The following is a 72089-nucleotide window of genomic DNA, read 5'->3' on the forward strand; positions in this document are numbered from 1 at the left end:
GGCTCTCACAGGATACTGTTTTCTTAATTTCATTCTGACTCTCTGTTAAATAGAGTTGCATATTTTACCAGTGTCTCCTGGAAACATTTCCCTACTTCCTGCTGCTTTAATGGGGGACATTTAGTAAAGGCTAACAAAAACCTGATTTTGTTCTGATCTTAGGTAGTGTGCGTTGCAAAGGAAGTCCCAAGAGGTCAGTGTCAATGGCCGTTAGTGAAGCGGGTTCTCTGCTGTACTTTTTCCTGGTTTGGGAATAAAGAAGATGTTGGTGCTTGGGAGGAGCTTGGGAGGAGTCTCTTCCTTTCAATTGTTTTGAATAGTTTAAGAATTGGAACTAGTTTTTTTTCTGTGTGAAAAATTTGGTAGAATTTGGCCATCTTGTCCTGAGGTTTTCTTTCTTGGGATTGTCTTTAGTGCTGATTCAATCTCACCTTAGTTATCTGTTCCTTTAGGTGTTCTATATCTTCATCATATAATCTTGTGGGAATTGTTTGTGCTCAGAAACCCATTGACTTCTCCTAGGTTTTCCCATTTGTGTTCATATAGCTGTTTCTCGTCATTTCTGGCAGTTTTAAAAAAAATTATTTGGTGTCTGTTAATTTCCTTTTCACATTCAATAATATGAATGGGGCAATCAAAAGAAAAGGAGAAAATATTAACAAATTATGTAATAACCAAGGGGCATACAGTATCTGCTCAGAGCTCAAGAAACTCAATAACAACAAAACAAGCAACCAATTGAAGAAATAGGCAAAAGATATTTACAGGCAATTTTCAAAGGATGAAACACAAAGGGCCAGCAGAGATGTGAAAAAACAGTCAAGTTCACCAGTCACCAGGGATGGCAATTAAAAACCAGAGTGATTTCACTTCACCCACTTAACATGGGTATCATCCAGAAATTAAAAAGCAATACAAACTAGAGAAGATATGTGGAAGAAGGTACTCAAATTCACTGTTGGTATATAACAACCACTATCAAAGACAGGCTAGATATTGCTGAGATCTGAAAATAGATCTACAATATTGTCTAGTCATCCCACTCATGTGTAATTACTCAAATGAAATAAAATCTGGTTAAGAAAGAACTATTTTTTAAAAAAAATATTTATTTTTATTAGAAAGGAAGATTTACAGAAAGAGACCAAGACCTTCCCTCCATTAGTTCATTCCCCCAGTGGTCACAACATCTAGGGCCTGAGCAGGTCTAAAGCCAGGAGCCAGAAGCTTCTTCTGGGTCTCCCATGTAGGTGCAGGCTCTCAAGACTTTGGGTCACCCTCCACTGCTTTCCCAGGTTAAAAGCAGAGAGATGGAATGGAAGTGGAGCAGCTGGGACATGAACCAGGGCTCTTATGGGAAACTGCCCTTGGAGGTGGAGGGTTAGCCAATTGAGCCATTGCACCAGCCCCATGTTTATTGCATACCCATGTTTATTGCAGCTCAATTCATAATAGCTAAGATATGCAATCAATCCATATGTTCATCAAGCGATAACAGGATGACAATGTGGTATACATTAGCATCCAATACTACTTAATCATAAAAACAATTAAATTCTGTCATTTGCAGCAAAATGAATCCAAGTGAATACGATTATGCTTGGTGATTTAAACTTGTGTCATAAACACAAATATATGTTTTCTCTGCTATGTGACAATTAAGATAGAATACAAAAGACGTATAAGAATCTAAAGGCTGTTTTGGGATCTGATTGCCATGTTAGCCCTTGTTTATATGCCTATGAAACTGGGACCTTCTTACTTGTTACTTGTATAAAGCTACAGTTTGTGTGAATTAAGCCAGTAAATATCTTATCGTATTATTAATTAATGTGTGAGGTAAATAAAGATGCAGTAGGGGAGTGAGGGGATTGAGGTTGCAGGAAAGTGAGGGAAGTAGCATTGTCTTATACCTGTACCCATGGAACGCATATAATCTGCTTTTTATATATTGGTTAAAAAACATTATAAAAGAAAATAAAACCTTGAAGGTAAAGTGACCTCTTACCTCCTTGCAGGTTTTGAAATTGCTCGACTATGTGGATTGCTGCATCGATCTTTCAGTGAGTAGTGCACTAGTTTGAGACAAAGGACGAACTTGCTGATGATGAAAGAGCAAGGAGATGGAACAATATTGCTCTTATCTGACACTGCTCAACTACTATATTAACTAACTATGAAGTCTCCCCATCTCTGAATGTGTCATGTGAGACAAAACATTCTTTCTTATCCTTTAATTTGACTCATTTAAAATTTCCATTAATTTTAAAGGCATAACTGCTACCCCTTGTCAGAGACAAGACCCAGCAAGTCATTTCATCTTCTGTGTTCCTTTAAACCAGTTACTATTCCTCCCAAGAGTATTTTCCTCTTAAGTCTTGCATTTATAAATGAAATACGTGTACATAAAGACATTTCAGGCAAGAATTCTCTAGATAGTCTCTGTTAAACATTGAAAATGAATTTTACATTGAGGACTCAAGCAGAAGCTTGTATTACTAACACATACTACTACTCACAATGTTTGGCTTTTAAAAATACTCAACCATGCCACTTGTTTCCAAAAATTATTTTCTTGTTGTTTTTAGTATAGAGATAGCAACAACAAAAAAGTAATACTCTCACCTTTCTGGGAGAAAACATTTTCAGAATGTATTCACGTATCATTGGAGTCAATCTGGGTGTCCCAATGTACTGATCCAAGACACACTAAGAGGGACCACCCACCGCAGAAAAGATAAACATGGCCTCCCACGGGAGCAAGGATGGATAAGACAAGACTTGCGGCAATTGGTGTTTCCCTCAGCCTCAGGCAGAGGAGGAGCAAAAATGCTTGGAAATACTTGACTCCCAGATGATGTGTGTGACAGCACAACATAATTTATAAAATAATTAGGCATTCGCTTTGACTAGCACTTTTGTATAAAGTCTGTCAACCGCCAAGAAGCAGATCATTCTTTGTTTCTCTCATGGAGTTTAGCTATAGGCTAACCTAACTTTCAAAAACATTAGGGGAATTTATTAATAGAGCCAGTAGGTGTGCCACTGTTATCCACCCCCCATGTCAGATACAGTTATTTTTACCTCTAATAGTCCCACGAGATACAGAAATGCTCAAAGAGCCATGTTGATCTTGTGATTGTCATCCACAACTGCCAACAGCTGATGTATATTGGTGGAACACATTTTGTGCCATATCATCACTTTCCATAAGTTGAGTCCAATTCCTGAATAATCTTGAGTTGACTCAAGTTACCTGGGATTCTATAATTTCGCTTAAAGAAGAATAAATTGAGGTGACTTGAAATGATCTCAAAAGAAGCCTTGTTGGGTACGGCGCAGTGGCCTAGTGGCTAAAATCCTTGCCTTGCATGCTCTGGGATTTCATATGGGCACTGGTTCTAATCCCAGCTGCTCCAGTTCTTATTCAGCTTTCCACTTGTGGCCTGAAAAAGCAATCGGGGATGGCTCAAAGCCTTGGGACCCTGCATCTGGGTGGGAGACTGGGAAGAAGCTCCTGTCTTGGGATCGGCTCAGCAACAGTCGTTGCGGTCACTTGGGGAGTGAATCATCGGACAGAAGATCTTCCTCTCTGTCTCTCCTTCTCTTTGTATATCTGACTTTGCAATTAAAAATAATTAAATCTTTAAAAAAAGTCTTGTTTTTCCTATAATTTTGCTATATGCTTTGTAATCACAGGATGGGCTTCCTGGAGGTTTAGAGATTTCAATACTGTAGTTTCGGCTAAAATTTCCTTTAAGGTGAATACAGATATTTTATAGATCAGTATAGGAAATATGCAGGAATTTTTAAAATTAAATGTGACACGTGAAAGATACATATTGGTGTTAGATAACTGAAGAGTGTTTTTAACAAATATTTCACACATACATACACATGCACATCTTTCTTTCTCAAGGTTATTCCCCAGGCGCATGCCAGATCCAGGGTAGGACCAAGTCCAAAACCAAGAATCAGGAACTCAACCTTGATCTTCCATAGAGGTGGTAGCAGCCTGAGCCATCATGACTACTTCCCAGGTTCTGTATTGGCAGGATGCTGGAATCCAGATCTGGACAGCTCAACCCTGGCATTGTCATGTGAGAGGCAGGTGTCCCACTGGGTGCAGCACACATCCATGCATTTTCTTGACTATGTGATTTGTGCTTCAACGTCTTTTTATAATACATTCTCCACACCAGTTTCTTTGCCTTCTTGGAGACCCATAACCACTTCTGGATCACTGCCAGTGTACTAGATGAGCATCTTTCGACCAATCAAAAATATAATTTCTTTTTTTTTTTCATGTTTGTGACTTTGTTCTCTGGAGCACATGATTCTGAAACATGCCAAGTACAACATTTTGTCTAACATTGGTAGCACGTTAGTGAGCAAGATATTGAAAAATGCATTGCAGGGAGCAGTTAGTGAGAGGTAAATGATAAGAACCTAAATCTTTCTAAGGCTGATGCCTAAAACTGGCTATGTCAGTGAAGAGCAGGGAAGCAGAGGGGAGGGTAGCAAAGAAAGCTGAGTGATTTATTTATTGTGGTGAAGAAAAACGAGCACATCAAGTTGATTGACATCCTGTAATTTCAACCCACTAATTGAATTTATCAGTTTAAAAATAATATCTGAAGTGCCAAGAAATTTGATCATATGAGACTCACTGATTTTTGTTGTGATAATAAATCTAGTAGATCTTGTCCACAAAGTGTAAATGTTAACGCGAAGTTACAATGGGGTCCTTCTCTTCCCTATACCATTCCATTCTGTATGATTTCATGGCAATTTTTAGAATATGTACATTGAGAAAGGTCACTGAATGCCAGAGCGAAGCTGATGTCAGAGATGCCCAAATAATATGAGCATCAGAAAACTGGACAAGGTGTAGATATGCGCTTCCATGACTCAGGAATAATAAACCTGGAGGCATTTGGCCATTTTCTAGGAAGTTTCAGAAGATAATCTGTTGCCTGTGATGTTTGCTCTTTAATATCCTAAGCATTTTGTATAAATCCACGCCTTAGGTCTAAATGCCTAGATCGTGTAGTGGCATGACAACTGGAGTTGGTATCAATGTTGTCAAATTAAATATTAATAAACCATTCCTTAAGCTTCTAGTGGGCCCTATGCATCTGAAATAATGAAAATACAAGGTCTTGTCCTTGTCGTATTCGTGTAGGCAAAGTTAGTAGTACATACATATGTGCGTGTAGCTGTGTCCGTATCTAGAAAAGTATAGCTCTAGCTTGGGAATGTTTCTAGGCACATTTCCAGGGTTGCAACTGATAAGTAGAAGAGGCTGCGCATACAATAACTTATGCTAATGAATTTAATTTTCACAACAGTTCTCCTTGACACACAGGAGAGTTTCAGTCATTTCTGCATAGTCGCATGGAAAGCCACAGCCCATCCTCTGAAATATATCTACACCAATCTGATTCTCTTAAAAACATTAATTTGTTTTGAACTCTTAAAATGTGTTTTAAAATGTAAAAATAAACTGTAAATGTAGATATTGTTTATGGTTAGATAAGACATATCCATAAATTCCTTTTGACTGGCGTAACCTGGGAAGTATACTTTTACGGTGAAAAACTTCGGGTGATTCCTTGACTATTGAATGTATTCGATACCAAAATGTCTCAGGATTAACTGTAATTTAGAAACAACAGTAATAAATATAACTCCTACCCAATGTTTTTCTTTAAACACTATCCTCTCTAATCATCTCCCAATTTCTGTATTATGGATATAGAAATGAGGGCTCAGCAGGATAGCCTAGTGGTTAAAGTCCTTTTTTGCATGTGCCTGGATTGCACCTGAGCACCAGTTTGTGTCCTGGATGCTCCGCTTTCTTCCAGCTTCCTGTCTGTGGCCTGGGAAAGCAGAGGAGGATGGTCCAAAGCCTTGGGACCTTGCACCTGCATGGGAGACCCAGGAGCAGCTCCTGGCTCCTGACTTCACATTGACTCAGCTCCAGCTGTTATGGCCACTTGGTGAGTGAACCAGTGGACTAAAGATCTTTTTCTCTGCCTCTTCTTCTCTATGTAAAATCTACCTTTTCAATAAAAATAAATGTCTTAAAAATGCAAATGAATTCATCTTGATTTCCATTAAGGTTTCTCCATCTTTGCTTTTCTCACTCCAAATACAAGATACTAATTTTGACTCTCATTCTTGTACTTGACCACAATGAAAATGTAAACAGTGGAAGAAGCTTGAAAATAATGAAATTCTGTTCCTATACCAGCGTCTCAACAGTTTTTAATAGGAAAAGCAGGCTGTTGAACTAAAAATCACATATTGTAAAAGAACCAATTTTACAGTATATCATGTTGAATAACAAGCAGTAAATCTAACAGTATTACAGTCAGTATGGGTTGAAAAAGCACAGTGAGTATATCGTGTGACCCAAAACTGAATTTTACATTGCTTCTACTTAGAGTAGATGCACAGACTCCACCCATTAGAAGGATCTTTCAGTTTCCGATAGGCTCTTTGTTAAAGGAAATGAATTGGAGACTCTGGAATTGAGAAATTGCTTGGGTCAAAAAGATGTGAAATGATAACTTGACAGATAAACACAAAGTAAACTTGGGAAAAATAGGCAGAATTCCAGGAATGCAAACATTTTTTTTTCTCAGAAATAAAACAACAAAACAGCAAAATCCCCAGCCAATTAGAATACTTTAAAGAAATTAAAAATTTTTTAAATTTACAAATTGAAATATAGATATGTTAGAGAAAAAAAGCCCCCCCCCCCAATATCTCAGTGGGATGCTTTATTGTTTAACAAAACAGCATGTAGTTTACACATTCCACTTGGAAGAAATGACTAATTATAGATATATCTGAACACTGTATGCAAATCAAGCTCTTCATATAAACTTTTTAACTCTTCCATTTTCCTAGGTTGTGTATGCATCAAGTAAATTAGCTTCGTAGGAAGAACATCCATCTTTGCTATACTGAGTTGTTTTTTTGGAGTTCATTCAAAACTCAGTGATTGATTTGGGACCCCAAAACTACTGTCTCTCTGGGACCCTAAAAGTGTCAAATGGATGGTTAGATGTTCTAATATAAGAAGGCAATATTACCACAATTCAGTGCTTGCCTGAATTATATTCGAATCTCAGAGAAAAGAAAAAAAAAATCACTTACCACCTATAAGCACTAATCAACATCTCCTTTTAGGTTTTTAATCAAGTACAACAGTAGTGTAAAGTCTGAAAAAGAACTATGACTCCATAGAGTCCTCTGAGCTCCCCAATGCTTTGGTTCCCTATTTGCCAAGCTCTGTAAACCCCTCAAGTAGTAACCCAATGAATGTATCTTTGATGATGGAACTGAGGCTGATTGTAGACGGCTGATCCTATTAATGCTAATAATACAGGATTGCCAAACAAACAGAACTGCCTCTAAAGTTGTGCATTTTTCATTAATTTCTTGCTTCAGTTTTTAAAACATTAAAATTTATATTTCTTACCTTGATTACTGGGCATCTTGTTTCATCATCTTACATTTTATGCTCTGAGTGTCTGTGACCTCTTACAATTCTCTGCACTACCACTTTTTTTCCCCAGAGATGACTACCAAGTTAGAAACAGCCTGCATGTTCTAAGATCGTAAGTATTAACCCAAATGAGCCATCCCCCCCAACAAAAACAAATTGAAGGTAAAGGAAGGGGTTTACTAGAAGGAAAAAAGAGGATACCATTTTCCAAAGGGTTGTATTGCCATAAGCTTCAGTGGAAGTGAGTAGGGATTTTTCATTTTGGGAATTCACAGATGTTACAGAATCATCCAAAGAGTGTCAGCAGTGCAAGGTTTAACCCAGTGTTTCTAAGGTGTCTTTAATGCAATTCATTTCTAAAACAAAATTATACTCTGAGGACAGTTCACAGACGTACCATGTAGAATTAGACATGACTAACAGCCTTGGCTATGCCTTTTGACTGTGACCTGGAAATGTCGGTCCCACAGCATGAGCTGTGTAAAAACTCAGGGTGAGATCAGAACAAGCAGACGCTGGCCACATTCACTGTGTGCTTACACAGAACAGACCACAGTGAAAAGCAACAATTGCTCTGTTCTTCATAACCAGCAAACATTACTTATTAAGTTGCAAGTCTGCGATGCAAAGTTTTAAGTGTTTTAACAAATAAATGGTAATCATTTTTTTTTCTTCTTGGTGAATTCCAAATTGTAGAAGCAGGCATCTGTCTGAAGAAACATGCATTATTCAGGAGTTGATGATGTGGTCAGTGGGGTAAGTTACTTCCTGTTATGCAGACACACTGTGTGGCAGCACTGGTTCAAGCACCATCCAGCTGCTCTGCTTCTGACCGGCTCCCTGTGACTGCAGCATAGACAGCAGAAGAAGAGGACCAAACCAGGTGGGCTCCTCCTGCTCATTTTGTAGATCTGGATAAATTTCTAAGGTCTTGGCTTTGGCTTGGCTAGGCCTAGCCCTGGCTGTTGTGACAAACTGGAAAGTGAATTAGAAGGATGAAGCATATCTTTCTGTTACTCTGTTTCTCAACGAAAAATCAATTTTAAAAAATTATGCACAAAATTGTCAGGACAGTCTGATGTATTTAGGAAAGAGTCCAGTTTAAAATCTTTATTTTACATGGTCTCTCTGGTTATCTCAATCAGTCAAAAGTACACATCAATATCTCAAAAATAGCATCATCAGGGTCAGCGCAATGTCTCGATTGACTAATCCTCCACCTGCAAGTAGCAGCTTCCCATATTGGTGACAGTTTGTGTCCCAGATATTCCACTTCCCATCCAGTTCTCTGCTATGGCCTGAAGAAGCAATAGAGGATAGCCCAAAGATTTGGGATCCTGTACGTTATTTGGAGAGCTGGAGAAGTCTCCTGGTTCTAGGCTCATGAGATCGTATCAGCTCAACGCTGGCCATGTTGGCCACTTGAGGAGTAAACCAATGGACTGAGAATCGTCTTCTCTCTCTTTCTTTCTGTAAATCTGCCTTTCCAATAAAAATAAATAAACCTTTAAAAAAGTAATTTTGTAAAGGTTACCCCAATATGCCTGTATATTTTGAAATATTCATGAAAGATACTTTGTCTTATAATAATTTTTCTATTTTTCATCTTTAAAATGGTCAACGAAGCCATTTAGGGAGTGAACCAGCAAGTGGAAGATTCTGTCTGTTTCTTTCTCTGCAAACTCTGTATTGCAGATATATAACATGTATCCTTTTTTTTTTTAAGTAGAAATAAAATTTAACAGATACTTCAATGACAGGAAGTAATTAGCAATTTCTAATTATTTCTTAATGTTATGTTTTCTACCTGGAAGGGTGGTATATATCACCCTTTAATATTTATGAGACATTCAGGACACATTTTCTTGCTTAATGTACCTTTGAAGTGATTCAGAATGTGTGGGTTGAGAGGACATATTCTATGTGTATTCTGCAATTGGAAAGTAGAATATCTGTAGTAGATATAAACTTTCCAAAGTTTATTATTTTTGAAGTAGATTTAAGTTACTTATTTAAAGACTTGCTTATTTTTCTTGGAAAGGCAGATTCATTGAGACAAAGTGAGAGTAAAAATCCCCTGTCTACTGTTTCTCTCCCCATGTTGTCACAAGGGCCAGAGCCAAGCCAATTCTAAGTCAGGAGCCATGAGCCTCCTCCGGGTCTCCTACATGGGGGTAGGGTCCCAGGCTTTAGACCATCCTCTACTGCTTTCGCTGGCCACAAGCAGGGAGCTGGATAGGAAGTGGAGGAGGAAGGACACACACAGGTGCCCACATAGAATCCAGGTGCTTGTAAGATAAGGTTTTAGCCACTGAGCCATTGCTCCTGGCCCAGCATATTTATTTTAAGAGATGATCCAAAAATAGCTTTATCTAGTGCATCTTATTCTAAAGTTTAGGATGTTTGCTTTGTTGATTCTAACATCCTATATTAAATGCTTACAGGAAGTCTCTAGCATTGTAGGAAAAAAAAAATCCTGAAATATTAGTCCAAAAACCTAGCCGTAGGTAGGAAAGCAAATTATTCTCTTTTTTAGAGAAGAATGCTTAGGTTTCATTGAACTGTAAAAATAGACCTGACAAATGTATAAATTCTGAATCACTTAGGATACATGCGGTTATTTTAGTATTGTGCGATATGAAAGTTTGGTTGTTCAATACTGAATATAACCAAGTCTTAAGATATTTCAGCAGGATTAAGCTAATCCTTCTCTAACACAAGGACGGAATAGTTGCCAATAAACTCTATTTTTAACAGCCACTTGAATGAGACAAGATGAGACTTATAAAAATCCCTTTCAAGAAGTTTTCCAGTACAATAACAATTTACACCCAACACATACAGAAATATATTTCAAAAACTTTGTGTCTGCCAAGTTACAGAGTCTGACTTGTCAGAGTTACATCATGGTTTGAAAGCGTGTTTGAATGAACTTGTCATACATCAGACTTCAGTGAATTCAGAAGAACTGGCGCTTTTGGAACAATCCCATTGCGCTGCATTCTCTACCAGTTTTGTCAGAAATTATTTCAGTATCAAAATTTCACCCATGGAAAATGGGGGTGGGTTTTGTTGCATTTTTAAGAAGATATTTTATATAATTATGTATCATTATGCGGAGATCCAAGACGGCACAGGGAAAATGATAAGAACTTGACTGTTCAACATGAAGTTTTGGGGGGTTGGGATGGGGGTATCATAATATGACTGGCGCGTGAACTGCTCTGTCTCAACAGGGGGATTCCAGCCTGGGTTCCAGACTTTGCTCATGGAAAGAAAAATGGAAATGAATGGTGAGGCCAAAGGACTTGTGATTAAATACCTCTGGATGAGCTGGACCTTTTGAAAAATACTTCTTTTGATAATAACAGCTATTATAAAAACAGTGTCAAGTTGTTTTGTATATATTTCCTTTGTTAACATATATTTGCTTGAGAAAGATGGGTTCTGGAGCTGTACAGCTGTTCAAGCAAGTAGCTCCGATCCCATTTGTTAATACTTGAAATTAAATTTTTTTGATAGAAAACGCTATTATCTGTAGTTATATTCTAGGTGTGAATTTTCATTTGCTGTTTAACACTCCTATCAGAGCGAAGACTTAACGGATATGACTTCTGACTGAAGCTTACCATTATGTTATCATTGTCTTTCCCTGTGCCTGGCATTTTCTAGTGCTTCAGTAAAAGATCATTAAATAGGACAAGGCATGATGGCTCAGTGGTGAAATCCTTGTCTTGCACCTGCCGGGATCTCTTATGGGCACCAGTTCATGTCTTAGTTGCTCCACTTTAAAAAAGCTCCTAGCTCCTGACTTTATATTAGCTCAGCTCTGGCCATTGCAGCCATTTAGGGAGTGAACCAGCAGATGAAAGATTCTTTTCTCTATATCTCTTTCTCTGTGTAAATTTGCCTTTGGAAAACAAATAAATAAATCTTAATAAAAATAAAATCAAAATATCATGAAATAAAGGAATGAAGTTTTCCCACTCCTCATCTTTACAGTCAAGGATACATGTGACATCAGGGGAGTGTCACTGATTATGGATTTGGGTTGGCATAGTGATCTTTTGAAAAATGATATTTTCTGATTCTTTTTTCCTTTTCCCCCCTACAGTCTTACCTTCTTTGTGTTGTTGAAGAAGAATGACTGATTGTCTTGTGTATTATGTATTTCTGTTTGCACACCTTTTGTGAAGGCAATTTAGTGTTTGTAGTTATTGACTGTTTATTCTTGCCGAACCAGCATTAGTTTCATTCTTTTAAGGTATCTTTTCAAGTTTTTACTGGATTCCTCACATTTGCATTTTAAGGTTTCTGTCTCCGGTGACATCTCCAACTACTCAAAAGACACATGCTAGTAAATCTGTCTTTCATATAGATACAGATCCATTTTTTTGGTGAAAAATATGACAGTTAAATATAGAAAGCAGTATGGTCTTATACCAGTGCTTTGTGAGTGTTGTAAAATCATATTGCATAAATTGAAGATATATATTTCATAATGATACATCTTTGTTAACCAGATTATGTTTCCTGTCAAAAGTAAGACATATTGCTCACTTCCCTGCTCTAGTATTATAACTGTGTATGAAATGGCTAAATTGAGTGGTATTTGTAAGCTGGTAACAAATGGATATCTTGATTCAAGTCTGTAGGTGGTTGTTCTTATATCTCCCCTTAATCTAAATCTTAAATTACCAAATTAGAAGACAAGATCTATGATGCTTGTATAATAAGCATGTTTTATTATCACAAGATTCTGTTTTGCTGATTGGCATTTATGAGTGGCCAAGTTTTTTTTTCTTTTTTTTTTTAATCTTCACTAGTAAACTAATTAGACAAATAGGGTGACTGGATCTTCTGACGTTCTGGCTTATCCGCATAAGATGTTTGGGAGGAATATAGTCTAAGACTCATACTGACTAAATTAATTATAGTGATTACTACTAAATCTTTTAGTGATAGAGTTTATAACAAAACTCTGAAATTATGGAATAATTCTCCAAATCTTAAAGGTCTAGAAACTGTAATAGATAAAGTTTTCCCCTTTTCATTATATTTTTAAAAAGGATATTTAAAGAGTCTTGATAGTGTAGGAGCATTTTAAAATGGCATTAACACTGCACATATAACTTCATTATTCTTCAAACTAGAGTTTTGCTTTTGTTAGCTGAGAAGAATCTGATTGGATTAAACTTCTTGCAGTTGACTGTCACCTTTAGTTAAAAGACAATGCAAACAGCAGAACAAAAAACAACTCTGTGGAGACATGGAGGAAAAAGACCTAAAGTAGGCAAAACAAGGGTGCAAGCTGATACTGGGACAAGGGAGCTATATAATGTGTTTCTTGCTATGACTCTGATTCCATGCCAGGCTGAAGTGTTGACCAGCTAAAACTCAAGAGTTTGGAGTAATTACAGATACTGGGGAGTGAGAAAGTAAAAGTTAGGGCTGGAATGGAGAGTCTTAAATTTTGTGTTCAGCCTTAAAGTTTGTTACAGTGAATAGAACACTCTTGGAAAGCTAGGTACATTTCAGCATCTGTTGGGAAAATACACTAAACCAAAATAGAGTAAAAACTGTAAATTAGTATAATTTAACATGTAAAAGTACTACAAACAGTTCACAAAGAAATGGAATTCAAAAATAAGCTTATTTTGGTGCAGAAAATTGAAATCCATTCATGCTGTTTTCATTGTATGATTTTTACATGAACTTTTTGAATACTCCTTCATATATTCAATGTTGATGATTGTCTAACAAACTCCAGACATTGAGTTTCATATGCTGAGGAAAATAGCCATTTGTTGTCAAGTGCAAATTATACATGTACATTTCAAAGTTAGGAATATGGCCTGGCGCGGTAGCCTAGCAGCTAAAGTCTTTGCCTTGAATGCACTGGGATCCCATATGGGTGCAGGTTCTAATCCCAGCATCCCTGCTTCCCGTCCAGTTCCCTGCTTGTGGCCTGGGAAAGCAGTCGAGGACGACCCATAGCCTTAGGACCATGCCCACGCATGGCAGACCTGGAAGAGATTCCTGGCTCCTGGCTTCAGATCAGCTCAGCTCTGGCCATTGAGGCCACTTGGGGAGTGAACCAGAGGACAGACGATCTTCCTCTCCATTTCTCTTCCTCTCTGCATATCTGACTTTTCCATTAAAATAAAATAAACCTTTAAAAAAGAGTTTAGGGATGTGCCTCTGACTCTGGAAGAGCAATTTGTCCTGTCTATCTGAAACAGCAATCTGGACACAACCATTTTAATGATCATGTTTCCCTGCATATTTATTTATTTTACCTATTTGAAAAAAATAAAAACAAATTAAATAATTAGATAGAAGTAGAGATCTCAGATTCATTGATTCATTGCCCAGCAGTTGAAAATGGGTCAAACCGAAGCCTGCCATTCAACCTGGGTCTCCCACATCGCTGATCAGGACTCGGTTACATGCACTGTCATCTGTTGCCTTGCATAACACACCAGGATCAGTTGTGGAGCTGGAACTTGAACTCGAGCACTCACTGCAATGCAGACTGCGGTTGTCCAGAGCAGTGTCTCCAGTGCTGCGCTAAATGCCTGCTGAGTGGAACTGTTTTATAGAATCATTATATAATATAGCGACCAGTAATCAATGTTACATGTAATTTGAAAGAAAACATCTTATTTTATCCATCACTTCTTCTTGCTTTTCTAACAGTAGCTTAAGAAACTGGCTTTCCAGGGGTTTCTCTTGTAGTTTAGGAAATTTTTTTTACCTCCTATATAACTTGTACAAAGGTTTTCTTAAATGGCACCAACATCCTGAGTTTAAATAGTACTCTGCCTTGTAACCCACTTAAGAGCTGCATTTCTTCTTGAAAGTTTTTTTTTCATTTCACTTCAATTTAGAACTTACACCTATGATTGGTACACAAGTCAACCTGTTTGATTATATTATATTCAAAAGGAGCCCGGCCCAGTGTTTGGTCTACAGTACAGGCTAAATATTAAATATCCTGTAGGAAAGTTAAGAGACGTTAAAGAGACTAGGAAATGAGTGATTTAGTTGCACTGCAGAGAAAGCATCAGCCACGTGTACCCAGTAGTGAAAGGGATAAAAGGGGTTCTTCTCAATTGCCTTCCTTGGTTGATTGTATCTTCATTTGTGAAGCTGTTCTTAAAGGCAATGGAAAAGAGGTAAATTATTAGAAGATCATCATCATTTATTTATTCAAATGTTGTTTGCTTGACGATTAAACGCAGGTATCTGAACCACATGCTTAATTTACACTATCTGGTGTTTCTGAAATGAAGATCCAAGTGTGTACAAAATAGAAAACCATGAATATTTATAGACATTAATGTGAGCACTCTTTACCTTCCTTCCTGCAATAAATGCTTCCATACCAACGAGCGTCAGGCAAGTCCTTATCATGCAATGAAATCCATAGAAGCTTTGAGTCACAATAACATTCATTTTTCTACTATATCTTCACAGATCATTTTGATTCCACTTTATAAAGAAATAAAAATTTTGATGCCAAAAGAGGATTGCCTAGGATAGGCCTCAAATTATGCTCCCTGAACACCTTTAAATTGAAATTTTAGTGAATGTTTTCAGAAAAAAAAATATTCTATGAACTACGGAGCTTGGACAATGCTCTTCATTCAGAGAAACAAGAGGAGCAAGTGTTGGTCATCTGTTCCAAAGTAGATTGACTCTAATAAACAACAAACATGGCTTATTTCTAAACTTCTGAAAGAGTAGATCTGAAGTTTTTCACCTCTCAAGAATGATAAGATTGTGAAGTGTCAGATTTATCAATTAACCTGATTGACTAATTTTGTTTATGAAAACAGGGTAGAATATCATATTGGATTTCCAAAGCTATTTGCAATGTAACTGGCTGATCCTACTTAGAGGAATTTTTCATTTATTTTGATGGTCCCATTGTGTCCTAAAATTGAACAAAAGTTGTATTTATTATCTCTACGTTTAACTAAATGGATAGATTGTGTGATTACTAAATATCAAAGCAGAGAAGCCTATTTATTTATTTATTTATTTACTGTCCAGCCTTTGCTAGTCTTGGGAATATTATATGATTACTCACTTAGCAGCAGTCTCTAACTAAGAAAATGTTGCATACCATGCTTGATTTTTTTCAATTAAATTTTAAATGAATGCAGAAATCTGAGTGCTTCCTCCTTGTAAGTGGTTTAAATTTCACAATACATTTTGCACTGTGCAATAAAGAACTGACTCCAAATGCAATGAATATTTGTTTACGACGTCTTGGTGGTAATTGGGTTTAGGAAGCATGCAAAGAGCAGTTTTCTTCAAATGACTTATTGGAAACGTGAAAAGACGATGTGTTTCCTTTCTACAGGCAAGCTCCCTTTCTTCCATCCCAGCAATGGTATTACGAATAAATTGCAGAGCAGATTTAATACCAAGCATAAAAGACCCTTGTCCCAGATGCGTGGACATAACTTATAATTACTATACTATGTAAAGTATGCTATTACTATTTGACTTACATTTGCTATAATTACTGGGTATTATTCTTCAAGTAGCCAGGAATAAATGATCATTAACAGATGATGTCCTGTGTAAGTCTGATATATGATAACCAGTACCATTTTATTCTTCCCTCTGGAGGCAAAGTGCTTAGCTTATAATAACAGTTTAAGAATTGGGACGGGGGTGGGGGTATTGAGTTTGCTTCCTGAAGGATCATTGGAAATGTTTGACTGCTTTTTTATAAGAGGCTACTCGTTTATTTATTTTCCTTTAAGTTGTTTATTTTTCACTGCGCTGTATTTTTCTAGTTAAGAATCATGACCCATCAGAACCTGCTTTGCCCCAGCTGTGGTTCAACTCCTTTTTATTGCTGTAGGAAGACACCCACAGGATGAGAGACAAGTCTCTTTAAAGTTAGAGATTTCACCCATGACAACAAGGAGGACTTTTTTCCAGTGACTGAATTTTCACCTTCAAATCCCAAAGGTCACACAAAGGTAATGTTTTTCTTAAAACATACCTATTAAAGTGGCCTAAGCCTTAACATAAACAAAATCTTTTAAAATGCAGACACCTGAAAAATCCAGGATTTCATTCCTGGCTCCAATATTTGAATATGAAAAGAACAAGGCATAAGGAAATTCTTTTGAAGCAAGGCTTCTACCCCTAATTTTCAATAAGAAGCTTGGTTACCTACAAGATGTTTGCATCCTCCCTCTAAAAGTACATCCCTGGCAATTTTCTCTTCTTTTACTGGAGGAAAAAAAAAAAATCCATTGACCAATGAAAAATGCAATCTGTTACAGCTGCAATCTCTTTCTAAATAGGTAAATGCACATATTTCTACTGTGCCATTAGGTCATTTTAAAAAATCCCAATCAATCTTTTACAGCCTAAAAATTCCAAACACAATTATCGCAATGACAATGCAAACATTCTTTCTGCTTTTCTGACAGTTTGACTCAACCATAAAAATGAGCAGATGCATGCTGTTTCAAGTTATAGTTAAACATGGAAAGAGGGCCGGAATGATTTGTTAAATACCTACTGTGTGTTCAGTGTGTTTGTAGAAATATTTGAGCTTAGTCATTTTGTTTGTAAAAAGAAGGTTTAGAAAGGCTGTGTTGTTTGTTTCAGTCCTATTGTGTGACTTGCGGTTTCCTGAATTTTGCAAGGCTCTTGCAATCCCCCTTGCAAACTTGGTGCAGGCAAAGAGCCTCTCCGGCTGGAACTGCCCAGACACGATGGACAGGGAACCGTGAAAGCTTAGAGGAGCAACCTGTGTTTCCAGTTCCTGGATATGAGACCAAATGACAAGAAATGAAATGAGCTGAATCTTATCTAAAATGCGGCTTCATTTTCATGGTGTGGACTTTAATACCAAAAATAGGGATAAAATTCTAAAGATGCTTTGGGGTATTCTCCAATGTAATGTAAGAAAACAATCATTTTTCCCTTGATGGTATTTGAAAGAAAAACAGCATATGTGAAAGGGTAACCCTAATGATTTTTCCTATTTTCTTCTTCTTTTTTTTTTTTTGCTTTAATTATAAAAGCACATTAAAAAACATAGACATATTTAAAAAGAAAATATAATTTGGACATAAAACTGCCATTAGAAAATAGCTACATTTATTTAGGTGTGGCTATAAAAACATACTTTAAAATTAGAATATCATCACATATATTTCTAAAATTGGGATCATAATGTAAGTAGGCCAATTAAAAAAAATATATTATGCCCCTGTCTTTCTTGGAGTTTTATTCCTGTCACAGAAAGAGAAGCCCAAAAGTTTACTTGAAAAGCCGTTTAGTCCCAGAGCAAAAGGGTTTTTTCTTCTGCTTGTACTATGATTATCTTACAGTGCTGTAATAAATGCTTCAAAACATGATTTTTGATTCATTAAGTCCCATAAACATAATGTAGTTCATTTCAACATTTATTTACACATTCCTCCCTTGGTAGGAATTTTTGCTAGAAAGAGCTTTTTGTCCTGTAATAGCATGGCTAGGGAAGTCAGCAGGGACATTCCTGGTCCCGTTGGCTACTGCACAGGCAGTGTCAATACCCGTCACACAATAAGTGATCTACAAAAGCTATTCAAATGAATCGATGATTCTCTTGTCTTGAACCTTATTTCCTTGGAAAATGTTTCTACAAATGGAATTTTAAGGTCAAAATTAATGAACTTTAATAAGGCATATGATAGGAAATATCATTTCCTGTTTGCATTAGCATATGTGGAGGGGATGGTGTATTCTCATTGAAGGTTTTTATTAAATGAATCTGTATATACTGATCAATATGAGCACAATTTCAGTATCTTTTGAACAATACCAGAATCCCTCCTGATCTTTAAATTTTACCTTCCAGCCCATATCAACCTGATATCACCTCATTTTTTAAAAGTCTAATAACTTTAAAATTTTTCTCCTCCTGAGGTCCTTAAAACTCAGTGGTGATAATTACATACTTCCTCTTCCATTTAGTAGGTAGTTATGTTAGTTTTTCCCTCTGTGTCTTTCATTTTTGTTTTTAGTGAATTATTATTGTTGTTGTTGTTATTATACTAGCATTTTATGCAGCTACATCTTACTTCTTCAGCTGAGATACAGACTCAGTGAAACTGAAAACAGTGGCTAACACGACACAGGCATAAGGGTCCCCCGTATAGCTGTATCATTTCATGGTCCTGGTACTGTGCAAGTGACTCAACTGGCAGTTTTCTTCCCTAGAAGTAGGTTTAACGGCAATTCCCCGTTTGCCATGGCAGAGAGAATTAAAGGAGAAATTGTATGTAAAGTCTTAGCACAGAACTACATATATATGTACGGTCACCTATATATGAAGTGCTTAATGCATTTTATAAGTGTATGGTTGGCTAGAAATATGCAGATATAATTTTGGAAATATTAGCTGTACTTGCTAGATTTGTAAATGTGATCTGTGCAGTGTTGAACCTTCTATTACGAGCAAAAGGATAAGAAAAGCATCATATGTTTACCAAGATTTATATTCTCACCTCTGCTCTTTTTTCTTGAAGATTCATTTCTCTTGGGATGGTTGGGAGGCTGGGTGTGGCTTCTCCCCTTAGTTCTCCCCTCCCTCCAGACACAGTAAGCTAAAAAGACAATGTGAAAACAATGGTCTTACCCATTTTTCTTCAGCCCTTGACCCTTCACACCCTAATCAAACATGCAAAAATTATAAAAAAATAAAATTTTAAAAAAGATTAATTTATTTATTTGAAAGGCAGTATTAGACATACATACAGAGAGAAAATTCTATCCACTTACTCAAAGGCCAGAGTTGGGCTGAGTGTAAGCCAGCAGCCAGGAACTTCATCCAAGTCTACTCGGTGTGTGCTGAGGCCCAAGTGCTTGAGATATCTTCCGCTGTTTTCCCACATGCATTAGCAGGGAGTTAGATCCAAAATGGAGCAGCAGCCACTGAAACCTGTGCCTATAGGGAAATTAACAGGGCAGTTGACAGCTTAACTCACTGGATCTTTGTAGAAAAACAAAACATGAAAGCAACAACGAAGTCAAACCAGTCTTGAAACTTTTGTTGCACTTAGATGGAACAGGGAATTGTTTAGAACGTAGAACTCAGAACAGGTTGCAGAAGACATGGACATGCTTGCTAAGTTTACTGGGTACCTTTGTGTATCTGTGAACCTGGTGAACAAGGGTCTTCTTAAGATAACAGTATGATAGACTGTGTCCTTCCCCATTCTATGGAATCATTAAAAAATTTGCATATAAAATTAGAATATGTTGTATGGTTTTATTGAGCCTTGCATGCATACACATGGCCTATAATTCAATCTACGGCCTAATTTAAAATTCTAGACACCATGGTGTTTCATAGCACGTGGCAACTACAGGATGAGTTGAGTTTTGCGGCTCCTTTGGTCTTACCTGTTATAATTCTTCCCCTTTATCTAGTTTCCAGATGATAAAACTCAAGCCATGACAAACAACCGAGTGACAACAAGAAAACAATCCTCATTATGGATGCATAATGAATTTGAGTTCTGCAGAAATCTGTTTTGGAATTAGATGGGTCTAGGTGTTGAATTGCTTCTCCTCCATTTGCTAAAAACGTTCAATGTTCCAACCCTGTTCACATTGTTGTAACATGAAGATAGAAAGGAAATTTGCCAGGAAAGTTGTTTGAAGGACCACATGGTAAGCACTTGAGCTGTAAGTGGAGCACCTGCCTCAGTGACAAGCATATAATGAACACTCAAACAGAGGCTGCCAACTCTTTCTATCCCACCAATCTTCACTCCTCAGTGTGGCCAGCTCATGAGCTGCAGGTTTCAGAAAACAAATTTTTGTTCCTTCACTGTGATACTGCTATGAATATAATGGAAAAAAAATCCCACAATGACCATCGGAATATGACACCTTTTCCCTGTATGTTGACTGTAAAGAAACTGAAGGTGTAATTTCTTATCAACTGATCACTGATATAAATCAGGGAACAGATGAAGATTGTGTGGTAATGTCTAAGTTACTTCTATAGTTATTGAACCAGCCACTCAGAATTTGTCAAAGGAATTACTTTCAATCAGCGTGTATGAAGAGGAGCTGGTGCTCATAAAACATACTTCTTGAGAGTACTTAAAACCACCTGGGTTTGCAACTGAGCAATTTGCCCTGTTGAAAAATAAATTTAAAATACATTATCTGTAAATGTCAAGGGTTTCAACTCACATATTTCCAAAAGGGGATTGATGCTGCATCGCCTAGCACGTGAAAACAGAAAAGACCAGAAGACCAAAGATAATTTCCATTCTACTTTGGCTTAGATAGACTGACTCAGAATCTAGCTCCAAATTTCCGTTGATACAGTTCCATTTTTTTTCATAATATACACTAAAGATATCATATGCTTTTAATCAGAGGCTCTGTTACTATTATTAATTTTTGTAAATAACAAGGATTCTTACTTTAGAACATTGAATTACCTTACCGTCCTTTCTATATCATCTTTTATTTGTACTTCCTAATCCTTTCCGTTTTGATTACTGTAAGTATTCACAAAATTAACATTTTAAGTGGCCATTTTTAATAAATGTCTGCTGAGTTTATAACTGCAAATAAAGCTTAGTGAAAAAATCTTTCTAATAGCTGCTATTATTATTTTACTGAGTAAAATAATGTCCCTTGCACTTGTAGTGGTGTCGAATGGGTGACATTTACTCATGTTTTCTCAGGACCGTGGGGCAGAATAAAGGGAAATTATTTTTTCAAATTGTGACATTTAACATTGCCCATGAGAAGCAGTTTAAACATGTTCCACCCTTTCTTCCCTCCTAGGAGTGGCTCAGACTATTCTCAAGGCCTCACCAAATGCTGCAGTAGGAATTTCGTATAGCTTCTACAGAATCCTATTTTATTGACTTGCATATATGTTTGTATCTCCATCTTCCATTTGCCTTTTCTTTCTTCTGATGTTTTCACACATCTTAACACAGGACAGATGTTTCTCAACACCAAGAACTTGGTCTGATGTCTTCAGAGAAGTAGGGAATAAGGACTTTTTTTTTTTTTTTTTTAATATAGGCAGTCAAGAACATGTTTGTAGTGAATGAATTCCATGACCCAGAGTAGACTTGGAGCCTACTCATACGCATTAATGTATGATAAACAGTATATTAAAAATTCACTTGGGTTAAATAAATACCCAAACTCAGACTCTGTCTCCACATATATTAGAGGAAAAGGGAGAGTCACTTCCACGCCCCTTACTGTCCAAGAACTGTTGTTGCAAATCGCCCCTTGCTTCCTGAGTCCGGAAACCCAGTACGGAATTCCAGGGATCAGAAACCTGGGGATGTTTTGTGGAACAAACTCGCTGTCAGGCGCCATTCCCCCCTAATACACTGCCAGGTCTTATGGCTCTCTTCCCCTGAACAGGGGAGCCTTTTACAGAATCAATCTGCAGAAGAAAAGCTACTCATCTAGGTGCCTGGGCAGAATGGATGAAACAACCTTTTCAGTTATTTCTGCCCAAGAAGATGGTTCCTTCAATAACTGCCAAAGACTCCCTAGGCCAATGGCAAACTTCCTGCCCATTCTCTTTATCAGTAAATACACTTGCCTTAAGAGTCCACTAAGCTTTTTGTAAAAATGTACAGAATCAAATACCTGAAATATTTTATTAGTTGAATATTCTTTCAAACGGAATATTGATTAAAACACAACTTTGATGTTGACAGGGATTCTGCTGAAATTCACATAAGTTGCATGTCTTGAACACATGCTATTTCATTTATTTAGATCTTCTTTAATTTCTTTCAGTAGCTTTCAGCATATAATTCCAACACTTTTGTTTCATTTATTTCTATGTATTTTTCTTCTTTTTGAAATTATTCTGAGTTGAATTGTTTTCTTAACTCCAATTTTAGATTGTTCATTACTAGTGTATAGAAATATAATTGATTTTGGAATATTACTCTTGCATTCTAAAACCCTGCTGGACTCATTTATTAGATCTAATAGTTTTTAGGTAGATTGTTCAGAAGTTTTTGCAGACAAAATGATATCATCTATGAATAGAGGTAGTTTTATTTCTTTCTTTCCAATCTATTTACCTTTAATGTCTTTTTCTTACTTTATTGCTGGAAATGATTTTGAGAAGTAGGTTGAATATTTAAAAATATGCACACTTTGGGAGAGAATCAAAATGGCAGAATAGGGTAAAGACATGTTTAAACAGATGGAGAAATATTAGCCAGTGTGAAACAAAGAGTGCACATTCCAGGAAATAGGAGAGGATAGAATGACAGCAGAGGGTAGCTAGATACTGACAGCCACAGATAAGCATGCAGACACAAAGGTGTGGTGTTGCAGTGACTGATACCCCAGCAGCAGCATACAGTGAGTGGTAATCTGAACTGCACCAGCAGCTGGAACTCCATCAGCAACACAGTGGGAAGGAGCTCTCACCAGGAGCTCAGGAGGTAAACCCAAATAAACAATTGTCACTCCTACTTGTCTGTTTGATTTGACCAAGTGCAGAGACAGAACTGCAGGTCCCAGATTGGCGGTATGGGAATAGGGTGGATTTCACAGCCCGGACCACCTTCTAGAGCTGAATCAGGCACCATTTTGTTTAAGGAGGCAAAGGCTATGGGAAAGTACAGTGCATGCACTGAGCTGGGAGTGAACTCATTGTTGGCTCAGTGCAATTCAACAACGTGGCATTCTACAGGTACCACCCAAGATAGGTCTGGGTACCCAGCAAAGCTGATGGCCAGCAGATGTAGAACTCTAGTAGTGGCACATCAGGAGCCAGTTTGTAAGGTGTGGCAAAGGCTTTAAGACTACAGACACAACAGTGAGCTGTACATGTGCTGAGCTAGGAGCAAACTAGCTGAGATCCGTGCATTACACTGGTCCCACAGGGAAAATAATGCTAACTTTGGCGTCGTATGATTCAAAATAGGTCTATGTGGCCCTCAGACCAAACAGCCAACAGGTTCTGGCAACATCAGCACAACCAACAAGCTAGCTATATAGGACACCTGGTGTCTTGCTAATCCTGGGAACTGCTCAAACCAGAAATAGGAGAAAGATTGTATAGGCAATGGTAGCACAGGAGATGGAGAGTGGTGAGCCAGGATCTGGAGCTATGGTGACCATGGTAGAAGTCTAAAATAAGAACCCAGACCAGGAATTCACTGGAGGGAGTGGCACAAGTGATTGCAAACAAAGAGACATGTACCAACCACAATAAGTAAAATCGAATTGTAGACCTGTAGGTGAAAGAGCTTAGAAACCTGCCTCAAGGAGAAGGATCTGATAATCACAAGTACAATGACTGATGGAAAAAGAAGAGACAAAGGCATGATGAGTATTCCTGAAGTCTGTACTGCAAGAGAGCAAAAGTCTTTGCCAACCTCAGAGTTAACAGAGGAAATGGGGGATACAGAATTCTAAATGCTTGCTATAAAGCTTCTTACCAACAAGAAGAAGCACCTAATGCAGTAGTTCAAGGAATTTAAGGAAGATTTCACACTGGAAATGAATCAAATGAAAGCTAATATATCAAAAATTAAGAACACAGTGGAGCAAATTAAAACTATAGTGCAAAGGTCTGGTGCCATGGCCTAACAGCTGAAGTCCTCACCTGGAAACCACTGGGATCCCATATGGGCACCAGTTCCAATGACTGTGACCCAAACTTCCCATCCAGCTCACAGCTTGTGGCCTGGGAAAGCAGTCAAGGATGGCTCAAAATGTTGGGACCCTACACCTGCATGTGAGACCCAGAAGACACTTCAGGTTCCAGGCTTCAGATTGGCTCAGCTCCAGCCATCGCAGCCACTTGGGGAGTGAACCATCTGATGGAAGATCTTCCTCTCTGTCTTTCCTCCTTTCTGATAAAAATAAATGAATCTTTTAAAAAAGAAGTACAGTGGAGAGTCTCCAAAATAGAATGAAGGAGGCAGAAGAAAGAATCTCAGAATTAGAGGACATTTCCTCTCAACAGGAGGAAAGAAACCAAAGGCTGGAAGCAGAGCTGGGTCAAGTTTAAAAAAAAAAAGTATTCAATAATTGAAAGACACTATTAAAAGACCAAATGTAAGAGTTATGGGAGTCCCAGAAGGTGCAAAGAGAGAAGCTGGGTTTAAAAATGTATTTAATGAAATATTAAGGGAAATTTTCCTTAATCTAAAAAAAGAATTGGGAAATAACATCCAGGAGGTACACAGAACTCCCAACAGGGTTGACCAAAAACAATCTTCGTTACGGCACATGATAATCAAGCTCTCTTCAGTTGAACATAAGGAAAAGATGCTTAAATGTGCACCTGAAAAAAATTAACTGACATATAAAGGAATGGCAATTAATCTCACAGGAGACCTCTCACAGGAAACTGTACAGGCCAGAAGAGAATGGAGAACATATTCCAGAATCTAAAAGCAAAAAATTGTCGGCCTAGGATAACATACTCAGCAGAGCATTTCTTTGTCCTTGAAAATGAAATAAAAATCTTCCACAGTAAATTTAAAAGAATATGCCTCTTTCAAACCTGCCCTACGAATGATACTTAAAGGTATTCTCTTGTCAGAGAAGAGGAATGGCACCTTCCAAAACCAAAGGCAAATATTAAGAACATCCCAGTAAAATAACAACAGCAAACTAAATTAATCTAAATTAATTAACAACCCATTACTAAAATGACAGGACCAAATTACCACCCATTCATACTAACCCTGAATGTAAATGGCTTAAACTCATCAATCAAATGTCATACATAAGTAGACTGGATTAAAAAAACAAAACCATCTCTTTGTTGCCTACGGGAGACATATCTTACCAACAAAGATCAATGGAAACTATATCTCATGGATTTTGATTTTTTTTTTGTTACTTTCATCTCTTCAAAACACTTTCTCATTAAATTTTTCAGTGACTCATAGATCATACAATAGCATCATTTTCTTCAAGAAGGTTCTTGATTTCCTTTTTCATTTCTTCAGCAACACATTAGTCATTCAGTTGCATGTTATTTAACTTCACGATGTTTTTAATCTCTTTTTTTCTTCTCGTTGGTTTTGCTTTGTGGCTTTTCATTTAAGGGGATGTATAGTAACTGCATTATGGAAATGATCCTATCCAGTAGCATGTTATTTAACTTCGTGGTGTTGCAAATTTCTATGTTTCTTCCTGTTATTGATTTTTCCATTGTGGCTTTTCATTTAAGGAGATGTATAGTAATTCTGTAATGGAGTTACATATCCAGATATTAGGATACAATGCAATGCGCATCTCTACTTCCAGATCAAAGATGGACTCCCAAATTAAAAGGTTAACTATATCTTGACAATAGGATGTTGGACTCTGCCATTGTCCATGCCCACAATGGTGGGTATATAACTGTTTATGAAGAACTATGCTATAGTAATAATACAGGGGAACTCGGGGGGGAGGGGCGTAGGGAGGGTGTAAAGGAAATCACAGGGCCTATGGAGCTGTATCATTAATTGATAATAATAATAATAAAAGAGTTAAAAATATGCACACTAGTTCTTTGAGAAAATTAAATAACTTGTTTTTAATTCTTTTTTGAAAAGTCAGATACATCATCTTAATTTGAACATCTTCCAATCCATCATCTTTTTGCACATTTATATATTTTTAAGGGAATTTCTTTTCATGTTATTTCTCCACATGTACTATTGTGCCTCGTGTATTAATTTGTTTGACTTGTTGCTATAGTAAGGACAGTGACCTTTGGTTTTGAAATAAATTGGAAACCTATTTCCCCAGTTTTCTGCAGTTTTATTCATAATGCAGTTTGAGATATAGACATCCTGTGTTTCTATATAGTCATACACAGTAGGCAATTTTCTATAGATTCCGCCTTGGTTGAGAAACATAAGGAAGGTCTTTCTACTTCTCAAAAAATATGTTGTTGCCACCTGGTGTGCCATGTTCTTTTGTCACTTTTCTATTCAAGAGAATATGCAAATAATACCAAGTATTTCAGATGCTTAAGTTTGTAAGTTTCTATGATAAGCCTAGTGGACTTTGTTTTTAAAGTCACATGACTTTCAGAGGCTGAATTTCCTGAAGTCAACTTTGTCTGTTGCAATGTAGCTGAAGAAATTTTCCCGGATGGAGTCTCAGCAGCTTGGCTTGAAGTCAATTTCCTCTGAGAGAATGCCACCTTCACTGGTTCTAATCACAAATACAATCCAATTAAAGGCTATTATGTTAATGTGAATAGAGAGGAAGATAAAACAAGACAGTGGAATGTTTCACTGAAGTCCAAATGAGTTGATTTCTCAGGGCATAAAGCTTTCCCCATTAGGTCGTCTGCAGCAGTGACAGGAGGAACATGCAAACCTGGCTACTGATTAAAATCTGGGGAAGAGAGATAAAGGTTTATCGGTGTGACAAGGACTGGCGGATAGACTATTAGATGACACGTTTGTATGTTTGCTTTGAAACCTTTCGGCCTCTGTCATGCATTGTCATTGAAAAAAAAAAAACTGCCTTTTCCCCATTAAGTTTGCATGGTGCTTATCTGGAAAGCAAAATTGATGTACAGTGTCATGAAAATGGCAGCATCATTTCTCTGTGCCCGTTCCGTTTTGTATATTTGATGAAGGTGGCCTAAAGGAGGAAGTTACAGCAAAAAAATGATTTTAGTTGATCACATTATTCTCCTTCTAAATTTTATATCAAAAAGGGATTGGTGTGAATCAAATAATTCAAGTTTCCTTAAACCATGTCTATGGAAATAAGTAAACTTATGCTACTTCTTAAGTAATTTATTTTGCGGTTTTTAGCTAAACCAAATTCCATACAAGGTTACAGCTGATGACACAAATTTGCCATATGCAATGTACTCTGAAACTTAGCATTGATTTTTAAGAACTGTTCTGCAGGCGTTTGACCCAGTGGTAAAATTTGTGGGGATGACACCTGCATTCATGTTGGAGCGCCTGGGCTCTCATACCACCTGCACTTGCTGTCAGCTTTCTGCAAATGCACAACCAGAGGCAAAAGGAGATGGCACAGCTAGCTGGATTCCTATAATGGATTTCTGTGCTCCTGAAGTTAGACTGGCCCATTTCTGACTCTTGCAGGAATTTAGGTGAGTGAATTAGGGAGTGCACTATCTCTCTTTGTCATTTAAATAAATGAAAATGAGTAAATGAGATGGAAAATGCTTACTTGTTATCTTCATCTTCATTAGTTTCTTCAAGTAAGATATTGTATAAATTGCAACTGGCCTTGTGGTGGGCACTACAGCTTTCTACCAAAACCCATTTTAACCCTTTGTTATTTTGTAATAAAGGTGCCAAGAATATGCTGAGGTTTCCACTGATGAGTGTGAGAGTCAGAATAGTGGTAGCAGGCTCCCTCAGCATAGGTGAGGACTGGGTCTGGGGGGCACCAGACTGGGCTAGATTCCAGCATGCAGTGGTATTGTGAGAGCTAGGGTATAAGTAGAATGGGCTGGGTTAGGTTTCAGCTTCTGCTGAACCATGTGAGAGCTATATCTTGTCGTGGCCCTGGTGTAGACAGGCTGCAACACCCAACAGTAAGAACTGGAATGGGTGTGGGCCAGTTGAGCAAGGACACTGTACCTGCCAGAACAAGTGGTAAGCAAAGTCAACCTGGGCCAAGGACCCACTGGTGTATATAAGATCTGCCACTGGGAAGAGACCTGATAAAGAAGCTCAGAGAATTCCTTTGTCAGGTCGCAGTCCCTGTAGGTGAACACAAGAAAACAGGCAAAGAACATCCCAGACCAGGCCAGGTAATAGTATCTGCTGTCATATAAATGGATCAGGTCTGGGGGTATGCCAGGCTGGGCCAGTTCATAAAATCCTCTGGCATATCTGAGAACCAGGATGGGGTGCAGGAGGAGCTGGGTTAGACTGCAACACCAGCCAGTTTACACTAGGACTGGTTGGGCTACACTCGGGATTGGTTGGGCTGGGCTAGGCTGCAGCACCCACTGGTGGATACTTAGTTAAGCTGGACCATGACAGTCTGGAGGTGGTGGTTGCTGGGTCAGTGGTCTCTAGGTATAAGGGGTCTGGTGGGCCCTGGATCACGTGGCCTGGGGTCCTTTGTCCTGCTGGCATAGTGGGTGCCGAGTCCATGAGCCCTGGGGGGTTGGGATGTGGCAGGGCCTGGGTCGTCTGCTCTGGGTCCTTGTGCCCACTTGTGACAACTGGTCTCCCTTAATGGGAGAGACAGAGTAGTGAACAGCAGGACCTAATGCACATAGAGGGTATGGCAGCCAATTGGGGCCTGCAGAGGACAGCTGGTACCATAACAGAGGAAAGCGAACAGAACAACTTGGACAACTACCCCAGAAAAATGATGGCAGCAAATATATGGGCAAATGGAAACACTAAGATGGATTGTGTCAGCTGATGGACATTGGGATGGTTTCTTCACCTATAGATCGGCAAGATCAACAGCATTTCAGAACCTTTGCAGTCACTTCTGTAGAACCCCCAGAGTATGTGCCACATTGGGACCCTGGCTTGATAACTGATGGCTATTCCCCATCCCTGGGTACTGGGGCAGATGGGAAGCAGGTATGGCTTCTTCTCTTTTCTATTCTCCTACCCCTAGAAACAGGAAGAAGAAAGAGAAAATTTGGAAACAAAGATTACACTCACTTTTCCCTAACCCTGGATCATTCCTCCCCTGATCAACTATGTAAACATTAGCTAAAATTAAAAAAAAATTAAATAAAACAATTATACTAAAAGGGTCCAAAATGATGGCCCAGCAGTTAAATTCTCACCATGCATGTACTAGGATTCCATAAGGGTGCCAGTTCATGTCCCAGCTGCTCCAGTTTCCATCTAGAGCCCTGCGTGTGGTCTCGGAAAGCAGTCAAGGGCTGCCAAAAGCCTCGGGACCCTGTACTAAAGTGGGAGATCGAGAATAAGCTCTGGGCTCCTGGCTTCAGATTCACTTGGCTCTGGCCATTATAGGCACTTGGGGAGTTAATCAGCAAATGGAAGATCTTTCTATCTCCCCTTCTCTCTGTAAATTGGCATTTCAAAAAATACTCTGAAAGATTGAGGTACTATATTGAACTGCACCTTAACATTGAAGAAGGAATCACAGGAATGAGCAAAGACATCAAATTTCAACCACAATTTTAGCCACATTTTAAGCTTTTAAAATCAGTGTTAATATACCGAGAGGATGGTACCCTTAGGATTTTTGCTTTAGTTTGAAAAAATAGAACGTTGGAAAGGCATAAAAAATGGGTAACACTGAAGGCTATCCGATTTTAGGTTGGATTTGACATGGCTCGTGTGATTTTGGTCACATGATTAGTGCTTTGAAGTCTCTTAGTTTTGTTTTGTATGAAACAGACATAGGGAAATTACTTGAGCAGATAAATCGGAAGAAGGATGTGAGCCATTTTATAGGGTTTAGCATGAAGATCGACCGACAGCAACATTTCAATAGAAGGATGCTAAAATCGTAGTCTGGGAAAATAAAATTCTACACAAGACATTTTCTTAAAAAGATGCATTGTATTTGTGTTTAAAGGCAGGGTTACAGAAAGAAAGGGAGACAAAGCAATTTTCCATCCATTGGTTCACTCCCCAGATGGCCAGAGCTGAGCTGAGCTGAAGCTGAAATGAGATAAGGAGGAACCTCCTTAGGGGTTCCAGGATGGGAGTAGGGAGCCAAGGACTTGGACCATCCTATGATGCTTTTGTAGGTCATAGGAATGGAGCTAAGTCAGAGGTGGAGTAGCTGGGACATGAACTTGGATTCACTTGGGATACTGGTGGCAGAGCTTGAAACTCAGCCCACGATACCACAACACCAGCCTCCAGAGGTATAAACTAAATTAAATGAAGATATATTTGAAGAAAGGCGTTATAACTATTTTTTTATTTTTTAATTAATCAGATTAGTAGAATATGGGAAGAATGTAGATAAAAGGAAAGGAAGTGAGGAAAACAACTGAATTTCAGCATTTTTTTTAAACAAAGGCCAAGAAAGGTTGAAGGAAAACATGAGCATCAAAAAAATTGTTTTTAATATAATGAGTGAAGGATAACTATAAATATATTACAGATGGAAAATAAGAATTTTGGTGGCTGCTCCTGAATTGCATTGGAATTGTATTAAAACTAAATATTCAGTCTAAAATAATTATGGCCTTAGATATTCTGTTAAAAAATCACTTATTTTATTTTATTTGAGAGGCACACTCATAGACAAGCACACACACATTTGCATGTGGGTGCATTCCTCCCCCTTACCCCCGACCCAACATAGGCACGCTGGGAATGACTCTCTGCTAGATTACTTTGATTTGCCAGAAATGGATGGGATTGGCTCTGGGAGGAGAAGAGTTGGGAACTCAATCCAGGTCTCCCTTGTGATGGGGTGGAACCCAATTACTTTGGCCTTCACTGCTGCCTCTTGGGGTCTACACAGGCAGGAAGGTGGTGCCCAGGGCTGCAGCTAGGAACTGAACCCATGCACTCTGATGTAGGACATAGGCATCTTAACCTGGAGTCTCCTCCTGACAGTCCATATCAGAGTGTCGTGGTACTACCACATTGGGGGGAGGCCATTAACTGATAGACCCCCAGGATTTTCCTTTCGGTGCCATGTGAAGGCAATTCCTGCTTTGTATGGTTCTGCAAGAATGTGAGGTAGATAGAAACAGCTATTTTTGGCTCTCCTAATCACTTAATTACAGGGCATGGTAAATTTTAAGGGTGGAACTTGATATTGGCAAACTGCCTCACAAAAGGCCAATTGTCTCTTTTGGGAATTAGGCCACTGTTTTAGCAAGTTTGAATGGATGTTCACTCTTTACATCTTGCTACAGAGTTCTAATCCCACTCCACAAGTGAGAGCAAAATTTAGTGATATGTGTCCAAAGGGACAGCATCAGGTGCTTATAGGTCTTTATGTGGCTTACTGCATAGCCAAAAGGTGGGGGAGCTGGAGGATTTCCTCGAAGAAATCTGGTGGGTAATGAAAGAAGAGAAAGCCCCAAGCTGCCAAAAAGTGTTGCAATGCATTTGATGACAGTGCAGAGGAAAACAAAAGACAAGGTATGCAGAGAAAGAAACCTAAACTGTCTCAAATGTCCACTGACTGTTTAGGACAGGGAATGAACAGCTAAGAGTCACAGCAGGATGACACATACCATGTAATTGAGCAGAATGAGCTGTTCATTTTTCTAGTCATCTAACTTGAACCTTTCTTTTCCATCCTATACCTTATTGAAGGTATGTACTTTAGAATATCTCTAAAACATAGTGCAATCATTGCGCAGACCCTAAGGAGGCACTGGGGACCTGGTGATGGAGGCTGTCCGTCCCTACACAGAAACTCAGGCACAGGTCATTCTGAAAAAGCAGGCAACTTGAGCACTTCTTCCATGCCTTTTCCAATCGTGCAGATCCCATGTCATGGCCTTCCTGCTGCCAGCACACCACATGAACATGGAAAGTCTCTCTGAGGCACCTTGCTTCTCTTCCACTTCTTCAACCAAGATTGTTCTGGAAATTGAGGCACACATGATCTTATTTTGCAACCAGTCCTCTTACGAGGCTTACTATAACTTCTTGAGTGGAAATATTTTGAAGGATCAGCAGAGGACAAGGTCTTAGTTTCTTAGCCAGAATGTTCGTGGCTTTCTAATTGACTCTTCTCAGACCATGGAGTAATTATCCAGCCGAAGGCAGAAAATCTGGCTCACAGATTATTAAATATATTTTTCACATCGATTATTTATATTTTGTATTTCAGCTTTTATACTAAAATGAAAGCTGAGATTTTGTAATTTAAAACATTTATCCTCAAATTAATATCCTTGCTGTACGCAAGCCCAGTTGGAAAAGTGAAAGCCAGCAGTGGACACTTTTCTGTTCCTGCTTGAGGCAGCAAGTTCAGAATGGCTTGAAAAACACAGAGAGATCAGAAACACATTGGTTCACATTTCAACGCCTTATCTACCAGAATTTGTCATGTTGTGTAAATGTTTAGAATTGACTGAAAGACTCATTTATTCTCTGCAAGACTGTAATGGCTCCATAAGTAAAGGAAAGAAGCATTACTGAGTAGAGGAATTTGATCAGATATTCACCTGTTCCAGAGAAATTCTTAATTCCTCTTGTTCTTTATTCTGCTAGATTCATTGTGCACCACTTTCTAACAAATCAACTCAAGTTTAACAGCAATATACAATGCAGCCCTTTTTTTTTTTTTTGCTTAGAATTCTGAGCTTGATTTAACTAGGATTTTTTTTCCTCTGGTGTCCCACAAGTGTGAAATGAGAGTATCAGTTTGGGCCATGGTCTCCTACAGACTTGAGTCCCTTTCTAAGCCCTTGGGCTGCCAACGAAATTAAATTTCTTGAGTGTGCTTCTGTGGCCCTCACCAATCAAAAGCCACCGGTCTTCCCTACCACTGGTGCTTTCTTCAATATGGCAGTGTTACTGCTTGAAGAGGATTTGCCTCCACAAACCCATGTATCCGTTTAGGCCTCAAAGTCTTGTGTGAATGGTTAGTGAGTTAACGTTAATTCAGGGTTGATGGGATTGTTGGAGATGGGGGACTTTGAGAAAACATTGAGTTAAATTAGCTCGCTAGGAAGGGGCTGCAAGATGACATCATGACCACTGACTTGAGAGTCAGTAGTGGCAGACGGTCTCCTGCTGTTTTCTGGCTTACCATGTGATTCTGTCTCCCTCGCACTTCCTCTTTGTTAATCCTCCGGCCACACTATATGCTATACCAACACTATCATCTTAATAAGAGCTTGTGAACCTCCAAAACTGTAAGCTAAAGAACTCCTTTCAGGTATTTTAGTTATAATAGCAAAAATCTAATACAGCCAGCTTCTCTGCTCAAACCAGTCATTATCACCTCCAATCTCTGTAGCTTACCTTCTCCTTGGCCTCAAGAGCTCCTTCTGAAGAGATCACTTGACTGGGGATTCCTCCCTTTTGGTGAAGTTAAAGTGGATGGTAAAGGACTTTTTATTACTCTTCAAATCCTCTTACCTTTTCTGTGCTAACAATCTAATGCTGTGAGTCATGCACTGTTACATTTGCGGGTCCTACCACATGAAAATGACATTTGGCAAGGTGCATAAATAAAGGGCATACATCACTTTAAAAAATATATATATATTTATTCATTTCAAACTGGAGAGAGAATATTTTATCCATTGATTTGATCATTTGTGTCTCCCATGAATGGTAGGGGTACAAGCACTTGATCACATGCTGCTGCCTTTTGATGCATTAGCAGGGAACTTGACCGGAAGCGGATCAGTTGGAGGTGAGGAGTGTTTGGAGGGGGTCTGAGGCAATGGTTCAATTGGCAAGCATCAGACCCCTGATGGTTACTGGTCTTTGTACTGGCTACTCCACTTCCCATTCAGCTTCTTGCTTGTAGCACCCAGGAAAGCAGTGGAGGATGGCCCAAAGCCTTGGGACCCTAATCCATGTTGGACTTCTGGAAGAGGCTCCTGGCTTCTGGCATTGGATTAGCTCAGTTCCAGTCATTGTGGCCATTTATGGAGTAAGCCAGCTGATCATCTTTCTCTCCATCTCTCCTTCTCTCTGTAAATCTGTCTTTCCAAGAAAAAATGAATAAATACTCCCACCCACCAAAAAAAGAAAAAAAGAAAGAAAAGAAAAGAAATGGATCAACCAAGACTTGAACTGGCACTCTGATATGGGATGTTGAAATCCCATTGGATAGTTTAACCTGTTATACCACGGAGTCAGAACCTGGGACAGAATCTTTAAATCCATCTTAGAATTTTGCTTACCACCCTTCTTGAATTTCAACCCTTACTGATGGTACCCTTTTCTTAACATCCACTCCACTCATGCAAGAAAAGTTTGCTTGGAAGACACAAAGATTTTGATTCTTTTATTATTCAAGTGGGTTTTTTTTTTTTTCAATTTAGAGAACTGTCACATGGAGAGTTTCACTGTACTAACAGATTCCTGATTTTTAGAATAGAGAATAAATCATATTTAACCAGATGTTTGATCTAAGCATGAAAAGGGAAGAAAGAATCTGACATTATTTGATTTTTGCCACACCAAAGAAAAAGTAGTTTTATATATGATCTTGTCTTATTCAAGTGGGTGCCTGAGTTGAGTTAAAATATCATCACATTTTACCTTTATTTACTTATTTTCAGTTGCACAGTAACTAAGCAAAAGAGAACGTTGTCAGATGTCAACCTGGTCCCACATTGGGAGGTCAAACTTTTGACATCATGCCAAGTTCATGATGGGTTTTCAGCAAATTTCTCAGAAACCTTCTGAACTCACGAAACTCATCCTTGAGAAATGTGAATGTTTTGTCAAATAGTTTTGGATTGTGTCACGGTTGTCAATGGCTCATGAAATTCATCCAGCATGCCTATTTTATAACATTCTCTGCTTCACCTGTTTCTGACTAAAATGGCTTGGAACGGTGTCAGAGAGACCTGGTACTCCTTAAAGCTGGGAAAACAATACATTCTCTTTGGATTGAGACCATGAGGAGATGAGAAGCCCTGTGCATTTATTCTGAGGCATAACCCTTATCTCAAATTATGCCTTTGCAGATACAAACTTGTTTGTGTCCCAAAAGAAATTACAGTTGTGTCACGATGTTAAACTACACGGTATGAAAAGATATCTGTCAGTTGTCTATTAGGATATTGTATTTATTTAGCATCACTTGCCTAAATATCACAAACGATCTCTGTTTATATCTACTTCTAAATCTGCATCCGTCATCAGCCTAGACATCATGCGAGGTGCTCAAGTTGCAATTTGGATGGCAGCTAACAGTTTCTTTAGGGCCAAGAAAGTTTCAAGGGAAATAATGGTTCCTAACACTCACATGTGGTCTCTCAGACATATTTTTTCCTATATCAGCTAAGTACATGATCACTGCCAGCAGAAGTGCTCTTCGCTGCCAAGCTAAGTTCAACAAATGCAGCTTCTCCGCTCATTCTTCTCTCGGAGATTACACTGGTAGTGAAATATATAAAGGCAGAATCTATTAATTCTCCAACCTTAAAATCGTCAATTACCTCCTTTAGAGATGAATGTTTCCTTCTTCTTCAATGGAAGGAACTTGGATTTTGTGACTGTGTGTGGTCGACGCAGCAGGAAATAAATTACCAACAAAAACCCCAACCTTGTGGAAAAAGATGTGTTTATCTAGAAAGGTAGCTTTGAAAACAACACCTGGATGGCCGTGTGCACAGTTCTCTATCCAGCCAGGCACATTCACAAAATTGTTCATCTAGATTTAGAAGGATTTCTAAATTTCCCTCTATCATCTTCGGGTGATGGTGTAACAGGATATTTCCAAAATATTATATGTCTTTAGATTTAATATTTTCATTGTTATAAAAACAAAGCATGTGAAATGTAAGATTTTCAAGTAATGAAATAGGAAAAAGTATTGATGTTCAATATTATTCATAGTTTTCGGTCGGAAGCAGCCCCGATGAATGTGTCTGTGTTCTCACAGAAATCAAGGTCTGTACTCTCTTTCTCTCATTATCTCTCACTCTCTTTTTGTTCTTTTTTTCTCTTTCACCCTGTGTGTGCCTCTCTTTTCTTTGCTCACACTCACATTCACATACATTGGATCATACGTGAAATAAAAACTCCTCAGATAAATTGCTCCTAATTATCATTCTTCCAAACGACTCATCAAAAATAGGAATTTCTAAGTTCTAGAACTTTCAGGTTTCATTTTAAATTGGTATGAAGCATATATTCATTCAGTAAAATAGAGTGGATACCCATCAATATGTACTTTTAGAATTTTAGAATCGTAGGCATGAATTATGTACTGAGTTTATTTTACAACATCTAAATCTATTCTCTTATTTATAAATATCATTACCAAGAGTTTCATTTTGCCTAAATCGCCAAAAGGTTAATTAGGCTGTTTGTTCATTTATTTATAAACTTTTAATTGACTTTGAATGAAATGTAAACAAAGTATGGATGATTCATATACAAAATTTTCAATATGATAGCACTACACTTAGGTTGATTTATATGATGACTCTCAAAACTCCCAAATATTTAAAGAATTATAATAATGGCAGCAATAAAGATCCAGCCAATGATGATAAATTGTGTGCATGTTTGTGTGTTGTGTTGTGTGTATGTGTGTATGTGTGAGGCCAATATGAACTTGATTAGAAAGAAAATATTTTATGTGCCTGTGCATTAAAAAAAAAACTAGCTTACACTGCATTTGGTGCTATATTATTGACATTCCTAATTTAGTAGTCAGGACATAGTTTTCTTAATTATAATTTCTTAGTAAGAATTCTTACATAGGGCCTGGCAGCATGGCCTAGTGGCTAAAGTCCTTGCTTTGAATGCGCTGGGATCCCACATGGTCACTGGTTCTAATCCCAGCAGCTCCACTTCCCATCCAGCTCCCTGCTTGTGGCCTGGGAAAGCAGTCAAGGACAGCCCAAAGCTTTGGGACCCTGCACCCACGTGGGAGACGTTAAGGAGGCTCTGGACTCCTGGGTTTGGATCGGCATAGCTCCTCAAGTTGCAGCTGCTTGGGGAATGAACCATTGTATGGAAGATCTTCCTCTCTGTCTCTCCTCTCTGTATATCTGACTTCCCAATAAAACAAACAAACTAAATTTTTAGGGCTTAATTAACTTTGGAGAGTAATTGGCAAAGACACAAAATTACTAATAGTTACTGCTTTGATTGTGTCCAAAAAAAAAAAAAAGAGAGAACTCAAAATAAACAGAATTTATTCATCAGTGCATTTATTTGATTTTTGCAAGAGCAATGCTAAGTCTCTTTCTCAAGCATAGTCTTTCCCAAGTGCTTATAAATTTTTTAGTAACTCTCAAGCTTCTTAATTGTCATCTGTGTGTGTGTGTGTGTGTGTGCACGCGCGCATGCAAACATGTTGTAATAATATTTTGTCATGCACAGAGGATGGCGAATATGTTGACATTCTGTGTCAGTTACACATTTGGTGTCAACTCTTATTTTTGAAAAATGGAAAGTCAAGCATTAAATTTCATGAAATTATGCTCTGATATCTGTGTATGTTCCTGCTCAGGTTTCTTGCAGAATATAGAAACGTTACAGATTGATAACATGGATTAACATTAATAGATTGATGTGTACTGCTACCTGAACTTATGGCAGTACTGAACATATCAAATAGAGATAAAATTACTCCATTCTGATTTACTGTATTTAGATTGTTTAAAATGTATGTAAAAAGAACATAGTTTATGTATTTAATACATGCCATTTTAACAAACAGAATTACAGAGGAAAGGAAAGACTATTTGCCTCTTGGTTCACTTTCCCAAATGGCCACAGCTGCTGGATTTAGGCCAGTCCAAAGCCAGGACCCTGGAATTCCCTCTGATCTATGGTGTGGGTGGCAGGGACCCAATCACTTGGGTCATAAACCTCCACTTTCAGGGTCATCACCCAAGTGTATTATCAGTGAGCTGGGTTAGTAGCAGAGTAGCCGGGGCTTGAACCAACACTCAACTGCTAGATGACTGCATTATAAGCATCAGGTTGGCCCTCCGCACCAGAAGACTGGCCCCCATTATAAAGATTAATAAAAACACATAAAATAAAATAATATGATACAAATGCTAAATCATTCAATATGCTAGGGCTGTCAGTATGATTAAGACTGCCTCAGGAAAACTGAAATGTGTGCTCACCATACCCACAATGAATGCCAGCAAAAACTCACTAACTTTCTCATGATATGCTTTTTATTCTTCATTTATTAATAGAAGCTTAACTTTCTCTCCAGGAGGCCATATCCTGCCACAAAAACTTCTTGTGGTTTAGATGGTCATGGTCCTTATTGAAGGACATCAAGGATAAGTACATGATGTAGGAAATCAATCAGAATATGGGATCATTTCATCACAATGAATGATTCAAATGGTATAATGTGAATAGGCCAGGCCAATCAATATTCTCTGCCAGGGAAGGGGTTTCCTGGATCTATCAGAAAGGAAGTGTTTCCTAGATCTGGTCATGCAGGTGCTGAAGACCGGGGTAACTGACCACTTTTGATGGTTTGTTGTGTTGATTGTCTAAGAAAGCCAAAACTGGGAAAGAGCTGAAAGAGGTAGAAATAAGACAACGTTGATTACGTTCTTTTTGTGTAAGTCTGGTTGTGACCAAAACCAGCTTTATTTTTTGATTAGCAGAGTTGCCTTCAGAGCTCATGTGAATCAAAGTTTGAACCTTTGACACAAAGTCAACAGGGAGTTGATACTCCCTAAAGGTAGTTATTTTGATATCACATTCCCAAGAAACTTATCAGATCATAAAATGTATTTATGGGAATACTACCAGCTTGTTCTCTTAGGCATCAGAAAGAGGGAGGGGAAGATGATGTGTTTGGGAAGGAATTGTCTAGAACAATAGTACATTCAATTATGTGACTGCAGTAAGCAAGTGATAAAATTCACTCTGTCATTATGATGGTGCTTTTTTGTTCTGAAATAGTGCTTAATAATATAGGACAGTTTGAAGCAGTGTGCTGCAATGAGTTAAGTTCACCATTTGGGACTCTGTCAAACAATGTTGAAATGACACTTTAGTTCCTAGCTACCCTGCTCAACTTTTAGCTTCTTACCAACGCATCAATGGAGGCAGTGGTTAATGAATAAAATGCTTGGATCCATGACACTGTTTTAGGAGATACAGATGAAGTTCGGTGCTCCTGCTTTGAGTTGATGAACCCCAGCCCTTGGTTTTAATTGGAGAATGAGGCAGAGGATGGAAGAAGATATCTGTTGGTCCCTTCCTTTTAAGTGGGTGAAAAATAAGTACTTAGTAATATATAATGACGCAATGTGTTTAAACTGAAAATGAATTACTTTTCATTCAGTAAAGATTATTAAAGAAGCACAGATATATAAAAGATATCCTTTGGAAGGAAGGAAATCTAATCAATAATAATTTAAGGAAGTAGAAGAATTATCAGAGATTTTTCGGTAGTTGAACAGCTTCAAATAGTTTTCTTGCTGAATGTGTAGCTAGTGAAACACTAAGTTTTGTTTCTTGAGAATCGTCTTTTAGGGCAGGAAAGAGAAAATTCATGAGACAGCTTCCGTATGGGTGGAGAACATCCCTTGGAGAAAGTAACAGTGACATGTACTTTAAAAAATGTTTTACACTATTTCTGTAATATTTTAAGTAAGTGAAATTTTGAAGCAACATAAATATTGAATGAAAGGGAACCACATACTATCTTTTGCACACTTCTAAACTCACATACTGAAACTCACTTTTTGGAAGGAAAATGAATAACACTACAAATGTGTGATGCGGTAACTGACAAGAATTAGCCAAGGTATTGGATTATCATGAAAAATGCTAGGATACTTTAAACATTTTGAATGGAAATATCACTATAATAATTTGGGGAAGAATAATAAGGGAAAAGCTAGGAAGGGAGGAACACAGGGAAGACTGGCGCCCTCTGCTTCTAAATATGTATTATGGAAATGTGAAATCTATTCACTTATATAAATTAAAAATAAGAATGAAAAATAGATAAAATGTGATGAAGATATAAGTTTATTTTTTATACATAAATTTGAAACCCAAGGATAAGTTTTCCATAATACACATTTTTTAACATATATATTTAAGACTCTTCACAGGCTTGGGTTCCAATTTTGTTCCCCAAAAATCAGAGTCTGGTTTAATTCCAGTTTTCACAACTTCTTTGAAGTACTGTCGTAAGTATCAACATGCCAAGTTTGTCTCCGGATGGTGAGATTATGGATAAATTTTGCTTTTCCTAATTACAGATTTTTAGATTTATTTTCACAAACTAGAAAACCAAAATATTTTAAAAATCAGAAATTTTCTTTTAAGGTAGAGTATTTGGTTATTTTTCTAATTTATGAGGGTTAAGGGAACAAGAAATTTAGAATATTGTCAAATGTGAAATGTAGTGACACATTAACTACAAGATGGAGATTAATCATTTTAAAAGAAGCGCCCATCTCCATCCCTGGATATGCGTAGCATGGGTTAGCGAGCAGCAGCTGTAAATGCACCTGTTGGAAATGCTGAAATTATGGCCCGGTCTCAGTACTACCAAATTAGAATTTGCATTTTAACAAGATTCTGCAAGTGATCTGTGAAACATCACATTTGCGACCAATGGTGTAGAACTTTGGTTTCTGGGAATTTCAATTGGCCAGTTATATACTGCCCCTAGGGTGGCATTGATGCAGCCAGCTTTGTAAGGTACAGCCGTTTCATTTCTCTGTATCCATTACTGAAGAATCCTGAGAAAAGAATGTGGGTAACCTTTTCCCAACTCCTTTCCAAATCAACCGTTATTCCCTGGCGGATGTTAATAGTTTCCAACGGCAGGTCTTGAATCTTTTTTTAAAAAATACTTATTTATTTATTTTTATTTTTAAAGATGTAATTTTTTATTTTTTATTGCAAAGCCAGATATACAGAGAAGAGGAGAGACAGAAAGATCTTCCGTCTGTTGATTCACTCCCCAAGTGACCGCAATAGCCAGAACTGAGCTGATCCGAAGCCAAGAAGCTGGAGCCTCTTCTGTGTCTCCCACGTGGATGCAGGGTCCCAAGGATTTGGGCTGTCCTTGATTTGGGCTGTCCTTGATTGCTTTCCCAGGCTACAAGCAGGGAGCTGGATGGGAAGTGGAGCTGTCGGGATTAGAACCTGCAGCCCATATGGAATCCTGGAAAGTTCAAGGCAAGGACTTTAGCCACTAGGCTACCATGCCAGCCCAGGTCTTGAATGTGTATTAGAGAAGAATTTAATTTATCCCTTATACAGTCTTCTTTCCAAACTAGTCTTTAAATCTTTTCAGTCTGATTATCCTAATACAGAGCTTCTTATAGGACAGTGTGAAGTGATAACTGGTTCCGAATTGAGCTTGTGTCCAAGCTACTGTGCTGACTGTTCCTGTAGACCTAGACTCCCGCCTTGCTAGCTTTGTGATTTTGTGGCTACAGAAGCATGCCTTTACTTTGTTTGCTTTTGTTTTCCTTTGTTTTTGTTCCATCCTGCACACAAGGTCAGGTTATATTGGCAGTTGGTATAATAGCTAATTACACCTCTATTTGACCAAAGATGTGGGTTAAAGAATAAATCAGGGTCTTGATCGTTCAGTTCAAGCTACTCTTGGTTATTAGACGTGTGTCACTGAGCAAAGTTCTGATCAAAGCTTGTGGAGAGGCAGTGAGGGGTCATGGAGCATGCCCATGCCTAATTGTTGAGCTGCGGAGTAAAGGAAGTTTGTAATAAAAGGCTATTAACTACTGGCCTTTCCAATCAGTGAAGCAAGAACATGGAGAAATTATTTTAATCAACTGACCATTCGAAAGAAAACTGCAGTTAATTCCCCATTTCTGCATCTTAAGAAGAAAAGAAAAGCAAAGTAAAGCAAAATAAGATAAGACAAAACAAAACAAAATGCAACCAAGGTACCTGCAATCAATATAAAATTAGGATAGAATTCGCAAATTTTATTTTTGTAATTGTCAAAATACTCTTGAGTAATGCACCTGACTATTTAGATATGAATTTGCAAGTGAAACATTTTTACTGTATTTATTTAAAAATGTACTTTTAGAAGAAATCAATTCTGTAAATTAACTCACCTTAAGGCATTATCTAACTTGCAAAAGTTCCCAAACAGCTCCCCTCTGCTTTTAATACCATTCTTTTCTCTACTGCTGTCCTTTCCATTCTAAAATATCCTTCTATCATGAATCCACAATCATGCATAGAAAGGGAAAAAGAAAGGAGGAGGAAGAAAGTCAGCTAGCTTTGTTTTCACCATTTTGTTAAACATTATTATTAAAGGGCATTTCATTGTAAATAAAACCACGTGAATAAAATTGAAAGAACGGAACAGAATTATCTGTGTAGTTTAGTGTGATTATTGTTCATCAACTTTTAAGCTTTTTAAAACAAATTTTAATGATCAACCATTATTCATAAATGAACAACAGAACAGGCACTTTTTCCCAAATGAAAATGTATTCATGAAGCATTAATACAGTAGTAGTGCCCTTCTTTCTGGTTAGAAAATGCTGTATAATGATGTCGGTAAAATACAAACTGGTGTATATAAATGCCTTTCAGAATTGAAAATGGTGCTGTTATTCTTTGAATGTTTAATAGAAATATGTGTGTTTTGAATATTTTGTGTGTCAATTGGGAGTATTGTACTGGATTGCTTGTGCAAAAGTAGGGTAAATAGAGTAAGAAAAAGATTTGTTTTAATTATTTCTAGTTAAGGACTGATTTTATTCAGTGCATAGGGCTTCTGTAAATGTGAATAAGTAGAAATGGAAAGAAAGAGGAAAGATTCAAAAAATTCGCCAAAGCCAGAAAGAGACCAGGATACCTAGTAACCAGTACTCAGTAAGGAGTAAACATGAAGAGGTTTCAGTGAGCAGCTGGAGGTTTGCCACGGACAACCCGCATTCACTTTAAGCGGGTCCCCCCCCCAAAAAAAATTAGGTGAAAAAAAATTATATGCTCAGTTGAAACAAGAGGTGAGAAGTTAGCTCAAGTTGTGAAGGGAAACAAAGAATCTTGGAAGAGATACAGAGATTTCTGAGAAGCCTATCAGATGGCAGACAGAACCAGGTTAGAAAAGGACCAACCCAAATAAAATGAATCAGGTACACCAGTGATTTTATTCTCTGGGATGCTGAAATTCTGTTTCCTAAGTTAATGTGTTGTGTATGTGCACAGCTGGCTTGTCTGTGTCACCGAATTACTGGTCCTGAAGAGAGCGGTCACACCCACCCTGGCCTATGTTGGTGAGGTCTCCCTGTGCAGAAGTGCTGTGCATGAGACGAGCAGCAAAGAGATGCGTTTCAAAGTGGAAAACTTTTTAAGGGGGTCTCTGCCCTACAACCTGCCACCACTGAGATGACGCGAGGTGCAGACTCTTTATTTACAGTCTGCACAAGACCAAAAACGATCTGCAGTTTTGGATGACATGAAGGTACGTTGAAAAGACACATTTTAATAAACTAAAAATAGAAGTTGGAGGTCATTGTACCCCCAAAAAAGGGAAAAAAGAGTTGGCTAGAAATGTAATGTGAGATCTTTATTACAGTTGGAAAACTAAATGGAGAAAGAAGAAAATTTTTGAAGAAAAGAAATTATAGGCTGATAAAGTAATTATTTTAAAAAGCATGGAGCATTTTGGTTATTTCATAAAGAGAATTTCTCTTTGAACTATTTCAGCATTACAGTTACAGTTCTCATTTTGCCTGCCTTTCGCTAATGTTGAGTGGCATTCAACAAGGATATGGAGGGATTCCACGCAAAGCAGCCACCAAGCTATGCAAGTGAGTTCAAGTGATTTTTCCTTCTTATTCTGCTTGTAATGCAGAAGTGAGATTTATATTTGGGTTTTCACATCTTCAGTTGCGAAAAGAGACTTGGAATAAATAATCACTAAGAAAATAACCTTTAAAATCCACAGTGTACTGACTTTTAATGTGTTTATAATGACATACAAAGGAGGTATTTGACTCATTTCTTAGACTGATCTAAATATTCAAGGCAGGGTTTTCTCAACCTTATAGAAATCTTATTTAGATGCAACAGTGCATTTACTGGAGAAAATTCTCCTTAACATCACAAGACCTTTTCCAAGTTTACTTTCTTTATTTTTTAACTGCACCATTGGGCTTTTATGTTTTCTTCTGTTTTTGTTCGTTTTGTTTTTGAGGGGTGAAAGTAAGCAAAAGTAGTAAGTTATAGTGAGAGAGAAATTGGAGCAGGGAGGCACTGGAACTCCTGCCAGAGAAATTAGTGCGGGAGATCTGCAAGCTGATTTCTGGACTTGGCTTGTTCAGATCAAGTCAGATAAACCTCAGGAAATGTGTGTATTTTATAGTGCTTTTCTGAAACATCAGTGATGTTGGCAGTCCTCCCATGCTTTTCTCTAATTTTCACCAAAGTCAACGGGGGAGAGAATATTCTTCAACATGAATGCAATCTCCTGGTTTGCACTTCTGTAAGAATTCAAAAAAAAAACATGTCGTGTGATTCTTTGCAAGTTAAATTGAAAGACAAATGTTGACTGTTTTAAAATGGCTTACTACACCATACCAATCTAAAGCATATTCATCCTTTCACAGACTTCTCCTTCAAATCATCAGATGGGCGTTGAAGTCCTGTACTAAATTCTCTTTTTGTTGGGAGGAAAAAACTCAAACCTACATATGTGTTTATTTAATTACTGATAAATTATAGTTACTTATAATTATGGACACACCATGATGAAACACACACATAGTCAGCATATAGTGAAGCAGTCAAAAAAATTCACATGTACATATTCTTAAATATTTATCTTTTCTCCATTTTTCTGATTTTAACTATTATTTTAATTGTGTGCCTAATGCTTCTCTGGTTCCTTCATTTCCTATGTCCTCTCAATCACCATTTAACTCTGTTTTTACCACATCCAAATGTTTTAGAATCTGCATATAGGTAAGAACATGCCCTCTTTGTTTTTCTGTGATATGTTTATTTCATTCATGGTGTACTCCATGATGAAATTAGGTCACCGGCCATGTTAACACATGATCACTTACACAATACTTTAATTTTAAACCTATGAGAATTTGATGCCACTCTTTGTCTTAGGCAACAAGATAATCTGAAAAGATGTCACAGGTACAAAGTTTCCATCCTATTTCAATCCAGAACATCATTGAGTGCAAACTAAAATGATTTATTTATACTAAAATCCATCCTGGGTTATCAGACACGATTTAGGACACTTAGTTAATTTTTTTTTTAGTTTATTTATATTTTATTTCAAAGGCAAGTTTCTCAAAGAGAGAAGGAAAAAGAGAGAGATGAGAGGGGAGAGAAAGAGAAAGGTCTTCCATTCACTGGTTCACTTCCTAAATGACTGCAATAGCCAGATCCAAAGCTGGGAGCCAGGAGCTTATTCTAGTTCCCCCATGTGAGTTCAGAGGCCCCAAAATTAGGCTATATCTGCTGCTTTCCCCACCCATGACAAGGAACTGGGTCAAAAGTGGAATAGCTGGGACACAAACTAGCATCCATACGGAATGCCAGTGTTGCTAGGTTGAGGATTAGGCTTCTGCACCCTTGTGCCAGCCCCAAATTTAAAGTTTTGATAAACAAAGTAATTTTCAGGATTGAGTATACACAAAGTGCTGCAGGGAATACATTTAAACTAATCATATATATTTGCTTTTTTATCTTAAATTCAAGTGTAAATGAACAACCTTTGTTTTGTGCTGTTTTTTTAACTACATGTAGGACATCATCTTGGCAAACTGGGATTCATGAATATAGAACTCTTGTGCTGTAGTTTTTAGCTGAAAATTATTGTTAATACTTAGCTGAACATTCTCCATCAAGCAAAGTATAATCAGCTTACAAATATATGAATTCAACACTGTAATTTTCCTTTTTAAAATATTACTATGACTGGAACACTGAGTTGGAAGATACTGGATTCCTATTTTGTTTTTGAGATTATTCCCAGTATTTCTGTGCACCAGCTCCAATGTGAGGTATCCAAGGTGACAATTGCATCAAATGATTAATTCAAACCAGCAGCAATAGCACAAATCATCATTTATAAAGGTCTACTGTGGCACCACAGGTGAAGTCACTGTCGCTTAGAAGGGCCAGATTTAGTAGTTCGATTGTGTAGCTTGTGCAGTCAAAATTTGCTCATTCTAAAGTGAATTGTTCTGGCTTACCTCACCTTATGAAAACACACACACACGCATCTTAGAACTCACAAACTTTGCCTTTTCAGAATATGTATATTTTTAGATATACTGTCCAAACTTTAAAGAAATATGCACTCAAGAGATCGCAACTGTAGGTAATCTTACAAAAAGTCCTCATGGCGAGGCCATGTCTATTTTTTTTTTCTACTAGTAGATAGGCAAGGCTTCCTTTTTCCTAAATAATGTCAGTAAAGGTTAAAGGACTGAAATGACAGTAAAGTAAAAGTATTGAAATGCCTTATGACCAGGTATCTGCTTCTGATGCTCATGTTTCACATGCACCTGCTGGGGATGCCAGTAAGTCACCATCCCTGTGTACACAGCATGCTGAGAAGCAAGCACTTTAATTTTGAAATAAATCATTTTAATATACATAAGAGGGCCCGGCACGGTGGCGCAGTGGTTAAGGTCCTCGCCTTGCACGCCCGGGATCCCATATGGGCACCGGTTCTATCCCGGCATCCCCTCTTCCCTTCCAGCTCCCTGCCTGTGGCCCGGGAAAGTTCAACAGTTCTGAATTGCTGCCACTCTCACCACTCCAAGCATGATGAGGTCGTTGAAGAATCCACTGATTGACATTGTCCATTACAGAGTCTCTGTTTGCCCAGTTTTTCACTGCCAACATATAGCTGAGGTGGTTGATTGACTTGTTCTGTCCTATGTCTTTTCATGGTTAGGGTTCTGAGTCCAGAAGCAAGATTGGGGGGATCCCCAAAAAAACTTTGTCTGAGGTGTTCCCAGACCAGATTCTTGTATGCACCAGCAAGTACAGGGCCCGGCACAGTCCATTGCCCGGATTAGCTATTAGTTGCAATTGCTGGGTTGGTTCTGTTCCCATCCTTGTCTTCCACTGGAACCGATGGGTGTCGAAGTCCAGCCTGGTTCTGCCCAGCACATACAAAGCCCTCAGGGGATCAAGGGGAGAAACTTGGGAAACTCCCCTGGTGAGTCATACCTCCTACTGGTGAACAAGTGGTCCAGACCTGGGGGTTGGACAAGCTGGGCAAAGTAACTCCAACTGCTCGTCAGTGTATGAAAAGGCGATGGAACGGGCACACTGGGCAGTACTGAGAATAATCACTTTTGAAAATGTGTCATAAGGGTGCATTTTACTCCCACTTGTTTCATTTTAAATATAAAAATAAATACAAAGTAAAGACAATGAATAATTTTGGCACCTGAAAACTATTGTAGGGGCAGGCGCCTGGTATAGCAGTTAGGAAACTGTTTGAACCCCCTGTTGAAGAGCCTGTCTCTAGTCCTGGCTGTGGTTTCTGGTTCAGCTTGGTGTTCCTGCTCCTCTTAGGAGGCAGCAGACGATGGTCCAAGCACCTCGCAGTCCCTGCCACTGTGTGAGAGACTTGGATCGATTTCCTGACTCCTGGCTTTTGCCTGGCTCTGGGAAATTTAAACCACGCTTCACTTCACTTTTTAAATTTTGACAAAATAGAGGAGGCCTCAGATTTTGCAATGAATGTTTCTTGTAGCTGAATGCTTCCTAAGGATTATCAGGTTGTTTGTTAAAAATCCAGGCATCAGAGTTATTAGTCTACTATAGACACTCCAATATCCCAGTTTGAGAACAGCATGCTTGAGGCTCGTCTACAATCACTCATTTAAGCGACCATGTTTGCCCGAACTGCAATCCAGAGAAAGCTTATTTTCCTCATATGGCTGAAGGTTATTTAATATTTGAACAAATGTATTGTGCTGTTTAGCTATTAATTTTTGTGTAAACACTGGAATAAAATGTATTAAAATGGAAATTATCCCAGAAAAAAAAGGTCTTTTTACTTAAAATTTCCTAAGAAGTGAAAAGTACAAGTTAGTTGAAATAATTCAGACATCTCAGACATACACATGCCTTTTGATATTTACTTACATAAAAAAAAAATACTTTTGATACTTGTCTAGCAACCCTAAGTTGACAGAACTGCTCTGTAAGTGGCAGAAAGCTCCTTCAAACTCCCGTCAGCTGTGTCATAGGCAACTTTTGTTTTCTCAGAGGGAAGATCCAGAATATATGGGGGAGGAAATGATGTAACTAGGTACTTTCTTTTGAAATAAGCACTTTTTTTAGCATTCAAAATGTTTCTTTATTAGTAGTGATTATAATATTTGTGGGCACACTGTAATATTTTAATGCATGTATACACTGTATACAGATTAAAACAAAGCAATCAGTACCTCTTGTTTTTGCTCAGAAAATGTGTAGCAGATAATTTGATTAAAATGTAAGAAGATGAATTTCTCTGAGTTTATAAAGACTGACACTTCAGAATTAATATTTCTTTTAAGTTTAAAAATATTTATTATTATTTTAGGTGGCACAGTTTTGTAGATGCATGGATTCCTTCCTCCAGTTCCACATTTTCCATCTCCATATCTCCCCTCCCACCATTTCCTCTATATTGTTACAGTAACATAGCCCTTCAGTAACAGTTACGAGTTTAGCATTCTGCCATTTAAGAGCCAAATATTCTTAAGATTGTATTCTCCAGCTGGTTGGTAGGTAGTATTATTGGAAAACGTAACTAACTACTAGAAAATTGCAATGGATGTGCAAAACAGGTGTTTCAAAGCTGAAAACAAGCTTTGAAGCCACAAGAAAGGATCTATATGTACAAGACCACGAGTTCCTGGACTGAGTGGGCATCCATTGCGATGTTTGAGAGATATCACATTCACAAACTGCTCAGAATGCAATTTGGGCTTCAAACATAGTGAACAGAGGAATCCAAGCACACAAGTTGTAATTTTTCCAAGAGTAAGTTGATATCAAAAACATGTCGCTGAGGCAGGGAGCTGTTGTAGTACTTCAAGAAGTAGATTTGTAATTTAAGTGAGCACATAGTTAATTCTTCAACACAGCATGAGGAAACGCTTTGTTTGGTTGCTACAGGCTTTGCTTATGCTTTAGAGATGGTAATCAATCAGATTGCAAAGGGTCGATAGAGAAAGGCGCTCCAGAGTTGATAAGAACATGTACACATTATAATACTTTTTCAAGTACGGTAGCCAAAGTGTTAGGTAAATCTTATGTGCATACGTGTGTGTATGTGTGCCAAATGTTTCTGGGGAACACATAGAAGAAAGGATGGAGAATGTACTAGTTCAAACTGATACTGACTCTGCTTTGAAAAGGTAGCAAGATGCCAACAAACATAACCAATACACGACCCTGCTCCTGACTTGTGTTGGTACAAGTGGGAATAGTAGCAACAAGTTTGGCAGATCACAGAGCAGTGAGACACAAGAGCAATCAAACCCAGGAAAATATTGTCTGAAAAGAAATGCATTCCCTTGTCCCTCAGCTTCTTGGCAACAAATGACAACCATAAGAACAGCAAAATGTCAGAGTCATCATACCACAAAGAGCTATGGCAGGAACTGTACGTTTTCAAAAACAAATTTGATGGCATATAATCAACTCAAGTCACAGTCTTACTTAGTAGCTTAATAGTAAAGCAACTCAGGAGGTACAAACAACTTCATGTCACTTTCTGTATTTCCTTGTTTGTCATTAACATTTAAAATTTTTACTTTATTGCTCTTTTAAAAAATCTATTTGGAAAGGAGAGAATGGTATAGAGAGAGTAACATAGAGAAAGGGACACAGAGAGATAGAGAGAGGAAGAGAGAGAGAGAAAGAGAGAATGAGCACTTGGGATAGGTCAGGGCAGGTGCAATAGTACTTGGACCATCATTCACCACCTCCCAAATGTATTGGCCAAAAAAGGCAAATTGGACATGTGAGGCAGCAGGAATTGAGCCAAGAGTTCTTATTTGGGATGTGGGTGTTACAGTGTCCTGTTTCCCTCCAGCTTTCATTTTAACTGAAATAGAAACATTTGTGGAATACCACAGTATGTGTCTGTAGAGTATACACAGAGTAAAGACTAATTGGGGTAAACGTATCTGTGCTCTCAAACATTACACATTTTGCAATAGCAAAAACATTCAAGGTCCTTTTAAGTTGTTTCCCTTTAGAGAAATACATCACCATTATTTACAATCAATCTATTTTGCAGCAGAATTCCAGGTTATGGTTTAGTGCCCACCAGGTGACGAGCAGACATCCAAGGAAAAGCCCAGCCATGCAGAGATGTCTAGTGCCTCTCTTACGTTTGATAAAAGGAGAGAATAGTAGTTGGGTCTTACTTTATCATACGGTTGAAATTTAAAAATTTATACATTTTGGATAATCATTGGCAAATCAATCTTCCCTCTTCTATTTTGTACCTGCTTCTAGTTTTATTATGATTCTTTTTTCCTCCCTCTATTAAAAATCTTCTTTTGTGGGTAAATGATTTTGCGCTCCTGTGCTTTAGCTCCTTGCTTTTTATTTTTGCAAATCTGTTGTACAAGTTTGCTCTGCAGTTGCCATGGGGCTTATATCATCTTCTGACAATGACAGGTTCTTTTGAAGTGATCACAACCGAAAGTTGATGTAAAAAAAGGAAAAGAAGCTGTTATAAAAGTCAGAAATATAAATTAAAAACACAATACTTGTACTCTGAGCTCACACTTTGAATTTATTATGTCTCAGTTTATAGTTTTTATACTCTATACATTAAAATATTTATGTATCTATTATCACTTTTTAAAGATTTATTTTTTTTTAATTGCAAATCCAGATATGGAGAGGAGGAGAGACAGAGAGGAAGATCTTCCTTTCGATGATTCATTCCCCAAGTGGCCACAACAGTCGGAGATGAGCCAATCTGAAGCTAGGAGCCTGAAGCCTCTTCTGGGTCTCCCATATGGATGCAGGGTCCCAAGGCTTTGGGCCATCTTCCACTTCTTTCCCAGACCACAGGCAGGGAACTGAATGGGAAGCAGGATGCCAGGGTTAGAACCAGCACCCATATGGGTTCCTGGTGTGTGCAAAGTTAGGACTTTAGCTGGTGAGCAACTACGCCAGGCCCTATTTTTACTTTAGGCGTTTTACTTGTTAGTCCACATTAGAATCGCTTCTTGGCCTTTTGGCTAAGATCAAGTGTAGTCTACATTAGGCTATGAGTAATTGACAATTTTGTGGTTTAGAACATTCTGAATTTGCCTGTGTAATATACTCTTACTTCTGCTTAGCTGAATTGAATCTTTTTTTTTTTTTTAACTTGAATGATTGTATTTTTCTCCAGATTTGGGAATGTCCTTTGTTACTGTATCTTTACTTTTTTTTTTTTAGTTTGACTTTCTCAAGTTTCTCTTGAACCATGTTGTTTGTATAATTTCTCTTTTTGTGCTCCCTCAAAGTCCCTGCAAGCTTTCTTTAATCTTATTGCTTCTCATTTCTGCTCTGATTATACATTGTATCTTCCAGTTCAGATTCTTCCTTCTTTTTGATTCATTTTGCTGTCAATGTCTTCTGTTGAATTATTAAATTTTCATTAGTATGACTTTCACTTAAGAAATTTCTGCTTGCTTTTTAAAAATTTATTTCCATCTCTCTCATAAGTCTCTCAGTTACAGTATTAAATTGTTTCTGTGTTCTCTTGAAGCTCATGATTTTCCTTTAACAAGTTATTTAAAATTCACCATGTGCGTATTTATCAGTGTAAGATATGACGTGATGGTCTCTGGCTTTTTTTAAGATTATTTTTATCTGAGAGGCAGAGTTACAGAGAGAGAAGGAGAGATGGCAGAGGAAAGAGGGGGAGGGAGAGAGAGAGAGAAAGAGAGAGAGAATGAGAGAAAGAGAGAGATTGAGACTTCCACTCACTTCCCCAATGCCTGTATTGGCTGGAGCTGAACCAATCTGAGGCCAGGAGCCAGGATTCTTGTCTGGATGTGGTTGCAGGTGTTCAAGGACTTGAGTCATTCCCATTGCCTTCCCAGGCCACAATCAGGTAACTGAGTCGCAAATGGAGCAGCTGAGGCACTAACCAGCACCCATATAGGACGTTGACTCTAGCAGCTGGAGGATTAACATATTGAGCCATAGTGCCAGTCTCTTTTTACATATTTGTTAAGAAAGGACATGGATTTGCCCATTAGGGTAGCCTAGTGGCTAAAGTTCTCGTATTGCATGCACCAGATCCCAAATGGGCACTGGTTCATATCCCAATGGATCCGCTTCCCATCCAGCTCCCTGTGGTCTGGGAAAGCTGTCGAGAATGGCTCAAAGCCTTGGGATCCTGAACCTGCATGAGAGACCTAGAAGAAGCTCTTCACTCTTGGTTTTGGATTGACTCAGCTGTTGAGACTGCTTGGGGAATGAATAAGTGGTTGGAAGATATTCCTCTCTCTCTTCCTCTCTGTATATCTGTATATCTGTATATCTGTCTTTCTAATAAAAATAAAATAAAATGTTTTTAATGGACATAGTTTCCTAAGAGGTCTTGGTGTTTGTTGGCATTTGAAGTTGTTTCAACATTGAAGGATTTTGTTATTTTTTTCTAGTCTTTGTTACCCAACTCCGAAGCCTTCCTTCCTGAAATCCTGAATATTTCACTTCTCTCTGAATCTGTAGACAATTTTTCCACTTCAACACTTGATGATTATCTGAAGTTGAAGACATAGATTTCTCTTAGTGTCTGCTTACTGCCTCAATGACAACCTGAGTTCAGATGTGTCCCAAATTGATTTGGTGTGCTGTTCAGAGTGAGAACCTGAGAAAGCTTTTGCAATACCACTCCCGGAGGTTGAGTCCCTCTATGGGCCTCTCCCAGGGGTTGAGTAGGCTCTTATACCCAGTATTGTGCCACCAATGCCAATATATGAGGTCACAAGCAGACCCTGTTTCCATGCAGTATGTCAATAGGATCAAATTCCACATTGCTCTGGTCTGTCTGCTGCTGAGATGAACACCTGCCTAAGGCCACTGCAGTCAGTCTCGGGTGATGCTGGTTGGCTTGTAAATATGATCAAATGCGGGGATGAGTCTCTGGCACCAGGGACTGTTCAGGGGGCGCCATGTGCAAGCCTTGGAGGCAGAGGTCATTATGATCTTTGAAGTGCTGAGTTATGCTAGCACAGACAGTCTTGAGTCCTTAGACCCAGATATGTGGTTTCCTTGAAGGTTTTTTGTTTGTTTGTTTTTTGCATTATGTGACATAGTTTTATAGGCACTGGGAGTCCCCCCACCCTTCCCCAAACCCTCCCCCCATGGTGAATTCCTCCACCTTGTTGCATTACCACAGTTCAAATTCAGGTGAGATTCTTTCCTTGCAAGCATATACCAAGCATAGAGTCCAGCATCTTATTGTCCAGATAAGTTCAATGGCTTCTTGGTGAGACCTTCTCTGGTCTGAAGATAGAGCCAACAGAGTAAAATTCTGATTGATTAAAAGCCCCGACATAACATCAGCAACAATTTAGAATGTTATGGAATTAATTGACATAGTATTGAGTAACCAATATGTTAAAAAAAAATGCAAGTTCCCAACCATACCCTGTGACTTCTTCATTGACATTTAAGTACCTTGGATTATGTGTATTTTCATATGTGATAGAAATCAAGTGTCTCAGTGTAGACAGTCCACTAAAACATTCAGTTAAAACCAAAGTAGGGCCCGGCGCGGTGGCGCAAGTGGTTAAAAGGTCCTCGCCTTGCACGCCCGGGATCCCATATGGGCACCGGTTCTAATCCTGGCAGCCCCGCTTCCCTTCCAGCTCCCTGCCTGTGGTCTGGGAAAGCAGTCGAGGACGGCCCAAAGCTTTGGGAACCTGCACCCGCGTGGGAGACCCGGAAGAGGCTCCTGGCTTCAGATCGGCATAGTATCGGCCCGTTGCGCTCACTTGGGGAGTGAATCATTGGACGGAAGATCTTCCTCTCTGTCTCTCCTCTCTGTATATCCGCCTTTCCAATGAAAAAATAATAAAAATAAATCTTTAAAAAAAAAAAAAACAAAGTAAACCCAATCTAGAAGGGAAAAAATAAAGAAAGAAAATGAACCTTAATGTTATATTATGTTAATGGTGTGTAGAGATATTGAGCATTTTCATCTTTTGTCTTTAAGATTTATTTTATTTATTTGCAAGACAGTGATACAGAAAGAGAGAGAAAAGATGGAGAGAGATCATCTTGCCCCAAGTGGCTGTGAATGCCAGCCAGACCAGTCCAAATCAAGAAGCCATGAGCAGCATCTATGTCTCCTGCATCCATCTGCTGCTGCTTTCTCAGGTGCATTATCAGGAAGCTGGCTTGGAAGCAGAGCAGCCCGGACTCAGAGGAGCAGCTATATGAATGTGGGTGCTGCAGTAAGGGGCTGAACCTTCTAAGCCACAATGCCTGCCCACGAAGGTGCTATCCAACATGTGAGTGACACAGACAACTGGCATATATCATGTGACTCCGAGACAGAATGTTTTACATTTTGAACATATTCCAAGTGGTACCTTCTGATCATTGAGTGTGTCTGAGTTGTTTTCATACACCTCATTTAGTTTTCCAGTTTCAAATTAATGTGATAGGTTTCTGAAACACTTTAACTATCAGTGCTGTAAAACGGCCTCTTCCCTATTCTCACAGACCTTTTGTGCTTTACATGATTGGCAACTGAAACACCTGTCTTCTCACTGAACACACTTGATCCATTACCAGAAGCTGATCATGAGATGAATGTTGCATTTCCTCCTCTGTGTCATTTAGGATTATGCTGTATTCCATTATAATAGACATCCACATAAAGTGGAATACATTCCATCAAATATATTTCTAGAATAAGAGAATTCCAGAGGGATAATTCATTTGAAGAGAGAAACCATTCTGTACATTGAAACTATTTAAAACTCTTTCAAAAAGTTGAAAGAAGAAAAACAACTATTTCAATGCATTGGAAAGAGACCAAAACCATGCCGAAACTGAAGGAAAACAGTGACTGGAAGCAGGAAACTGCACTGGGATATGACGATGTTTATACAACCTGTCCCTCATGGGTATTCTCCAGTCTCCAAGCTACAACATGTAGAGTTCAAACAGAAAATTTAATCTTATTGGGGTATCCAGACGATAAAATTCAGGATGTCTATAATATTTGGAAATAAAGGATGGGAAATATTAAATAGAAGGGAAAATAAGAGGAGAGGAACTTTAAAAGCCAGCATTGAAAATGCTTAGTAAATTATTATTTTTGACTGGTTTTGTGAAATCATAAGAAAATAGAGGGAGACCAGTTGGAAAACTGAAAGAACTGAGCAGACCTTTCAGCTATTGCTCAACCACAGGCAAGACTGAGTTTGTTGTTTGAGTCCTGCCAATTTAGAACAACTTGGTAGATGTCCAGGAAGTCACTGAAATTCCAGCCAGGTTATTCTTAAGGAATAAGGTCTTTGCACCATGATTAAGGAATTTGCTTTGGAACAAGGGCAAAACTAATGCAGGATTCTATGAGCAAAGTTAAAATCATCATTCTACAGTTCATAGCTATATATTATTGAGAAATTCAGTTGCCTACTGGGTAAAACATGAACACTTCAATAATTCTGGAACAGGCATGAGTGCAGGGCACGTTAACACTTTGCCTGTAACACTGACATCCCATACGGGCATCAGTTTGTATTCCAGCTGATCCACCTCTGATTCAACTTTCTGCTTATGACCTGGGAAAGCAGCACAGGATGTCCTAGTTCCTGTACAAACGTGTGAGACCATGGAGAAGTTTCTGGCTCCCAGCTTTGGATCAGTTCAGCTCTGTTAACTGGGGCCATTTGGGTAGTGAACCAGTGGATGGGGCATCAATTTGTGTTCCTCCTTCTTTTTCTGTAAATCTGTCTTTCAAATGAAAATACAGAAATCTTCCTTAGAAAAATAATTTCTTAAATAATTGTTTATGATTCCAAGAATAAAATGAGAATTAGACATCATGAACAAAAAATGTGGCCAATATTCAAGAGAAACAGCATCAATAGAAAAAGACTTCAAGAAGACCAAAATGTAAGGAATAACAGATAAATGTTTTTCAAAAAAAAACCTTTTTTACTTGAAAGATGGAATTATCAAGAGAGAAGTAAGAGACAGAGAGAGATGTATCTTCTATACACTGCTTCACTCCACAAACAGCTGCCGTGACCAGGGCTGGGCTAGGTTGAGGTGTCTTTCCTGAGTGAAGAGATGAGGACTGCCAGTAGACATTAAAAATCATCAAAAATGAGAAATTCTGAAAACAAAAAGGTAAGAAGTAGAGATTAAAAATGTGTTACAGTGGGCTCAGTAGTTCTAAGAAGTTGGTGTAATCTCCCTTGATTGCCAGCCATTGAACAGCAGCTTCTAGAGCCAAGATTCCAGGCTCAGATACGGATCTTTGGCCAAGAATTCCATTTCAGTCATTGGAATGCTCTCACAGTTCAACCCTGGCCAACTGACCTTGTGTTTATGGAGTCTCCGTTGTCTCATGTAACTTTGCTATGGAGATGTGTTTCTGAAAGTCTGACTGGAATATGAAATAGTGTATTATATGCAGAAGAAAGTTAATATAGCAATCATGATTATAACAATGTGAACATTGCTTTTGCCAATGTACATTCAGATTAGTTTATTTTTCTAATCATCACTCAGCAGGATTTCTAAGAATATTTATCATATTTAGTAATTCAGTGTATTCAAAAATAGTGTGCAAAATCAGCCGTTATATTAGTGCTAATGCAAGTCAATTAAAACTTCAGCATAAAATGGATCAAAGATCTAGAATCAGCCAATGGGGTCCAGGCATTTGGTGCATTGGATGAAACACTGCTTCTGATGCCTCTAGCACATTAATATTGGAAGACTGGGGCTCAGGCTCTGGCTCTGCTTATAATTCCAGCTTCTGCAAATGTGCACACAACAGGAAGCAGGTGGAATCAAATCCCTGTTCTAGCCCTGGTTTTTGCCAGCATGTATGGAATCCACTGGTGGACAGGAGATCTCAGTCTGTTTTGACGTTTTCTGTATGTCTCTTTGTCTCTTTGCTTTTCAAATAAAATAACTATATAATCAGACTAAATTAAACCCAGTGAATTGCCATTTTGTTATTGAATAGGCCTATCTTGGGAAAGAAAAAATAGTATTTTAGGTGGCAGCTTAGAGTCTTGTAGTTCAGGATTAGGCAGTTCCATTTATTTGGCATCTGGTGGAAGCTGACAATGGTGGGGTAGATGTGGAGGAACCATCATACTATGAACTAGGACGCTAAGAGACAAGAGAGGCTCTTCTTGGCTTCAATAACCAGCCCTCCCATAAGAGCTACTATCCAAGGGTAAGTCTCCAATGACCTAAAGACCTCCCACAAGTCCCAGCTCAAGCCATCACAACTAGGTTAAATTTCCACTCTTATTTCACCAACTATTTTTTTTAAAGATTTATTTTATTTTTATTGGAAAGGCGGATATACAGAGAGGAGAGACAGAGAGGAAGATCTTCCGGCCGATGATTCACTCCCCAAGTGACTGCAATGGCCGATGCTATGCTGATCCGAAGCCAGGAGCCTCTTCTGGGTCTCCCACGCGGGTGCAGGGTCCCAAAGCTTTGGGCCGTCCTCAACTGCTTTCCTGGGCCACAGGCAGGGAGCTGGATGAGAAGTGGGGCCGCCAGGATTAGAACCGGTGCCCATATGGGATTCTGGGCGTGCAAGGCGAGGACCTTAACCACTGCACCACCACGCTGGGCCCTTCACCAACTATTAACATAAGACATTTGGGAAGCCATGTTTTATTCAGTTCACAACAATGAGGCAGGTAAGGAATACGGGTATTAAAACTAAGGCAGCATTGGTGTTGAGTGTCTTTTATTTTCTGCTTTTAAGAATTGGTATCACAGGGCCAGTGCAGTGGCTCAACAAGCTAATCTTCTTCCTGTGGACACCAGAATCCTATATCTAATCCACCTTCTTGCTTGTGGTCTAGGAAAGAAGTAGAGGATGGCTCAATTCCTTGGGCTCCTGTAGCTCTGTGGGACTTCTAGAAAAGGTTTCTTGGCTTCTGGCTTCAGATCAGATCACCTCCAGCCATTGTGGCCATTTGGGGAGTGAACCAGTGGATCTTTCTCTGTATATCTCTCCTTTTCTCTGTGAATTTGATTTTCAAATAAAAAGTTATTAATGTTTTAAAAAGTAATTATTAATCTTGTTTCTTTGTTGAGAATTAGAGTGTATGGAAGATGTTTCTATTTCTTTTTCTCTCTGTAAATCCACCTTCCTAATAGAAGTAAATAAATATTAAAAAAAGAAATGGATTATAATATTAATCATTAAGCTGATGCAATCTGGGCCATGGAAAGAAAGGTCATAACCTTAATCTCATCCAATGAAGTGGCAACTCAGCATGGCATCCCAAAGAACATTTGAGGAGGATATGAAACTGGCATTGTCAATGTCTTCCTCATCTCTGAACTAAGGACAATTAATGACAAGTGGCCAGTAGTCAGATACATCGATTGCCAATATTGTTAATCACGAACTCTGCCTAGACGGGAACCTGAACAGAGTGTGTACATTCAGTAAGTCATCCAAATGCCCTTCCAATGTTCTGTAATTTTGTGAATTTCCACCAAAAAAATGTGACATTGCATTCTGGGGTTGGAATTAGTGTACTATTTATGCACAAGGTTTAGAATCACCTGAAAAATACCTAGGAGTAGATTGGAATAATTTTCTACTGATGCCACTTGCTGTGTCTAAGCTCACAAATCCCATAGTTGTTTGTTTCAGTGAAAACATAGGGTGTATGTTTGATCTGAAAGCTAAAAGGCTTCAGGTTGCACAGTATTCATGTTAAGCTCAATGGAAATACTTCTGAAATTCATGCCTGACTTTTATGCTTATACTTCTTGTTCTTTTTGTGGGAAGGAGTTGATCAGGAATAGGTCCATAACAACAACCACAAGTCAAAATGATCCTTAGTAGGATTAACTGATATACTTTAGTATTTGAATGACATTTAATGATTTCTTAAGCAATGAACACTCAGTAAAATGATAGGTTCTAATTTCAGGCATTACTACTTTGACAATCTTTGGCTTTCTCTTTTCGTATCTGTAAAATAAGAGAACTGAATGAACTCATGTTTAAATCCTTTTAGTTCTGATATAAGGAGAATCACAAAAGATTACAAACTGGAAACTTCCTGAAGGAGGTGGTATTTTGCCCCCTAAGTTTAGTAAACAAAGTTGAGCTTGATGGAGATTGCATATGCTAGCCAACAGCATCACTAAGATATTCATATTTTAAGAGATTTTTTATTGGAAAGGTTTTTTAAAAGATATTGATATTAATGTCTGATGGGATATGTTTTATTATTATTATGAAGTGATTTGTTAAGTCCATGGAATTTCTCTTTAAAATGTATATGCTTTAAAGATATATTAGTTTAGGGCCCAGCGTGGTGGCGCAGTGGTTAAGGTCCTCGCCTTGCACGCCCGGGATCCCATATGGGCGCCAGTTCTACCCCGGCAGCCCCGCTTCCCTTCCAGCTCCCCGCCTGTGGCCCGGGAAAGCAGTGGAGGACGGCCCAAAGCTTTGGGACCCTGCACCCGCGTGGGAGACCTGGAAGAGGCTCCTGGCTTCGGATCGGCAAAGCATCCACTTTTGCAGTCACTTGGGGAGTGAATCATCGGCCGGAAGATCTTCCTCTCTGTCTCTCCTCTCTGTATATCCGCCTTTCCAATGAAAAAATAATAAAAATAAATCTTTAAAAAAGAAAAGATATATTAGTTTATTTTCTTTGTATTGGAAAAGCAGATTTACAGAGAGGAGATTTGTAGAAAAAGATCCTGCATCTGTTGGTTTATCCCCCAAGTGCTCACAATGGCTGGAGCTGAGCTGATCCAAAACCAGGAGCCAGGAACTTCTTTTAGGTTGCTCACATGGGTGCAGGGTTCCCAGGCTTTGGGCTTTCCCAGACCACAGGCAGGGAACTAGAAGTGAAGTGGAGCAACCAGGATATGAATCAACACCCATATGGGATCCTGGTGGTTGTAAGACAAGGACTTAGCCACTAGACTACCATGCCAGGCCCAAGGTGTGTTTGTGTTAACAAAATAGCCTGATTAATTTGGGAAACTAGAATATTCACTGAGGTGTGATATATGTTTAAACTGTACAGTAATAACTTTAGAATCACTGCTATACATATTAAGCATTAATATTTTAGGAAGTTCGAATTTTCACAATATATTATTGTGAGAACTTATCAGAAGCTAATAGGTTATATTTGAATAATTAATTGGGATTTTTTTATATCTTCCTTGCTAACCATTGGATATACAGTGCCATATCTAATGAGATATTTAACTTGTGGGTATAGATAGAGAGATAAGAAAAAAAAACATATTTACCTTAGGGACATTGGGACAGGATTTCTAGGGTGAATAATTTAATTCTTGTAATTAAATCCGCTTTGAGTTGTTGTTGGTCATGGTGCTTTACCTTCCAATCTTTTGCCTACCTAATGGAGGAATGACTCACTTGGATGCAATGCAGGAATCAATTGTACTGTGGCAAAATTAGGTTGTGACTGCTAGTTCAGGGGAAATCATCACGTGGGTTGAGAGTGTAATTTGCAAACGAACAATTGTTTCTCCTTCGGTGAATATGAGTGTGTCTGAGGAGGTTACACTGAATTTTCCATTTTCCTACTACTATTGCTTTTTCTCACATTCGTTTAATTCACCGTTCAAAAGGACCTTTTCAAAATACATCATTCTTTCCCGAGTTCTAAAAAAAGTATTTTTCACATCTAATAGAATGTTCTAAGTAAGAGGCATATTGAGCTAGGAATTATTCTTACAGCATCTGAAAGATATCCTAACTCCAATATATCAAGTGGCATATCCTCACTGAAGAATAAACAGTAGGCACAATATTTATTTATTACTTCATTGTTTCCATGATAACAAATGTGCTGTTGAAAAGGGAGGCCAGTTTTAATTATTGGACAGGGAGCATTTAGTCAGCAGGTAGACCCTCTTACTCCTCCAACTCACGACTTGGTGCCTAGGTTCTTTCCTGGTCTGGTTCCTGACTCCATTGTTTTGGCAATGCAAATTTTAGCAGACAACCATAATTACTGAGCTAATTAAGTTTCTGTTATCCACTAAGTGATTTAAATTGAGTTCCTCAATCAATTCTAGCTTTGGTTCTAATTCAGTCCTACCTACTGCTCTTTCTGGTTGGCTGTGTCTGTCTCAACCAATCAGATAATTCACTATCAAAGTATCCACATGGGTTTGCAATAGAAACACCTAGTTTAAAGGTCCCCAAAACAGAGAAAGATACAAGTCCATTTCTTCTGGTATTATATTTCCTCAGGTTCCTTGGAGAAGTAAGTGTAAATTTTCTAGAAACGTAGAACTTCACCTCAAATCTCAAAGAATTTTCATAGTGTTAATAGAAGCATCACATCGCCTGCATGGGCACCCTCAAACAGGTTGTGAGGTGGGCCGTGCCCCAACATCCACCAGACCATACAAAGGTCAGGATGGAGGGGGCAGGCTATACATGGCAAGGACCTAGTCCCTGCTGGCAAGTGTGAGATCTGGGTCTGGGAGCGGGCCTAATGGGGGAACTTGAGAAACTCCCTTGGTGGGAGTTCACAGCTTCTACTAGTGAGCTTGTGGTCCAAGCCTGAGTGTCAGGCAGGCTGGGCAAGGTAGTTCCATCTGCTGGCAACTGTGTGGGTAGGTTTTGGAAGCAGGTGGGTCCAGCAGGGCCAAGCAAACCTTAGCCCACTGGTGAGTGCAGAAACCAGGTTAGAGTTCAGGTCATACTGGGCAAGCCTATTATACTTACTGATTTACATGAGTCAGGGATGGGAGCAGGCTAGGTTGCAGTATCTGCCAGCAAAAGTTGGGACTGGGGGCCAACCAGGTCAGGCCACACTACAGCATCCAAAGGCAAAAGCTGGGCCAGATGAGGGACTGCATCAATCTGGGTCAGTGCAACCACTGGCAAGCGCAAGGTCTGTGGCTGGGACTAGGCCTGGTTGGGAAGCTAAGGGAACACCCCGGCTGGGTTATGATTCTTGTTGGTGAGCACGATGGCCATAATGGGGGCTGTGGTCTGGTCTGAACATGGCTGTAGTGTCCCTTGGCACAGATGCAGACTGTATCTGAGATGCGCCAGTCTGGGCTAGACTCCAGCACCCAATGGTGTTCATTGGAACCAGGGAAGGTACAGGATGGGCTGGGCTAGGTCTCTGCCCGCTGCGGAGCCTTGAACACGCCCCGGGATCCCATTGGGCACCAGTTCTAATTCCGGCAGCTCCACTTCCCATCCAGCTCCCTGCTTGTGGCCTGGGAAAGCAGTCGAGGATGGCCCAACAATGGAGAGAATTGCAGGTTCCATGGTCTGACCGTGGAGTGCATGAGTCAAAGCTGGGCCTCCTCAGTGGCTTAGAGCAGTGGCCAGCATATCCAGATGCACATAGAGGATATGGCAGTATGCTGGGGCCTGCAAAAGACTCTTGGTACCATACCAGAGGACAGAACAAATTGATCTACTACCCCAGCCAAGTGTTGGCAGTGACTATCTGGACAAGCGGAGACTCTAAGGTGGACTATGTCAGCCAGTGGATTCTGGAGATAGTTTATCCTGATTGGAGTGGTGGAATTGACCACAACTCAGAACTGTTGAACTATCAAAATGATTTGAGCAGTACCCTCAATCGTCCCTGGGGAAGTTTGGGAGGTTGGGTATGGCATCTCCCCTTGTCTCCACCTTCTACCATATACAGAATGGAAAAAAGAGTATGGAAACAATGGTCTCACCCCCACTTTCCTCTAGCCCTTTACCCTTTGCACCCTAATCAACTACGTAAAAATCATCAAAAATTAAAGTAAAATAAAGTGAGTGGGAAAAAAGTAGAAGCATAAAAGTTCCAAGGCAAAAACTGAAAGACACACACAAGTAACTGAGCCAAATGGAAAGGGAAACAATTTTCACTATTTTTTTAGAAGTATAAATCATGATGATTCCTTAATTCTAGAATATAAATTTCATACACATAACACAACTGAACAATCAAAGAGGTTTTACTCTTTTTAAAATAATTAGCATTTATATATAGGGAGTATAAAAAATAAGCCAGCAGATTTCAGAATGAACTAAGTAAGACCTCAAGAAATTAAAGGTGTAACAATTGCTATAAAATCTCAGTAAAATATTCAGTCAGTATGTTTTATTTACTAAAGAGAGAACTGTTGCAAAGGAAATTAGCATTGGGGAAATTAGTCAATATAAAGCACTGTGAAGATGTGGAAAATACAAAAAAGATACAAGTTAATTTTTAATTGGTATTTCAAAAGTGGAAAAGAGATAAAGCATGACAGAAGCAATCTTTATAATGAAAATGAGACATTCTGAGAATGAAGGAATAAATAAAACCACATTCAGACTTACAATGATAAAAAATAACAGCTTATGCATTTCCCCAGACACTCTTAGTTTTATCTGCATGTTTAACATTTAAATTTCTTTAAATGACGGGACCAAGTTACTACCTATTCATATTAACCCTGAATGTAAAATGCTTAATCACATCAATCAAACGTCACAGATTAGTAGACTGGATTAAAAAAACAAAACCCATCTATTTGTTGGCTACAGGAGACATACCTCATCAACAAAATCAGCAGAAATTATATCTCACAGATTTTGACGTCTTTTTTTTTTCAAAACTGTTTGTTCTCAAATTCTTCACTGACTCATAGGTCATATAATAGCATTATTTTCTTCAAGAGTGTTTTTGATTTTCTTTTTGATTTCTTCAGCGATACATTAGTCATTCGGTAGCATTTTACTTAACTTCATGATGTTGTAAATTTCTGTTTCTTTCTTTCATTGATTTTGTTTTGTGGCTTTTCATTTAAGGGGATGTATAGTAACTGTGTAGTGGAGACTCTCACATCCAGATGTCAATATATAATGCAGTATGCATCTCTATTTCCAGATCAAAGATGAACTTCCAATGAAACTGTTAAATATATCTTGACAAGAGATGCTGGATTCTCTGCCATTGTCCATGCCCCCTGTTTATGAAGAACTAATGTATTGTAATAATGGAAGAGGAATCAGTGTGGGGGGAGGGTATGTGAGGAGGGAATAAGGCTCCCTGAGCCTGTGGAGCTGTATCATAAAGTATTCACAATAAACAATGAAAAAAGATAGTTGCTTAAAATTAAAAAGATCATAGTAGTCACTATAGGTTTTATACTACTTTGAGGCCAAATGTATGCAATATTCCTAAAATTGTTGTGGAGGAAGGGAAGTATGTGTTTTTATGAAGTGAAAAGATGTATAATTTGGGGTATGCATGTTGTAAAATAGACAGTAACCACTACAAAAGTAAAACAAAGATTTACATGTGATAACCCAATAGACTAGTAATCATTTACTGCTGCTATGGTAACAAATTGTATTATTCAACCCCTCTCATTTTGCTCCATTATCTGCTATAATTCACATTCATTCTAGAGGCGAACTATACTCACCCATTGACAGGACCTTAAAAATTGTCAACCCACTGAAGTAATAATTTACTGTTTGCCTCCATGAAACTTGCCTGGATTTTGCTACCTTAAAAGCCCCGAATTACATAATTTAAATCAGCTAAATTAGATATAGTGAGACTGAGTATAACTCACTCCTTGGCAACATTCCTCACCTGTGCACTTATAAACTAAAAGACCAATTGTTTGTTTCCAAAACACTAAAACAATTTATAGGACAAAAATTACATACATTCCCATTGTAAATGAGAAAAAAAAAAAATAGAAGGAAAAAGCGAGTCATTGGGAAACCCATTGAATTTTAAAACTTGAAGCAGCTTTTCTGTGGTCTGAGGCAGGTCCCGCAGGTCCGCAGCACACTCATAGGGTTTAGCTTCGTCAGGAAGGGCATCAAGTGCTCAAGCAGAGTTCTCCTAGATGACGATCCTGTCTCCATGATTTTGGGACATTTCCCCTTCCTTACTGGTTTTGGTCTTTTTTCCTTCTTTCTTTTCCTCTCAATTCACTTTCTGAGGATGTCTTTTGAAGTGCATCTCTAAATGCCTGTGGGTCTCCTGCTTTTATCAGAATGATTTACTTCTCTACAGATATTTCTTGGATAAACCTGCCCGCTACTGAGGTGGCTAAAAGATTCCATGAAAAAAGATTGGCCTTCTGAAGCTGTTTAAATATTTTGATCTTTTGATTTTCCCAAGGCAAAATACAGCCACATAGAGAGCTTAAGATCAGAAGTCAGAAGGCAGTCTGTACCTTTCACCCTGTTTCCAGATCTCCTCAGCTGAATGTCTGTGTTTACTGTTTAGTAATAGTTTGCATTCATTGTAAGTGTAGGCTGCAACTCAGCTGAACTTTCTAACACTGTGGGTGAGAATTCCCATCCCTCCAGTTAACACGAATGTTGCTCTTTTTTTTTCCTGAGCCCTCATCACCAGCGTTTTTAAACATGCTACCAAAGATCTGCTTGTTATATATTTAGATCTGCTCTGCAATGTTATATTTTTCTTCCTCTAACATGATTTTTACTTCTTCATGTCACTTCACAAGAAGAGCCTTGAACAAGGGCACTTCTGCTAACAGTGTGGCTTTCCCATACAATCTAGAGTTTCTAACATGATCCTCAAAACTCTTCCGATGTTTGTTATCTAGCTCTGGAGCTCTTTCAGTGTTCCCAGACATTCAGTAATTGAGTCCACTATTTTCAGTTATCAAAATATGTATTAGTTCCATATTTTCTCTATCACAGATGACCACAAATCAATGGCTTAACACAAATTAATTGTTTTCCACTTTTGAAGGTAGAAATCCAAAGTCAATATAATGGGAACTAGGTCGAATTCTAGCAGGACTACTTCCTGTGAGAACATCTCGGGTGGAATCCATTTCCCTGCATCTCACAATGTCCAGAGGTCAACTTCCTTCCTTGGTTCATGGTCGATGGTTTCTTCGTGTTACTACCGCATTCTGCAATCCCGTTACCTACCCGATTATTATCCTCTTTCTTGCCTCTCTCTTTAAAGACACTTCGTGATCATATTGGACCCATCTGAATGATCCAGGACTATTACCTCATCACAGTATTTAAAACTGGCTATAATTTCAAACTCCTTTTGACTATATGCTGTGTTCTTGGGTCCTAGGGTGCTGGGGTCCCTGTGATGGGTGTGGAAGACAGGAAGGTGTGAAGAGAACTGTTCCATTGCAGGCAGGGCTGCAAGGAATTTCCCACTGTATGGCAGGGCCCGGCGGATGTCTCTATAACCACCTGAATGCAGCTCCACCTCCCTTTGCATGGACACCGGACCACCCCACTGAGATTTCTGTGATTTATTTACACATTGTCTGCCTCTGTGGAGTTAATGTTTAGTACCAATGTGAGCTTGGAAGTTGATGTTGTTGCTACCGTTTTAGCCAAAACGCCTTTCATTATTGCTGTCTGGGCTGCCCCCATTGACCATATGCTAATCAAGGGTGTTCAGTCCCCAGATATAGTGGGAATCTATTCTTTCCCTCTTTGACCTTTGGGTACTTCCTTCTGTGATGCCTTTCCTCCCTTAACTGATTCAAGACTAAGCTGTAGAATGAGGATTGTAGCAGGAATGTGTTACTGATTGATATGCACCATCTTTTCAGAACTTCCTAACCATGGGGCCAGGATGGATAACATCCTGCTTTAAGGTGGAACAAATGGCAGAATTGCCCTTGTTTGACTGTTTTTGTATAAATAAAGCAGACTGCTTTCCTGCATTGTCCACAATGATCATGGAATTCTAGTGGTCCGTTTAGCTTCTTTACGCCTCATCCACGCACCCTTCTTGAGTTCCAAACTCAGCTGGAACTGGACTCTGGCACTAGGGGTTGAGATATGGACATCTTTGTGCTCCTAATTTTCAGTCTACTCACAGTAAGCAAAATAAAGTATTGAAAGTCAGTAATTTATCTTGAATCAGGGAAATAGCCAGTTGTTTTTCTCCAAAATACCCAAACAGACCAGATATAAAGTTTAACATTCCGTAATGTGATTTTAAAAATCTAAGAACAAAAAGACATTTTCTACTTTCCTAAATGGTAGCTGCATTGCTCCCACCAAAAATTACACCAACTTCCATAATTCATAAACACAATGACCTTGAGAATATAATAATATAAAGTAGCAAATGAAATCATAGGATTTTCCAACTGTGGAATCATGTGGATGATTAGATTATTGACACATTGAAAAGCCTTTATTGTTGACACTAAAAGCAATAGTTCCAAGTCAGCAGTACTCTTACACACACAAAACAACCAGCAATGTTTTTAGCATTGTGATGTCAAAATAACCTAGGAATAAATATTCAACACATCTTATATACTAATTCATAAAAAGACATTGTCAAAAAGCAGTTTTAGAACGGTGAGTTTTCACCAAAATTAATATAAATACTTAGTGCAGAGTTACTACAGGCTCAGTCGTGTCTGTGAGTGTAAGCTTGACAAATTAAAAAGGCTGATGTGAAAAAGCGCAAGGCCAACAGGCCATCATGGAGGAGAACAAAAAGGGAGATATATTGCCTCCAGACCTCAAGACTAATGTTACAGTCAGTAATTAAGACTCCGTGGTGATAATTCCTGGACAGATAAATTGATCAACAGGACCAAGTATCTCACATGAGAATTTGTCTTACAGCATAGCTGTTGTCATGGATCAGTGCATACCGAAACCCAGATTGGGAAGATTGGTAATTAATCAAAACAAAACTGGTCCCCTGTCTTAGATTTCACAAAAATTAATTTCTGCAGGGTAAAATATATGTAGGTGAAAGATAAAAGTACAAACTTTTTGGACCCGTCGCAGTAGCCTGGTGGCTAAAATTATTGCCTTGTTCCAGGATCCCCTGTGGCCACCGGTTCTGTCCCCGAGGCCCCGCTTCCCATCCAGCGCCTTGTTTGTGGCCTGAGAAAGCAGTAGAGGATGACCCAAAGCCTTGGGACCCTGCCCTTATGTGGGAGACCTGAAGGAGGCTCCTGGCTCCTAGCTTTGAATTGGCTTGGCTCTGGCCATTGCAGCTGATTGAAGAGTAAACCAGCAGACAGATCTTCCTCTCTGTCTCTCTTCCTCTCTGTATATCTGACTTTCCAGTGAACATAGATAAATCTTAAAAATTAAAAAGGGTTTATGAAATGTATTTGTAAAAAATATAGGGCAATATATGCATATTTTTGTGACCTTGAATTGGGTAAGGAATTTTTTTTTAAATTCAGTACAAACAGTGAAGAAATGATAAAAATTATCACATGGAAAATAACCTCAGAGAAAAGAAAGATTTTAATGAAGTCAATAACTCTAACCCATAAAACACACACATAAATACATATATGTTAAATATTAATACATATGAATAATATAAATTGTATTGTAGATGAAAACTTATATTATTAGTAACTATGAGTACAAATATATAGCATAATTTATATAATATGAATCCTGTGTGTATGTAATAATCTCACATAAGTGGTATCTAATTCAGATAAAATGTACAAAATACTAATATATATTTCAACTAAGCAGTGAAATGCAATCAGAAAAATTGGGCAAAAACTTGAGCAGTTGCTTCCAAAAAGCAGAATCAGAAATGGTGAATGGAGACAAGCTGTAGCCCAGCAGTTCAAGCTGCTACTTTAAACACTGGCATTCTGGATGGGAATGCTGGTTGGAGACCCTGCGGCTCTTCTTTGGATGCAGCTTCCTGCTAAGCGCTTGGGAAACGCAGCAGCAGGTGGTCTGCCATCCACGTGGAAGATCAGCAGAGTTGCTGCATTCTCGCTTTACTTTAGCCTCTCACTTTTGTAGCAATTGGAGGAGTAAACCGGTGGATGGAAGATGTTTCTCCGCCTCTCTTCCTATCTGTCACTTCGCCTTGCATTTTTTAGAAAAGGAGGGGATAATTAATACAGAAGGACCCAACCTCGTTAGTAATGAAAACAATGAATGAAAAACAGTTTTACATCTTATGGATAGGCAAACATTGGGAAATCTGACAATATTCAATAATGAAGATGTAGGTTACTAAACTATCTTAATCTATTTGTAGATATGTTAGTTAACACAATCGCTTTGCCAAAACGTTTTGGTATTACTGATAAGTTTAATGTGATTATATTTAATGAATTTGCAACTCTAAGTTATACATACTAGAAAATTTTATTTTGTAAGTGCATCAAAGTTCACAGATAAAAATGTTAAGGAGAGAATTACAATGGCATTGGAGTGGTTCTAATATTGTTGTGAACACTTTTATTCTGTTCTCTGACATGAGTCTCCTTATACCAAATTTGAATTTCTTAGTAACAGGAATGTATTGTCTATGCATGTGCTAGCTTACTTTTCCCACATACTGCCTGTTTTTCCTGTCGGTTCTTTTAAAACACTGATGTAATGTGATTATACATAAATCTCAATAAATTCAAGACAAACAAAAGTATCTGGAGACTCTCCAGCCAGCTTTTCAATGCTGATCTCCAGGTGGTAACGGATCTGCTGTGAGGAGCTCTGTGATACGCACCTCAAGATCACTGATAGGAAAAGCCTTACCTTGAAAGACGAGAATATACACATAAGGAGACACACTCATCCTGAGAACTCTGAAAAAGATTTACAAATTAATGGAGACACAGAGTTTTGCTGTGTCAGGAAAATGGAGATGGAGAGAGAGAACGTTGCTGAATCAAAACACAGAATTTTCAGTATTGTATCCTTGGGTTAGAGTCTTCTCAGGGCCATTATGATTACTTAGAGTAGAGCATACAGAACGGTGATGTTGTGTGGTGGAATTGATCAGTATCCAAACTTCTGGCTTGGGTGTGTTAACCTTTGTTCCATTGTCTTAGAAGAATCAACCAGTTGTCTGCTTGCTTCTCTCCTGATCCGGCTTAACAGCCATGCTCATCTCAGAAAATGGTCTAACAGTTTGCTTTAGATGACAAACTCACAATTTGTTTGTAAATTAGTGTAAAAAAGTGTAGAGTAGAAGAATTCCTGCCTTGCACTCACTTTAATTACCCTAGAAGCTTTAATGAAAAATGGCAATGGGGTCTTCTCTTTTTTGACTATTCACAAATTAAAATGCGAAGTTCAACTTTTTAAAAATCTATGAACTCATGGAACAAAGAAAACCAATTGAATTAGAGTTCAGTGTATTTTTTCATGACAGTACCCAAAGTTCGAATTGAAATCTTCATTTTTTTTATCTCTGCACTGCTAATCTACATTATTGTGACACCACTGGAGTTCCTCTTTAGTTGGTGGAAGCCAGCAGGGTTCTCTGAAAATGATTTATATACAAATTGTGGCTGTTCTGAAACTAGGGCAACCGATATCTTGGGCTTCATCGGTTTACTACTTTAAACCTGGTCCTGATGTTCGCATTCATGTATTAAAGATTGGCTTTGGGCCATTCGAATGTCAATGTATGCGGATGGATGGCCTTAGGTCCTTAACCACAAATGCTAATGCTAAAAAACATGACTTTTTTGAGCAACTAGATACACCGAAATTGAAAACAGCGGGAAGTTACAAACAAGTTATGTTTACTTATTTTTCTCCCTTTTGCGATTGAGAAGTTTTGAAATGTAAATGAAAAAGACTAAAGAAATATTTTAGGGTAAAATGGTGGAAATTTGCTTTCCTGAGTCTTGGAATAGCTCTTCTTTGGTAAGACGCATCTGATTTTCTTCTTTTATTTTAAAACTTAGACTCAAGGGAATTTGCCATTATATAAGTATGCTGTAAAGAAAATAGTTTTTGAGCAATTTTGATTTTTTAAAATGGTTTGGGCAAAAGTGTTGGAAGTTGTAATTTTTTGAGAACTGTTAGCCTAATGCATGCTTCATTAAATGTTGATAAATAAAATGTATTCTTTCTTTTGAATTCTGCTATTGCTTCTATGGTCCTTCTAAATGTGTAAGAATGTTGCTGAGTGATTTATTAGCTTTCAGATGTAATAGCTGTTATTAGGTGCACAATTTTTTTCTATATACAAACAAATCCACTAACACCTGCTTTTATGCTATTCATGCACAAAACTTTAACAAGCTATTCATGGTTAACAGTTAAATTACATTACATTTTTTGGAAACAAGTGAAGAGAGAAATGCTGCCTATTTTCTGTTTTCATTTTGTAAGTACGTTTTTAAGACATAAGCCTACACTAAACAATTCCTGTATGTTCTATGGTCAGCTGACAACTTTCATTTGAATTTAGAAAAAAATTCAAATTGTGATATTTTTAAATTCTTATGGTATCTCTTAGAATTAATTCTGCTGTACTTCAAATTGATTAACATGCAAACAGGGTGAAAAAACTGAAAAAAAGTCTCATTTTTCTAATGTAACATTACAACTGCCCCTCAAATATACTCCCTGGCTCTTATTATATTAACCCATTAATCCAAGTTAACAAAAAATAAATAAATCTAGTGGATATGGCACTGTAAACATGTAAGATTTAAGCTTCTTTTAACTGTTTAACTAACTATAAGGTCATCTAGGGGCTAAGGTCAGGAAATTCCTAGCTAAATGCCTGCACGACAACCCTTCCTCATTTAATGCAATTTGGAAGGTATTTTGTCAACATTCACTGAGGATGAATTAGCTCGCTTTTAAAATAAGTATACCTTAACACTCACTTTTCCCATTTGTTATAACATTACCATGATTTATTCTGTCTTTTCCATTATATTATTGACTCATTCAAATTTCTCTTTGGAATAACTTGTTCATGTGAAAGTCAATGTTTATTTTTCCTTAGTTGAAG

Source organism: Ochotona curzoniae, unplaced genomic scaffold (genome assembly GCF_017591425.1).
Source record: "Ochotona curzoniae isolate NIBS_2020 unplaced genomic scaffold, NIBS_Ocur_1.0 scaffold_4683, whole genome shotgun sequence".
NCBI lineage: Eukaryota > Metazoa > Chordata > Mammalia > Lagomorpha > Ochotonidae > Ochotona > Ochotona curzoniae.